This window comes from Phodopus roborovskii, unplaced genomic scaffold (genome assembly GCF_943737965.1).
Source record: "Phodopus roborovskii unplaced genomic scaffold, PHOROB, whole genome shotgun sequence".
In the NCBI taxonomy this organism is placed as follows: Eukaryota; Metazoa; Chordata; class Mammalia; order Rodentia; family Cricetidae; genus Phodopus; species Phodopus roborovskii.
The window spans coordinates 31,669,538-31,741,626 of record NW_026126567.1 but is presented as its reverse complement, the minus strand read 5'-3'; the positions used below and the strand labels follow the sequence as shown (position 1 = coordinate 31,741,626).

At 40.2% G+C, this 72,089-nt stretch overlaps 1 protein-coding gene across 1 annotated transcript; it reads right to left on the bottom strand.

Moving 5' to 3' along the window:
* Positions 1 to 40,852: 40,852 nt before the first annotated feature.
* Positions 40,853 to 64,704, bottom strand: Mal2 (mal, T cell differentiation protein 2). The gene is made up of 4 exons (XM_051202511.1): positions 64,439 to 64,704; positions 49,597 to 49,767; positions 43,401 to 43,556; positions 40,853 to 41,467 (listed from the first exon to the last, which is right to left on the bottom strand). Exons 1-4 carry the CDS (start codon positions 64,568 to 64,570, stop codon positions 41,396 to 41,398), a joined length of 531 nt encoding a protein of 176 aa, XP_051058468.1. The 5' UTR covers positions 64,571 to 64,704; the 3' UTR covers positions 40,853 to 41,395.
* Positions 64,705 to 72,089: the final 7,385 nt, after the last annotated feature.

Below are 72,089 nucleotides of genomic sequence, written 5' to 3'. Positions count from 1 at the left end.
ACAATGTAAAGATGAAAAGTGCAAGAAAGTCTTGATACTAAATGTTATTGTGTTGTCTTTGAAATATTTGATTGCCAAGGAAAGAGTAAATGCTGCTAAAAGACATTTAATTATAAATGCTGCTGGATTAATCCAACATGAATATTTTGAAAATACCTTGACTTCAAAATTTAAGTCTCAGGGCAGGTTACTTTGTAAAAGAAGTACTTCTTTTGTTTCCACAGAACATGAAAAGCTGTGGATTTTTTTCTAGCTTAATATGGTTTGATTAAGTAAGACTGACTAAAGCACTGGCCTAGGTGATCCTACATCCAAGACAGCTGGGATGATGTAGCCTTGCAGAATACTACAACTAGGACATTGCCATGGCTCTGGGTTTTCTCAGGATCCTCTTGGGATTGATAGCACCCCAAACAGCAAAAAGCAGTTTGGAAAGAATGACACCCACATTCCCAAATATTGTTAGTAGATGTTTGTTTTTATTTAAATGAGGTTGGTTATAAATGTTTAATGATCACAGTCAATATCTTTCTAATAAAAAGTAATGGCATAGAAAAATATCTTTGCATTGGTATGGACTTTGGTTCACTGATATAAATTTAAGGTTAATCTTGTTACAGGCATATTTCTATTCTTTTTTAGGTATTGTGTTTATAAAGCTCTTTTAAAAATGTAATGTATAATTAATGAAGATTATAGTCACTTATAATAGTCAAAACTTATAGTTATGTTAGTTATGTTTTCTAGATATACAGAGATACATTTCACATGGATAGATAGTTCTGAAAACCTTTCTCAGCCTGTTTATCCTCTGTATATAGTAGGGCTACTGATTTTTTTTTTTTTTGACTTAATCGTTAATCTGTATCCTGCCAATTTGCTGAAAGTATTTATTAGCTGTCAGAGTTTCCTGGTATCTTCTTTAATTTCTTCCTTCCTTCCTTCCTTGCTTCCTTCCTTTCTTCCTTCCTTTCTTCATTCCTTTCTTTCCATTAAATCTGTCAAGTCATTTGAAGTAGGGACTAGGACTTTTCTCCTGTCTCTACATTAAGGGAATATTCCTCCATGGGGGATGTGTCCGCAAGGTCCTTTTGTGCACCAGGAATACATCCTGGTTCCACTGTCTGAGGTCCCTTAGACTTCTCAGACCTTCTAGCTGAGACCCATGTTCAGGGGTCTGAGTCAGTCCCATGCTGGATTCTCAGCTATCAGTCTGGGGCCTTTTAGCTCCTCCTTGTTCAGGTTTGCTGTCTCTATGTGTTTCTGCAACCTGGTCTTGTTTCTCCCTCTGCATCTGGATTCTAGTTTGGCTCAGTGTTTAGTTATGGGTGTTTGCTTCTGTTTCCAACAGGTACTAGATGAGGGTTCCATGATGGTGGATAACTTAGTTGTTGATCTCACTATCTGGGAAGGGCATTTATGGTAGCCTTTCCACAGTTGCTCAAATTGTTAGTTGGTGGCTGTCTTGTAGGTTTCTAGACCTTTCTTTAGGTCTAGTTTTCTCTTCAAACCAATAATGGCTCCCTCTTTTATGTTCATTCTCTCTCTCTCTCTCTCTCTCTCTCTCTCTCTCTCTCTCTCTCTCTCTCTCTCTCCAGTTGTGGTGGCACATGCCAGTAGGATTTGCTGAAGGAGGCAGAGGCAGGAGGATCACGAGTTTAATTTCTTTCTTTAAAGACACAAAGTTCTTGCTATATAGGTCTTTCACTTTTTTGGTAAGTGTTACCCCACGATACTTTATGTTGTTTGTGGCTATTGTAAAGAATGATGTTTCTCTGATTACTTTCTCAGCCCTTTTGTCATCTGTATATAGTAGGGCTACTGATTTTTTTGAGTTCATCTTGTATCCTGCTAGTTTGCTGAAGGTGTTTGTAAGAAGTTTGGTTTTTCCTCCTGCCGCTGGTCTTGTCCTGCCGCCGCGCCAGCCCCAAATAATGCACAGAGACTCTGTATTTAATACAATGCTATTGGCCAGGTGCTAGTTTCTTGTCGGCTAGCTCTATCTTAATTATTAACCCATTTCTATGTATTTCCACGTGGTCTTACCGAGAGTAGAGGAATGGCAGTTCTGTTCTCTCCAGGCTCTCCATCCTGACTCCTCCTCCCTACTTCCTATTTCCTCCTTGTCTCCTAGTCCCTCCTATCTTCCTTTCCTATTGGCCAACAGTGCTTTATTCATTAACCAGTATGAGAAATATATACAGAATGACATCTCCCATCAGGTGTTTATCAGCTGCAGGAGTTCCCTAGTAGAGTTTTTTGGATCACTGATGTAAACTATCATATCATCTGTAAATAGTGAAAGTTTGACTTCATCCTTTCCAATTTGTATCCCCCTTGCTCTCCTTTTATTGTCTTATAGCTTTAGCTAGAACTTCAAGTACAATATTGAAGAGATATGGAGAGAGAGGGCAACCTTGTCTTGTTCCTGATTTTAGAGGAATCACCTTAAGCTTCTTCCATTCAATTTGATGTTGGTTTACTGTATATTGCTTTTATTATGTTTAGGTATGTTCCTGTTATTCCTGATCTCTCAAAGGCATCTAGAGAGATGATCATATGGTTTTTCTTTTTCAGTTTGGTCATCAATGTTCATGAGTTTTCTTTCTTAGTTGTGTTTTTGTGTGGCTTGGGTACTAAGGTGATTGTGGCCTAGGAAAAAGAGTTTGGCAGTGAACCTTCTGTTTTTATTGTGTGGAACAATTTGAGGAGTATTGGTATTAGCTCTTCCTTGAATTTCTGGTAGAATTCTTCACTGAAGACATCTGGCCCTGGGCTCTTTTTTTTTTTTTTTGGAAGGCTTTTGCTGACTTCCTCTATTTCATTAGGGTTTATGGGTCTATTTATTTAAGTTGCTTATCTGTTCTTGATTTAATTTTGGTAAGTGATAGTTAATCCAGAAATTTATTCATTTTCTCTGAATTTTCAAATTTTGTGGGGTACAGGTTTTCAAAGTATGACTTGAAAATTGTCTGGATTTACTCAGTGTCCATTGTTATGTCCCCCTTTTTATTTCTGATTTTGTTGACTTACATGTTCTCTCTCTGCTTTATGGTTAGTTTGGATAAAGGTTTATCTATCTTGTTGATTTTCTCAAAAAACAAACTCCTAGTTACATTGATTCTTTGTATTGTTTTCTCTAATGTGACTATCCTCTGCTTTGTTCACGTGGGCCCTTAGTGCTATGAACTGTCCTCTTAGTACTGCTTTCAAAGTGCCCCATGACTTTGGGTATGTTGTGTCTTCATTCTCATTGAATTCTAGGACGTGTTTAATTTCTTTCTTTATTTCTTCCTTGACCCAGGAATGGTGCAATTGCACCAATTTTCTTTTCTTTTTTCTTTCTTTCTTTTCTTTTCTTTCTTTTTTTCTTTTTTCTTTTTCTTTTTTTTTTTTTTTTTTTTGGCCATCAGTGGGAGAGGATGAAACAACAGAGATGAGGTTTCCATTTGTAACTTCATGTTATTTTATTGTAAGATATACCTTATAATTAGGTCAGAATTTTTGAATATGGATGAGGGGAGTGAGGAATGAAGTGTACCTCACAGGGAAAAAACAGACTTCCAAAAATAAATTAAGTGTCAGATAAAATCTATCCCTGATATCAACAAAGGTGAATGAAAGAAGGAGATGAATGACAAAAAGCACCCAATACCTTCTGAGGCATCTGAGGATTTTGTGAATCCTGGGCGAGAAGAAGGAACAAGAACTCAACATTTCATACCACTTTTCTTTGCAGCATTTGCAACTTTGTAAGCATCATCAGGGCTGAAGTACTGAACAGAAATTTTGGTTAATCATGGGGTTGGCAAGGCTGTCATTGTAACTTGGAACTGAGCTGGCTATGAACTAGAAACAGATTAACTCTCCTAAGACAGAGACCCAGCTTCAAATTTATTCAGTGCCCAAATAGACCAAACAAGATGCAAGCCAGTGACATTCCGTCTTCCTTCTAACGTGTTCCCAGAGAGGCCAAGATGAACACGTCCTTTGGGGGCCTTTTGTTACTTTCTCTTCTGCCCCCTCTATGAGGTATCCTTGCTTTTTCCTGGACTTATAATCACACTATGTAATTGATGGAACTAGAAGAAACCAATCTGAGTGAGGTAACCCAGTCACAAAAAGACAAACATGGTATTTTTTCCAAACATTTGTTTCAAAATTTCTTTGGTGGGTATTATAGCACTCATTTGAAAGAATTTTTAACTAATTAAACTTTTGAGTTGAGGTATGGCTACATATCCCATAGCCTGTCTCAAATTCAAAACCTTCTATCTCAGACTCCTGTATGCTAGGATTCCAGGGCTGTTGTCACCATGTCTAGGTTCAAGGGATTTTTTTTAATTTAATTTTTTTTATTTAATTTATTATTTTACATGTCGATCCCAGTTCCCTGTCCCTCCCTTTTACCCTCTCTGCCCCTTCACATGCACCCTGACCACCCAAAAATGTACAAGGGTAGGATCAGACAATACATTTTATAGTGCTTTCTGTATTACTGTGGGTAAACTAGATGCAATGGCGGTGTCCTCCTTTTCTCTGCCTTCTTTCTTCTCAGTGCCTGATGCACTAGTGACAACACATAGGTGTGTGCGTGTGTGTGCGTGTGTGTGCGTGTGTGTGTGCACTTGTAACAGTGCAGCAGGGCTCTATGGCAGTAGAATTTCTTTGCCTTTGTCTGTGTTCTGTCAGTGACACTGTGGTCGTGGTTCAATTTCCTAATAGTCACTATTTCTTTGCTTTGTGGCTTAAATGTTGGGTTATTGCTGAGAAAAGCTGGGCTCCTTGGATTATGGCTAGAACCAGATTTGAAATTTGAAGTGGTAAATGACTCATTTACCAGTAAGAAATTAGAAATACAGATAGTCTTAATGTATTGTCTGATCCTACCCTTGTACATTTTTGGGAGCCTTGAAATCATCTCAGGGGAAGAGGCAAATTACCCACCACGATTGTTGGATGATTATATCCAAGCATTTACCAATAAGACAGTGTTATGGATTGATTGTTTTCTTTACTATGACCTTACTTTAGCACACAGGAAATCCAGATCTCACACAAGAAACATGTTCTTTCTTAAAGATGGCATTAATGTTTAACTTTAGCTTTCCATTCTTCTTAATTCATCCCATAAAATGGGGTTAAAATAATTTGAGATAATGAGTAAAAATCTTCCTCAAAAAGGAGAGTATGACTTCTTGAAGATGTTTCTCTCCAGAACCCAGCACATACTTTAAAGTTTAACAAATTGAGTAGATGCCTTAGGAGCTCAGTAAACCCCCAAAGTAACCTATACTTTGGCCCCGATGCCTTCCAACTTGATAGACATTTATTCCCATTGCATTTTTATTGCTGCATTTTACTTAAGACAAAGAAGAGTTAAATATTCAACTCTCTAGCCCTCACTGATTATATAGGTGGTCATGTGATAAAGAGTTAGTTAATGGGCTAAGTACAAAGTCTTGAACTTCAAAGAAAATGCTCCCAACAACAAAGGATTTTTCCTGTTTGCCTTTTTATTCTATTTAAAAACTAAACATTGTCTTTGCAAATTAAGGTAGATTAGCAATCCTCTTTGACTATGTGCCTATGGAAATGTCTAGGATGTTGTCTTGTATACTGGCCATTATCACAGTTAGTAACCTTGCACTTTCTGTGAGTTGTAAGAACATATGTGCATTTGAAAACTATTATATTGGGATTTCCATTATTGTTGTCAATATAAGAAAGCATCTATAGGGAAGGACCAATGAAAATATTAGACCCACTCTCTTAGATTAGGTTACTAGTGCTGTGATAAATCACACAATTAGCTGGAGAGATGGCTTAGTAGTTAAGAGCATGTACTTCACCTCCAGAAGACCCAAGTTCCATTCCCAGCATTATATCAAGTAGCCAAATAGCTGCCTATAACACTAACTCTAAGCCAGGGCCTCTATGGACACCTGCATTTATGTGTACACAGACTTTAACATGCTTCAAATAATAAAAGACAGTTTTATAAGGTAGGGCATTGTATTGCACACCTTTAATCCCAGCACTCAGAAGATAGAGGCAGGTGGATCTCTGTGAGTTTATATCCTATCTGGTCTATATAGTGAGTTCCAGGACAGAGTTACACAGAAAGACTCTGTCTCAAAAACAAAACAAAACAAAAAACAAACAAAAAAACCCAAACAGACAAACAAACAAAAATACCATGACCAGAAGTAACCTGTAGAGGAAAGGGTTTATTTCATTCACACATCCATATCACGGTCCATTTTTGAAGGAAATCAGGAATCTAGAAACTGAAACTAAAGCATGGGCCATGGGAAAAATACTACTTACTGTCTTACTCCTTATGACTTCTTAGCCTGCTTTCTTACAGCATCTGGGACCACCATCCCAGGGTGCCACCACTCATAGTGATCTGGGCCCTCCCACATCAGTCATCAATCAAGAAAATGCCCCCACAGACCAATATGGTGGGGGCATTTCCTTAAATAAATTTCTCTCTTACAAAATGACTCGAGTTTGTGTCAAGTTGACTTAAAACTAGCTAACATGCCCACAAATATTCCTATGAGATGGAGGCTTTTGCATTATTGGAAACTAGTATCATGGAGGCTAGGATATCATAGAACTTTTAGAAGTAGAAGCCTAGCTAGTGGGAAAATATTACTAAGGTGGACCACTAAAGGTTATAGACTGGCTGTGGTTTGGAGGTTTGTGATGTGAGCAGCCTCTGACATATATATATCTGCCATCATGAACTACTCACTCTACTATGTCTTTCTATCATGACATACTGAAATCTGATACCAAACTTTATCTTTTTTGTCAAGTATGTTTGTCACAATAATGCAGAAGTAACTCATGCAGGGGGTATAGCTCCTTTTGTGACAACTGTCCACTATCTCTCTTCCATTCTAATCTCTTTCCCACATTGATGTATATTTTACTTGTGTTTCTCCAGGTTTGACCAGGGCTGTCTGTGACTTGGGGCTAGAGCCTAAAGGGTACATCAATGGGAACAAAACTGAAGACTGTTGATCCATCTCTACCAGAGTCCATCTGTCACCCACAGTTCAGCACTAAGGGGTAGGGTCCCACAGCCCTACCTCCATCCACATCTGGCTGCTGAAGAACTTCCTTCTGTAGATCCATAGCTGGTTATGTCCTATGTAGAGGATGGGTTTTTGCAGTCTTTCTCCTTATCTTTTGGCTCTTACATTATTTCCATTCCCTCTTCCACAAATTTCTCTGACCTTAGATGAGCAGTATAAATTACTCCTTGAAGGCTGGGCCCTCATCTATCACTTACTCTCAGTATCTCTGACAGCCATGGGTTTCTTCATTCACTGCAGTTCACTGCAAATAGCTTTTTGATTAGGGTTGAGAGTAGCTTTTGCCTAAGGCTGTAGACATAGATACTTAGAAGACAGTTTGACATTCTGTCCATGCAGCTAACCATCAGGAGCAATACTTTCTCTCCTAGGGCCTATCACCTCCTTGAGGTTTGCTTTTTGTTTTGTTCTGTTTTCACTTTAAATGTTTTGTTGTTATTGGTTTATTCCTTTTAAATTTCTGGTGGCTCCTGATATTTCTTAGTTATGATAACAAAACTCTATAGTCTGTGTCCATCTTTATGTAGCCTTTAGCTCTAGGTCTTCGTATCATCTGCTCTTTGAAACCTTGAAATGATTTTGTAGGTGTAGAGAGGGGAAGATGGGAGCCATGGAACAATTTAAGGGAGTGTGTTTTCTCCTGTCATGTGGGTCCCAGGGATTGGACTCGGGTGGTCATATATTGGATTTGGGGCGATTTCTAATTCTAAAGTATGATTCCTTATCTTGAAGTATGTATGCTAGCTATATGTAAATGAAACCTTACTTGCAGGTACCAGGGATTAGGACCAGGATGTGTTTTAGACACAGTTCACCCCTTTGCATTTGTTGTGGGTAAATGTTCTTCCAGGTCTACTGTGAACTCTCTGTTTATCTCCACAGGACAAAATGATTTTTAACATGCTTTTAACTTTCTTTATAGCCATCCCTAGATTAACTGGGGTTAGATGTTGGGTATTTATTCACACTCTCCCTCCCTGGCACAGTGTCTGGAATATATAAGAAAATTGATAAATATTGTTAAAACAACGAATTTCAGCAAGGATGTAGAAACACTGAGGGGGTTTACATTCAGGCTAATATAAGGATAGATGGACAAATACTCTGTTAAAGTTAACTATGGCTTTACTTAGCTATCTTATGAGCCAAGATTAACATTAATGAGAAAATCATTCATTTGCATAGAAACTTCCCCAAAGCAATATGCAAATGTATATTCTCAAAGTAATATTTATGGGAGAAGGTAGAGCATGAACTGAACTCTGTTAGTAAAATAGAAATCTAAGTTATTAGCTAATAGCCATGCCAGCAAGAGAAAGAAAATGGAAAACATAACAGAGAATGGGCAAGAGAAAAAGTGGCAGACCAGAGAGTAAGCAAGAAGACCGGCAGTGGGATATTCAATTCCATAGTTGCATATGGATATGAATCTTTTTAACTGTATATTCCTGTTGCTGTTCAGTAACCCTGCCTATTTGAAGTAAAAGGTTTTGCAAAATCATTTTCATATTCGGTGCTTTGGAAAATGAAATGTGAGCTAAGCCATGCACATCTGTGACATAATTATGTAGCAAGGTGATACGTAATTTGTGAACAGCATGAAAAGGAATCCATGATGCACTCAATTTGAACAGGCATCCAGAATGAAGGAACCAGGAGACTCCCAGACCCACAAATGCTCCCTGAAGTATGGGAGAAAAAAACCCTTATAACATTGAAAACATATGAAGTGGAATCCTGAGACATTTTGCTTTTAGATAATGGAGATTAACTACTAGAGGCTTAAAATATGGTTGAATTGTGCGCGCGCGCACGCACACACACACACACACCACCCCCACCAACACCACCACCACCACCACTACCACAACAGGTTTTAATCTTTTTTTTTTTAAACAGCCTAAGATGTATTCAGGTTAAAAACTGCAAAGAATGTTTTGTCACTGTAGGCATATTATCATGATTATAAACACTTGATAGGGACATGGTGTGGTCATGTGGTAAAAAGGTATTCTGGGTATACGACCAAAAAGTGAGATGTCTGACCCTGCCACTAAGGCATCCATATGTCAGCTGATGTTTGGGGAATGCTGACCTTATTAAAGGGAACCTAAACCATCCCTTTAAGCATTTCGAAGGTAGATGAAGAAAATAATCAGGTGGCTTCACACATTATCAGTTTGCTTTGTTTTCTCTTCCCTCTTTTCAGTATTAAACACAGACAATTGAGAGCTACAAACACAGACAATCTGACTGCTGCTTGCAACTAACTCATCTGTAAGTTTCTCCTTAGTCAGTCTGTGATTGAGTTAGTCCTAGAGTGCTATACCACATTTTTGTTTTTTTTTCCGGCTGAGTTTACACCGACACTCCTGGCACCCAACTTGAAGATGCATACTCTCTTCTCAGTGCTAGAGCTCAAACATAGGGTCTCACACTTGCTAGGTAAGTGTGCAACTTGAGCCATACCCCAACCCAAGCTTTATACTGTTGGCTTTTGCATATTACCATCTATGTTGAAGTAATTCTTAGATTCTAGGGCTCAATGAAATGCAAAGTTGCTTTTTATTTCATGGAGATTTCATTGTTTATACTGGTCAACTCTGTAATTAGGTCAGGGAATGACTTCAAAACTGTCTGAGGATGTACTAGACTTCTGTGCATTTAAATAAGGACCGAGTTTGTCTTTTGTGCAACCCTAGGCTTTGTTCTGTTTACGATGCATATGTTCTTAGTGTCTCTCTGGTTCACCCTCTGGAACCTTCAGCGGGTTTGAGTTCTACATGCAAAAACTTACTGGGAGCTATTCCTTCCACCCTGAACAGCATTCTATGTTAGTTTTCTCTTTGAAAGTTTCACAGTGTTCTACAAATTCTGCCTGGCATTCAAAACAGACTTAAAATAAAGCTCCAGATGGAGACACCTACAGAAATGTACAGAGTTAACAACTAAAGAAAACAAGTAAATGTCATCACTACCTTGTATGTTGAAAGTTCTGTAAAATATTGCATTGGCAATTTGAAAGGATTGACATTGGATCTGTAGATTATTCTAGGTAATATGGACATTCTAATAATATTAAACTTTCAACTCATAAACATGGAAAATCTTTTTACTTGTTTGTGCATTTATTCACTGTTTTTTTTTTTTTTTTTTTTTTTTTTTTTTTACCAGTTATATATTTTTTGGTACATGATTTTTCCCCAAACTTTGGTTAAATTTATTCCCAAGTGATTCACTTTATTTTTAACTCTTATAAATGGAATTATTTTCTTGATTTTAATGCTTCATTATATATATATATATATATATATATATGTATGTATATATATATATATATATATAAGCTTATAGAAACATGTTGATTTTCTGTTGCTGCATTTATTTACTAGTTGAAAATGAGAATGAGAGAGGTGGTTATAGGGAGAGAGGGGAGTCTTCAGGATTTGCTGTGTGTGAAAGCATTCACTCTACCAAAATAATTTCATCCCTCTCTTTCTGTTCCTCATTTCTTTCTCTTTCCTAATAGCTCCAAGTAGTATTATATTGACTGCAACTGGCAAGAAAAATTAGACTCTTTCTAATATTAGCAAAATAATCTTGGACTTTTCATCATTTGACATAATGTTAGCTGTGGCCTTGTCCCATTTGGCTTTTGTTGAGGGAGGGGGTGGTTATAACACTTGGGGACATAACAGGAATAAGAAGAGCAGCACTGGTGAGTATAGGAAGGAGAGTATTGAATTTCTTGTGTCACTTCTCCCCTTATTACAGGAAATACACCTTCTACCTAGGAGCGGGGAATGTAATAAGACTTTGGCTCATGCTATCTCAGTGAAACTAATCATTGGACAATTCCTCATTATCAATATCCAGGCTGATCCTTGAAGGCAGAATCTCTCCATATATCTCACCACCATGCTCAATACTGTAGCCTACACTAATACCAGTCATTGCACAAAAGTAACCCAATGAAGTAATGCTTGAGTCTGGCATTTCCAGACCCAGGAACCACATTGTCACCATGATCACAGACTTCATTTAGGCTATGATCCATAATCAGGCCACTAGCAGATGTGCCTAGTGCAAGGATGGCATGTTGTCTCTAGATGATCTGTGTCCAGTGTGAGACAGCAGCTCCCCAATTCTTGGTAGATCAGGAAGCAGAGAAGTAGACCAAGAAGGACCCAGAAACAGTGCACCTAAAAATATATTCCAGTGGCCTACTCTGTCCAGCTAGGCTCCAACAAAGGAAGGTTGTGCTAGATAGTTTTCCATCAACTTGACACAAGCTAACATTATCTGAGAGGAGGGAATCTCAACTGAGAAAATGCCTCCATAGATCAGGATCATAGATGTGGAAGGCCCCAGACTGTTGTGGGTGATGGGATCCCTGTTAGAGGGTCTATAAAAAAGCAGGCTGAGCAAGCCTTGGGGATCAGGTCAGTGAGCAGCATTCCTCCATGGCCTCTGAATCTGCCTCCAGGTTTCTGCACTGCATGAGTTTCCTGTCCTGGTTCCCTCAATAACGAAGGAAGTGTAAGCCCAGTAAAACCTTCCTCCCCAAGTTGCTTTTGGTTATGGTGTTTCATCACAGCAACAGTAACCTTTACTGAGACAATGGTTCAACATAAAACCACCATTTTGGAGATAAGCACATTTCTGATTCAAACCATGCCATTGAGTATGAGAGGAAATAATTCCATATTTGTATTTATTCCTAGTCCTATTGCTCTTTGTTACCCTCCATTAACCCCCTCACAGCCTCCCTTCTGCTGTGTGTGTGTGTGTTGTATATATGTGTGTGCATGTGTGAACATTGTGCATACGACAGAAAATAAGTGCTGTTTATCTTTCTCAGGATGCCTTATTTCATTTGTCATGATGATCACCAGTTCCATTCATTCTTTTTTTTTTTTTTTTTTTTTTTTTTTACTGCAAATGACATTGCTTAATTCTCCTTTACAACTGAATAAAATGCCATTGTGTTGAAGAAAAATTGGGTGTTTCATTTAAATTCTGTATTTTTAATGAAAAAAAAAGATGCCTTTGAGAATATATATCACACTTCTTTTTCTATTCACCATCAATGGGCATCAAGGCAAATTCTACAACTAGGCTATTGTGAACCTGCAGCAATAAACACAGAAGTTCAGGTATGTCTGTGGAACACTAAGCACACATGCATGCACACACACACACACACACACACACACACACACACACACACACGAGTGGGAGTGGTATAACTAGATTATACCAGCTCTATTTTTACATAAAAAACTTTTAAAGTTTTTTTTTTTGAGAATCGGATTGTCCTTTTAATCTTAGATTTATGTTTTAATTTTTATGTGTATGTGTGCTTCACCTGTGTGTATATGTGTATGTATTCTTGGCACTCATAGAGTCAGAAGAGGGCACCAGCCCCCCTGGAAATAGAGTTAAGGTAAAGACAGTTGTGAGTCACCACAGGAGTAGTGGGAATTGAACCTGGGTCCTCTGCAAGAGCAAGGAATACTCTTAGCTGCTAAGCCATCTCTCTGGTCCTCTCAGTTTTAGTTTTTGGAAACCTTCCATACTGATGTCCATAGTGTCTGTACTAGTTTGTGTCTCTGCCAGCTGATATTAAGGTTTCTCTTTGCCTGCATCTCCACTAGTATTTGTTATTTGTTTTTTTTGATGGCCACCATTTTGAACTGGATTAGATATGATCTTAGTCCATAAGAATATTAAATTTTTCCCCCAAATAGTTGTTGGCTTCTTATATTTCTTCTGAGATGAGAACTTCTAGTTCAACCATTTTTGGTAACTTATTTTTAAAATTAATTTATATTGAACATTTTAAATTAAAATGTAATTATACCACTTCCCTTTCCTCTTTCCAACCTCTTGAAATTCCACAATAGGCTGTCAAAATGGTAGCCTGTTTTTCTTTGACTATTATTGCTACTTGTGTATTCTTCTAAACTGTGTGAGTTAGTTTTCTCTTTCCCTTGTCTAGATTTTCTACTTAAGGATACACATCACATCATTTTCTGTTTTTCAGTCAAGTTGTTTCCAATATTGAACTAGAACTTGCTCAGTTTTCAACTACTGTATGAGTTGTACTCTGCAGAGAGGCAACTCCTTATTTACAACCAATTCCCAGCTATCAGAATACATGAAGCCTGATACTCATGGGATGCCTGCCTGTATGGGAAGAGAAATAATGAAGGAGGAATAGATGGACTGAGGGAGGGAGAGGGAGGGAAGGGAGGGGAATGAACTGGGAAGTGGGGAGGGAGGGCAAACTTTGGTTGGGGAAATTTTAGTTGGGTTAGAAAAACAAAAATGAATAAACAACAATATATTCTCATATAATTCTCATCCATGTTTTACCCAAGTACCTGTAAGTTAGGTCACCTGAGCCATAGACATTTTCCTAGTTTTAGCTGAGAATGTGAGGTTTCAGAATAATAAGTCTACAGTTTTCCATGTTTACAGCAAACTTCCCAAGAACAACGCCAGCCTAGGCTGGTATCCTGACCTTTTCTATGGCTGCTTTCATGAAGGAATGCAAAGTATTTTATGATGATGAATTGTGGTAATTAGACTTGGCACCTTGAACAAATACTGTAGGGCTTATTTTTATGAAGGGATAAGATGTTGAGCCCTGAGCTTGGGTAAATCATCCATTTACAATAAACTGGCTGTAGGAACTTCTGTGGAGTCTGTCTTCTGACCTCCATTTTTCTGAGTTTTTGAGAGTTCAAACTGCTCTTCCTTTTCTTGAGACCATTTTTTAAAAATTACTTTTTATTTTATTTATTTACTTTTTTCCCCATTGGCAGGTTGCTAGCATGAGTTGGATGACCCGGGTAGTTACAGAGAGAAGACTTGGCTGTGTATTGCCTCCTAGGTGCAGCTGAATGAAGGCTGTAAATACTTTAGAGTTTGTGGGTCCCTCAGCCTTCAGCCAGTTCCTCTACCCTGCAAGTGGCTTACAAAACATGTTTGCAGCCCATTTTTTCTTGTTTTCAAGGAGACAGCCCATTTTTCTTTTCTCTCTTTTGGGTGAAGTACACTAGAATGGAGGCGCTATTTCAAAGGCAGAGGCTGGATCAGGCTAGGCTGAAAATCCCTAGGAACCTGTCATAAATCTATTTTTCAAATGCTAAAGGTAGAAAAAGCAGAAAAGTTTAAAAAGTCGTGCTATAGTCCCTAAATAAGACCCTTGTTTTCTCCTAGTTGTGGGATCCTTATCTTTTTTTTTCCTTTGTTTTTTAAATACATTTTTATTTAAATTAAAAACAATCTTATTGTACATACCAATCCCAGTTCCTTCTCCCTCCCATCCTCCCAGGCTTCCCATGGGGGATCATCAAAGTCTATCAAATCATTTGGGGCAAGACCTAGTGCCCTCACCCACCCCCATGTATCTAGGCTGAGAGAGTGGATCCCTCCTTAGGGAATGGGCTCGCAAGGCCCATTTGTGTTCCTGCACTAGGGACAAACACTGGTTCCACTGCCAGAGGCTCCATGGGGCCTGGTTCAGTCCTATGCTCATTCCCCAGCTGTCAGACTACTGTCTGTGAGCTCCCACTTGCTCAGGTCAGCTGTTTCTGTGGATTTCTCCAGCATTGTTTTGACCCCTTTGTTCATCACTCCTACCTGGGTTCCAGGAGTTTGGCTCAGGCCTTTGCTGTGAATCTCTGCTTCTGCTTCCATCAGCTACTGGGTGAAGGCTCTTATGATGGCATTTAAGGTAGTCATCAATGTCATTATAGCAGAAGGACATTTAAGGTAGTCTCTTCACTATTGCTTAGATTCTTAGTTGGGGTCATCCTTGTGGATAGGATCCTTATCTTACAATGAGGATGAAAGGATGGGTCTGCCGAAGGTGACCTGACTGAAGACTTGGATAAGCTTTTCTGTGTTACCCATGCAGGTAGACTACCTTTGCTATTTTCAGATCTGTTGACATATGGAATGCTTCTAAATTCTCAGTGAACCAAGGATTCTGTTCTTGCTTTGTTTTAGCCAGAATGTTGTTATTTCAAACTAATAATTCTAAAGAAAATCCCTCCTTACTTTTAAATAAAACAATATTTCTGTCAATGGCAGCAATGTGTGTAGGAATTGAAGAAGTCTCTGAAGAAGTGATGGTTTTTGTTTTAAATTCAAGACAATTAAATCAGCTTTGTATAAAAAGCAACTAGCAACTTAAGTCAAAGTACAGATTATTTTGTTCCAATATCTGATATTCCAATTTAGTGATTAAGACATGGAGGTAGGTTTAGAGCTTGTTACCTTGGAGAATATGGAAATGGAATTATACTAGTGATGCATATGCTTGGAGAATATACTTTTACTTTTTTGTCATTTCACTGTTGTCTGCTTATCAGTGTGTTTTTAAAATCTCTTTACATTTTTGCTATATGTTAGAATTACAGTGGCATGATAGACATTTACAACTATATACCACTTTATGTTAGGTGTCCATGATCATATATTAGAGAAATACACAATTATGGTGCATGAAGAGAAGCAATTTCACAAAGCTGTTGAGTGGTCTCCACACAGACACTGTGGCATACACAAATCCCTTACAATAAATGCACAAATAAAGTAACAAAAAGTTAAAGTAGGCAATCTTAGTATGGGCTCTTAAAAGCAATATGAAGTCATACACAGAGTACAGTGCACTCTCTGGCACCAGCACTGAGCATACACATTCTTTCACCCTTCTATACATTCCACAAGTATTTCTTATGATTTTTCAAGTACTAACTACTTATTCAGCAGGCACTAGTCAAGGTTCTGGATATACCTCAGTGATCAAGAAAACAGTTAAGTCCTTTAATAAAAGGAAGTTATAGAAAAAGTAAATAACACACACATGTATATATAATCAATTATAAGGAGTGGAAAGGGATGTATCAGAGTGCTGTGCTATGAGAAATAATAATAATGTATAAACCACAAGACATCAGAGTATCAAGGAACATGTTTTCAAGAATATTCTATAGGGCAATTTCCAGAGTCATTGAAGATCTTTCTAATAACAGGGAAGACTTGTGCAAAGGCCCCGAGGTATGAAGAGCTTGACAAGTTCAAGTGTGGTATAGGTAAATTGGAGTAAGTAAGAAGAGCCAGAGAAGCATACATAAATATTTATGTTTGTGCTCTCAGCTTTAATGAGAAAACCTCTCTTTCCAGTGAATAATGATGACTGCAGAGATTTGTGGCTATAGAAGATACTTGGGGATACCAGATGGATGAGTTCTCAGCCTCAAAAAACACTTGTACCACCTGTTCTAAGGCTCAGGAAATACTGAGATGGGGAGAAAGGCCATGAAATGCTATCTTCTGAGTAAGATAAACACACTTCAATTGTGGACTGAGAGCAACTCCAGATGCTTGCCCTGGGGCTGACCAAGACTGGACAGGTAACAGTTGGGCGAGGATGAAGAAGCAGTTCCCGAGTGTAGGGCACCTTGAGCAAGCCTGAAGCTGTGGGCTGGAACATCTTGAACCCCCCCCCCCACCCAAGAGTTGTTATCGGAATGGAACTCTTCCTGTTTTCTTGCCCTGAGTTGTTACTGGTACTCTTCCTGTTTTGCTAACACACATCTTCTAGGGAGGAGCTAAGTCTGAAAACTTGTACTCTTGACCCTGTTGTTTTCCACTGTGTTGTGAGTCAGTGTATAAGCCCAATCCTTCCCCTAAATAAAGGACATTCAGCATTCAGCATTCTGACATTGCTGTTGAATGAATGACCTGCTGTCTTGTCTCTTATTTCATTCTCCAGGCCTTTGCCTGGATAGTGGAACAGATTGTAGCGTGGGTGCTAAACTTCAGGGCCCTACCTCTCACTGAAGAAAGATTTGCTACTGATAGATCTAGGGAGAAAGGGAGTCATTGCTTCAATTGTGCACTCCCCTGTGACCTTACCAGGCACCAATGGATCATTCTGATCCTGTCTCAGAGATAGCCTTGGGTCAAATAAGATGGTTCATAAAAGAAACCCAAGTCTTGTACCTGGAAAGGTGACTGGTAGGGATGGGGAGGGTTTGATGGGGATGGAGAGAGATAAGCAAGGATAGGAAGGAGACATTGTATGAGTATATAAATTTGCCAAAGAAAAAAAATTAATACAGTAAAAAGAAACCAAAAAAAAAAAAAAAACAAAAAAAAACAAAAAAAAAAAAAAAAAAAACCAAAAGAACAAAAAAACAAAAAACAAAAATAGAAGTGGATAATTTGGGATAATTTGGAAATATAACTGTAGCTTTTTTTTCTCTTTACTGCTTGAGGAGTCCATCATCCAACTCCTGAATAATCACATGGAGACTTGTTGCTTCTTATGAATGCCTGACCTTAGCTTGGCTTATTTCTAGTTAACTTTTCTAAAATGATTCCTCTATCTTCCTCCTCTGGGATTTTGCCTTTCTCTATTTCTGCATCTCTTTTCTTCCCTTTTTATTCTATCTGGCTGGTGGCTGGATCCCAGTATCCTCCTCTCCTCCTTTTCTTGCCTCTACCTTTTCTCTTTTTCTCCTTTTATTTATTCTCCCTGCCCGGTAGCCCTACCTATCCATCTCCTGCCTAGCTATTGGCTGTTCAGCTCTTTATTAGACCAATCAGGTATTTTAGACAGGTCAATAACACAGCCTCACCAAGTTAACAAATGCAGCTTAAAAGAATGCATCATTAAACAAATGTTCCACAGCATAAACAAAGGTAACACATCTTCAACTAATATCTCACAACATGTAATAAAAGAAATGAAGGTTCATTTTCAAGAGATGGTGGCCTCTATCAGTGAATATTGATATCTTTAAAAGTCCCTTGCCCTTTTCTCCTAAACTTGAAACTGCATGGTAGCTATGGCCTCCCTCATCTGGGCAGTGGCACACAGGAGGATTTTCCTAACTCAGACAGATTTCTCCTACACTATGGTGACCCTGAGAAGGCATTTTCCATATGCAAGTCAGGTAATTACCCATCTAAGTGCCTAGATGTCTAAGGATGGACATGTCAGATAGCCAGCTTTCCCCCCGGGTCATTTTACAAATCAAAGCTCTCCCTGTGGTTTATAAACTTATGTGGAGTTGAATGAAGGCAAACAGTCTGTGCTTCTGACTCATCTGCATTTAACTTATTACCATGTTATTCTTTTACAGTGTTTTGAAGTAAAGAAATCTCTTGGGACTTATTTATTTAAACAAAAAACCTACTTAACTTTAAAAGCTCCCTTTTAACTTTTTTTTGTCCTAAGAGCAGGAAATTATGATTTCATAAACACAAATAAACGAAAAAGCCTAAGCCCAGAGTTCAGTTGGCAGCATAATGATTTATGATGCTTGTGTTAGTCTTAAATTAACCAAATAGATTTCCATACCCATGACAGAAGAAAATCATCCTTGATCCCACAACCAATGGATATCACTTTTATAAACTGGAACACATCACAGTGACAGTTTGTCCTTTATTTCCTCACTTTGTCTCAATTCAAGGCTGTTACACTTCAGAGGGTCTGTAAAGTGTCTGTAAAGAGGGACAAATCGTGGCTTTAATCACACTGACATGGTCTGAATAGACTGTGTAAAAGGTCATTTAGTTTGTTAAAGAACTTTGGGTTGCAATACTGGACTTATGAAGAGGAAGGTCTTTATTGGTTCATGTGACTCTAAGCTCACAGGTAGGAAGAAATACACGAATAAGAGACACAGAGACTCAAACAAGAGCCTCAGATTCAGAAATGCTAACAGCATCGGTGAATGTCTTTGTGTGTTGGCAAAATGGTTCAAGTAGCTTGAGGTCAATGCTGCCGGGTTCCAGTGAGGGACTATGAGGACATGCCCTGTGTTTGTCACTCTGTAATTTGAGAATCTCCAGATCTCAGACTGGGCCAGATGACATTCCTAAACCAGGCACTATGCTGAAAGCTTGTAGTCCTCAGCCATGTTCTGCGTAGGGACTGATCAGGTCTTGCTTTGCTCATCAGAATGGAGATGGAGAAGGGACAGATAGGAAACTCAAGGCATTGTTTTTAGAAGAGACAATAAATACTGGATAGTAAGTCATCTAACAAAGCATAATGACAATAACTATCCTTAAATAGTCATAAATAACTATTTATATAAATGTCCATACAGCACTCATCCATCCGATGTCTGAATCTTGATGAAGAAAGTGGAACAGCCATTTGGATGGACGTTCCCACTTTGTCATAAATTACCAAGGCGATGCAGCCAAGTCCTTTCCCTTCTCTGTCCCAGTATCCTTATTTCTAAAAGGAAGGGCTTGAACTCAATGTTCCCTCCAAGACTTCCCTCCCTGCTTCCCCCACCCCCCATCCTGGGGCTCTGAAATGGTTATGGTCCCCAGCTTGCCAAAGAAGAATAGGAAGATTCTCCTGGCCTAGAATTTCATGGAAAAGAAAACAGAAGTGGGCCCAGGTGCAGGGCAGAAAAGGGAGCCAGCAGCCCCTGAACCATAAAGCTAAGGAAGCAAGCAAGATGCTCAGGGGAACAAGGTCAACTTCAGGACAGGACATCTTAATGAGCTAAGGAGTACCCTCCAGGCTCCTTGGGGCTCATTGGAATGAGCGTACTGGAGAAGTGGCGAGAGTTGCCATAGAGAGGGACAAATAGACTGTTGTTTGGTTCAGTAACTTGAATGCTGCCAAAAGGCTTCTCACACTCAAAATAAATATTATATATGGCTCCCACCAGTGGTGCTTAATCCAGAAAGAAACCCTTATCCAGTGTATTTTCTGAGGTGTTAGAAATATAATAATTTGGGGGCCTGAGAGATGGCGTTTTGCTTAAGGGCACTCTGCTCCTCCAGAGACTCTGAGTTCAAGTCCCAGTAGCACGTCAGGAGGCTGACAACTGTTTGTGCTTCCAGTTTCAGGGGACTCAGTTTCCTCTTCTGGCTTTCCTAAACACTGTCTTCTGACCTCCCTGAACACCTCCACACATGTAGCACAGACGGACACAATCACAAATACAAGTGAAACATCACTACTAGAAGATGCCCAAATTAGACCTGCCTGTATTCTAATGTAGAGTCCTTTAAAGAACGTGCATTTTTGGAATGGAAATTTTGTTTGGATGCTAAAAAGGAGACATGGATCACATATCAGCATGTTGTATCATTATTTTTCCAGTAAGGTGTGTAATTGCTTCTGTCATCGAGAGATAAAGGTTCCAAATAGCTTTTAGCTCAGGTTTTGTATTGGAGTTTTGGAGAAAACGTTTGGAGAGATTTTTAGGATTTTTCAATGATGAGTAAAGATCTACGGGCCTCACACACCCTAATTAATTGACATCACATCAGGTAAGGTGAGAAAAGAGAGAGAGAATGTGGACGTCTTTGAACAAACCATTGCTTCTCTCCACTAGATCAAGGTACACTGATGTCAGCATCTCGTCTTTTCCCTCTGTGTGACTTGATGGTGCTGGAACGAGCAGGTTCTATCCCTTCCAGCACTGCCTGCATTCTCATCTCATTGCCTCAGCCTCACAGTGAATGGCTCACATCGGTCTGTGAATGGTTCTCCAGCATTTGATGGGCTGGTCACTCTCCCTGGCTGTTTACTAATTTTATCCAAGCCTCATGCAGTCTTTTTGCCTGGTCTTTCTTTATTTTTGCGGCTGTGTTTTTCATCACCTGCTCTGTACTGGTGTTCCTCTTCTCTCTGCATATTTTTATTGGTGAGTTAATGGATTGCCTATTGAGTTTATCAGCTTTCTATTACTATAACAAAACACCCCAGCTTATCAATTTAAAAAGAATTTATTTTGGTTCACCATTTGAGAGATGTTTTTAGTCAATATGATTGGGTTGTTTGACCAGTTTCTGTTGATCCCATGGTACAGGGCTCAACTAAGGACATTTATTGTGACTGGAAAGCAAGTTGAGACTAAGGTTCCAAAACTCCCTTTAAAGTCATGTCCTCAATAGCTACAGTTCCTTCTACTGTACTCCATATTTTACCAGCTCCCAATAGCACCACAGGCTTAGGACTGAATCTTCAGTGTATGAATCTTTTGAAGACACTCACAATCCAAACTGTGGCCTCTTTCTAGGTGTCTTCTCCTATCTCCAGCTTTCTCTGACTCATACAAATATGATCAGGACCTTGAGGTACATTAATGAGTTTAAATCAAATTTATTATATCCCCTTACTTTTGTCCTTCTACCCTCTTATCCAACCCCCAGACACAGACAAACAGCCATGCAAACACATACACATACACACACACACACACACACACACACTGTCACTTCCTAATAACCACCCATAATTTACTCGAGAGAGTCCTGCATACACTTCTATTAATTCTATGTAGTTTTATCTTTCTTATGCACCTCTCTTCTTCATCATTTACTTTACCATTATCTTAATTTGTTAGTTTTCATGCCCCATGTCACTCAGCAGCCTTCTGACTCCCCTCCCTGGACTTAATAACCTCTCTATAACCCATTCCTGCCATTCATTGCTCTTAGTGTCCCTCTTGAGACGTGATCAAGCTAGTGCTCTGCTTCAATGTGTGATGTCCTGTCCCCCAGGACTGAGGTGATACTATGCGTCATGGTACCATGCTGCTAATATCTCCTTTTCATTTCCACTGTGTAGTACAGTCACAGGAGCTATTTACACTTCTCCAAACTCCAGCTTCACTTCCCTTGTTCTTTTACAGCTGCTATTCCATTTTCTAAAATACTCATCTTCTCAAATAATTAATTCACATTCATGATTCAAATTCCACTCAGACATCTGCTCCTCCAGGAAGCTGTTCTGATCATGCCTCATTAATTAAAAACAAAACAAACAAACCTCCTCAGTAAGTTCTAGACCGATATGCATGACCAGTACATCCTCCACATCCCCAAAGCACTGTGTTTATGATCCTATTAGTTCATGGTTTATAACATTCATTATCTTTTACTAGATTCTAGAATTACTAGATTCTAGAATTGTGTGCAAAGTCCAGGAAGTTCATTTCCTCATTGCTGAGACCCATCCCTTCCTTCATTAAACTTGGGTTGAATGATGGAACACATAAGCTCATACATGTGCCTATACACATGTACATAGATCACCCACATATTCAGCCTTTGTCGATATGTTTTGTTTGGACCACTAATTCCAGGAAACAATGTTTTAATTTTTCATAGTTCAAATGACTAGTAACTGTTCAGGATAGGCGGGGCTATGTTGTCGTGACAGTTTTAATCTCAGAGGGCTTATTACATAGCCCCAGCAGGACAAACCTAGCTTGTGCCTAGAATTGTGAAATGTCTGTAATATTTGCCAATCAGCAGGACTTTAGAAATGAAGACTTTTGGCTTGTTCTTTTTTATGTTCAGCAATTCACATCTATGAGGAAAGGTACAGTTTAATCTCCCTTATATATTGAGTTTTGAGAAATTTCTAGATCAATGTGACTTATTTTCTCTCCTATATTAGCATTACAAAGCCTTAATTCTTTGGGCCTTCCAATGATTTTTTTAAAAAGATGATTTAATTACATGCGTTTGTTGGGTAGAATGTGAATGCAATGCATCTATATAGTATACTGTGACCAGGACAGCAGGTGTCTCCATTCTCCACTGCAGCTTCTAAGTTGATGATCAATGTGTAGAAATTGTCCTCATTAATTGAGTATGGTGTGATATTTGAACACATGTATAGTGTGCATTGATCAAGGCAGGGCAAGAGATAAAGTTCTCCATTTTTTTATCTTTATCTCATGTTTGAATACTTGAGTCCTTCTCTTTTAGTTATTCTTAAGATATATAATAGATTCTTGTGAAATATGCTCACCCCACTGCATGTTCCTATGTCCTAACTGTGATTTTTATGTTTTATTTATTTATATTTCTTATTTTACATATCGATTCCAGTTCCCTCTCCCTGCCTTCCTTCCTCCCTCCCTCCCATGACCCTGACCACCCTTCCACCCCACCCCACCCCACTCCACAGGTAGGATGGTATCTTCCAGGAGGGATCAACAAAATCTGTCAAGTCATTTGGATAGAGACTAGGCCCTCCCTCCTGCCTCTAGGTTAAGGGAGTATCCCTCCATGGGGAATGTGCTCCCAAAGTCCTTTCGTCCACTAGGGACACATCCTGATTCCACTGTCAGAGGTCCCTTAGACAACCCAGGCCTTCTAGCTGAGACCCATGTGCAGGGGGTCTACATTGGACCAATGCTGGTTTCCCAGCTATCAGTCTGGGGGCCCAATAGCTCTTCCTTGTTCAGGTCAGCTGTCTCTGTGGGTTTCTGTAGCTTAGTCTTGCCCTCCCTCTCTGCATCTGGATTCCAGTTTGGCTCAGTGTTTAGTTGTGGGAGTCTGCTTCTGTTTCCATCAGCTACTAGATGAGGGCTCTATGATGGTGGATAAGTTAGTCATCAATCTCATTATCAGGAAAGGGCATTTATGGTAGCCTTTCAACTGTTGCTCAAATTGTTAGTTGGGGTCAGTCTTATAGGTCTCTGGACATGTCTCTAGAGTCAGTTTTCTCTTCAAACCTATAATGGCTCCCTCTATTATGGTATCTCTCTCTCTCTTTCTTTCTCTAGTCTATTCCTCCCGACTCAGTCTTCCTAGTTCCACATCCTCTCCTTCCCTTCTCTTTCTCCTAGCTCCCTCTCCACTCACTGCCCCCCCCCAATATGCTCAGGAGATCTTGTCCCTTTCCCTTTCTGTGAGGGACCTTATATGAATCTCTTAGAATCCTCCTTGTATCCTAGTTTCTCTGTCAGTGTGAATTATAGGCTGGTGATCCTTTGCTCCATGTCTAAAATCCATATATGAGTGAGTACACACCATGTTCCTCTTTTTGTGACTGGGTTACCTCACTCAGGATTGTTTCTTAAGTTCCATCCGTTTCCCTGTGAATTTCAAGATTCCATTGTTTTTTGTTTTTGTTTCTGCAGAGTTGTATTCCATTGTGTAGATGTGCCAAATCTTCTTTATCCATTCTTCAGTTGAGGGGCATCTAGGTTGCTTCCAGGTTCTTGCTATTACAAATAACGCTGCTACGAACATAGTTGAACAGATGCCTTTGTTGCATGGATATGGATCATTTGGGTATATGCCTAAGAGGAGGATTGCCCGGTCCTGTGGTAGACTGATTCCCATTTTCCTGAGGAACCGCCATACTTATCTCCAAAATGGCTGTACAAGTTTGCACTCCCACCAGCAGTGGAGGAGTGTTCCCCTTTCTCCACATCCTCTCCAGCATAAGTTGTCATTGGTGTTTCTAATTTTAGCCATTCTGACAGGAGTAAGAACTGTGATTTTTGATCCTGCTATTCAGCCTCTGTATCCTTCAAATCACCTTCTGAACCTTTCAGTCTTAAACCCTCTGTGGCTCGTACCTGCTCAACCATCACAGGACTCCTTCCCACCTCTGCCTCCTCTCACGTCTGTACCATCGCCACCTTTAGTCTGCATGGTAGCATAGCTTGATGCTGCCCTGTCTTTTCTCCTTCCTTCAGGGGATACATTGCACCTGGAATAGTTCCACTGAGATTATCCTTTGGATTATCACACATCCCAAAAGCACATGGGATAAAAGAGGAGGCCTACAGCTTATCACCCAGTCCTGCTAAACAATGTTTCCCAATCCCATTGTCACATTATTTTCTTACTGTCTTCCTGAGAAAACCTTTGAATCCTGGAGCCTTTTCTTTCTTATCTGTCCTCATGTAATTTGGATAAGCACTACCTCTGAGGGTTGAATAAAGCAATATTTGAAAAGCCCCTGTCACACAGCCATGACACCCAGCCTGCCCTTGGTATTATTGTGTTGCATGGTAAAAAACACAAATTATATGCTTCTGACGCTTTCATTTGCATCTCATATTGTCATCACCCACACAATATGCCTATGTCATCATTCATTCTTGAGGATGGTTGAGAAGAGAGTTTAATAACAGGTATACAAATGCTGAGCACTGGAAGGCTCAATGAATAGTCAGAGCTCCGTTATTTGCAGTGAGGGCCTCCAGTTCTTATCATTCAAATGGTGATAGGCCTTCACAGTCTAGTTTTGTTAAGTTTTACTGGGAATGTCACCTATGAATCAGCTGCTCTAAGGGGTTATTAGCCAAAAGATGGAAGAAACTGCCTTAGCTGCCAGGTTGTCCTTATCAGACTACCACAGTCTACCTAATATATATATATATATATATATATATATATATATATATATATGAATGTATGTATGTATGTATATCTCAAAACTTTTTTGTTACCTCTAGGTGAGGTGGTCAGGATCAGTGTAAATCCATTGTATTCTGAAACTAAGAGTGGCTGGTAGTATCACACCATATTCTGTCACATTTGCTGGGGATCAGGGTATTACATATGCCAGCTCCTTATAAATGCACTCAGACTTAATTGCTTTTAATGGAGCTATAAAAATGATGTTATGTTGTATAAAAAAAATGAACTAGAAATTCTAGAAACCCGGCTTTGAGATTTAGTTAGCACCTCAATGCATCATAAATAATATCTGCCTCCTTTAATGACTGTTGCAAATAACACATGCTTGCAATAAAGTTTATAGTTAATTTTATTTTCTGCTATTTTTTACACATATGTAATGCAATATGCAATATCACTGAAGGCAGACTTTTAGTGTATTTGTAGTATTAACTGAAAATCTTGTCTCTTTAAAAAACATTTTAGAGAAGATCTGCATCAACCCCACATCTGACAGAAGGCTGATCTCCAAAATATACAAAGAACTCAAGAAACTAGACATCAAACTAACAAATAATTCAATTTAAAAATTGGGTACAGATTTAAACAGAGAATTCTCAACATAACAATCTCAAATGGTGAAAAGACACTTAAGGAAATGCTCAACATCCTTAGTCATCAAGGAAATGAAAATCAAAACAACTCTGAGATTCCATCTTACACCAATCAGAATGGCTAAGATAAAAACATCAATGACAGCTTATGCTGGAGATGATGTAGAAGGAGAACACTCCTCCATTGCTGGTGGGAGTACAAAACTTGAACAGCTTCTGTGGAAATCAGAATAGTGATTTCTTAGAAAATTAGGGATCAACCTACCTCAAGACCCTCCAACACCACTGTTGGGCATATACCCAAAGGAGGCACACTCACACCACAAGGACATTTGCTCAACCATGTTCATAGTAACATTATTCATAATAGCCAGATCTTGGAAACAACCTAGAGGCCCCTCAACTGAAGAATGGATAAAAAAAAATGTGGAATATTTACACAATGGAGTACTACTCAGCAGTAAGAAACAGTGGCATCCTAAAATTTGCAGCCAATAGACAGAACTAGGAAAAAACCATCCTGAGTAAGGTAACACAGAACCAGAAAGGCAAATATAGCATGGACTCAATCATAAGTGGATAAAGCGAAAGATTCCCAGCCTACAATCCACAACCCCAGAGAAGCTAGAACTCTCTTCCAGTAACACATGGAAGCAGATGCAGAAATTCACACTTAACCATTGTGCCAAGTTCCTGTAATACAACTGAATTGAAGGAGGAGTGATAATATGAACAAAGGAGTGAAGACCATCGTGGGGAAACCCACAGAATCAGCTGATCCGAGCAAGTGAGAGATCACTGACTCAGGTCTGACAAATGGGGAACCTGCTCAAGACTGAACTAGACTCCCTTAATATTGGTGACAATGTGACTGGGATAATATATGAGGCTACAGGCAGTGGGTCCAAGATCTAACACGAATGCACAGGTTGACCTAGAGAAGCCCATTCTATATGGAGAGATACTTTGCTCAGCCTAGACACAGGGATGGAGGGGTGGAGAGCTGCCTTGGTTCTGCCTCAACTAGATGATGGTGCAGACTTAGTAGACTTCCTGGGGAGGCCTTACCCTCTTCTTGGAGCAGATGGGAGGAGGGTGGAGTCAAGGGAGTGGGGGGATGGTGGGAGGGGGAGGGGAAACTGGGATTGGAATGTAAAAAAATAAATTAATAAAAAATAGAAAAAAAAAGATTTTAAATTATTTGTGTGCATATATATGCCACAGGGCTCTTGTATAGTTCAGAGAACAACTTGCAAGAGTTGGGTCTTGGGGATTAAACTCAGTTTGTCAGGCTTGACGGCAAGTGCCTGTCCTCTCTGAGCCTTCTTACTGGCCAAACATAGTATCTAAGAACCACATCAGATCCCTTTCTATGACACCACTCAGCGCCAACTGTTTACTTAAGTTAACATATTAGAAATCGCCTTTTTATCTTGTTGTTGGAGTTGGCATTCTGAACATGGAGGAGGCCATATACAAATGCTGTGTCACTTTTTCCCACTTTGGAGCCTGTCTTGGCACTCACTCTGTAGATCAGGCTGGCCTTGAACTCACAGAGATCCTCCTGTCTCTGCCTCCCACTGCCTACCACTGTCCAGCTACTGTGTCACTTTTATTGAGGAGTCTTTGTTCACCCTAGATAGGGAAAGCATTGACAGACCGAAGAAATGGCTCTACTCACGGCTAGCTATGCAATCCAGTGAGTTTAACTGGGATTTTAAAGGACTGCGGGTGAAGGGTTGGTTACTCATGGTTACCAGAAAGAGTCTACTGTTCAAGTTAACTGCTTACATATCCTTTGGGAGGGCCAGAGTCTTGGAGGCCTTGTAAGCTGCTTTGTGAGCCCTCTCCTGCTTCCACAGGGGAATGTTAGTGGGTCCAATTGTAAGAGCTTATCTATGGGTGATCACAACTGCTCTGATATGCAGGTTCCAGGAGGGGGTCTTGGGCACAGGGCTAATTCAGTAACATGAAGACCCCAGTTTGGATGGATAGTACCTATATTAAAAAAAAAAAAAACAAGGAACATGGAACATGCCTCTAATTCCAGTGGGACAGGGGAAATAAAAGCCCAGGGCCTTGCTATACAGCTAATCTAGTCAAGCAAAGAGTTCCAGGTTTAGTGAGAAACCCAATCTCAAAAAACAAAGGTGAGCAAAACAAACAGGGTTGAGAATGGCAGAGGAAGTTTTTATATTAACCCCTGGTCTCCATGAACACACATGTGTACACATAGAAGTATACACATGTACATAGCATACACAGAAAACAAAGAAAAATAAACCCACAACATGGCAACGAGGAAAAAGAATGCATATGAAAGGGGGAATTTGATGTGTACAGCAGGTTTAGGGAGAATGAGAGGAAAGTTTTGACTGTTCCACCTTAGAAACCAGAACTATCTGGGCAGTGTTAGCATCCTCAGAACAAAGCAAGGCCCAGTTACCTTTGGAGGGAGGGAGTCACTGGTTAAAGCCAGGCTGGTTAGATCAATGAGTTCTCACAGCCCGTTCCGATCTGGGCAAGATTTTTTAATCTAGACTGTAGAGAAAACAACTAAATATTAGGAGATCTTTCCTAAATCATATCCCTGATCCAGAGTGGAACATGTTCTAGCTGACACTCGAATCCATGTTCTTTTTCTGGAATGGATAGACAGGACTACCAGGAGAAGAACTGATTTTAGCAACAAAGACAAAAGGAAGCTTACTATGGAGAGCATCGGTTTTTCTTCTGCATGTATTCCTTTCGTGGAATGCACAATGCCTTTCAGGGTGCCTTGTTGGTAATTTGACCAGTGTGCACTTTCCAAATTCTATCTGGGGTCACAGTGAATGCTATTGGAAGGTGTTGGAAAGCTAGCTCCTCATGTTGACCTGTGGCGTGTCCAAGAACATACAAAACGCCATCATCTTCAGTTTACAAGCCCCTGCCACCACCCCTACCCCTCCTGTTACTGTGCCATGAAAACAGGCACTATTCATAGTCCTGTTATCCGTCACTTCTCAGCTTTAAGCTCCTGTTAGTGACCTAAGAGCGGCCAAGGTTCTTGGCTCTCACTCAGAACAGCATGTTACACACCGCCTTAAAGTTGGGATTTTCATGTTACCCGGAGGAAAGAGACTCAAAACGGAAAATATTGCTGAAGTTTCCCACCCTTGAGCAGCTGCTGACGAAATCTCTAAAATGTGTCCCGAGCGCCCTCTTCTGGCTGGAGGGAAGCATAGCTTAAAGAAACAGAAAGCACCTAGCTTTCTTTGACCAATCTGAAGAGAAATGGAAGCCATGGAGTGACCATAAGAGACAAAGAGGCCGAAGAAGAAGTCTCTCCTGCGGCTTTGCAATGAAAGCATACACCCCGCCTAATGGGTTCTACGAGGAAGTGTTCTCTTGTTGGCTGCTCTTGTTTGGAGACATTTCATCAGTAGGTTTGATCACCTGACCATAGACAGCTCCTGTGAGTGACCACGACTCAGTTTTTTTTTTTTTTAATTTTTATTTATTTATTAATTTATTTTTTTTCATTCCAATTCCGGTTCTCCCTCCCTCCTCTCCTCCCACTTCCTCCATTCCACCCTCTTCCCATCAGCTCCAAGAAGAGGGTAAGGCCTCCCTAGGAAGTGGTGTGAGTGTGCCTCCTTTGGGTGTATGCCCAACAGTGGTGTTGGAGGGTCTTGAGGTAGGTTGATCCCCAATTTTCTGAGAATGGCCTTACTGATTCCCACAGTGACTATACAAGTTTGCACCCCCCCCCCCAGTAATGGAGGAGTGTTCTCCTTTCTCTACATCCTTCCTCTTCAGCATAAGCTGTCATTGGTATTTTTGGTCTTAGTCTTTCTGATTGGTGTAAGATGGAGTCTCAGGGTTGTTTTGATTTGCATTTCCCTGATGACTAAGAATGTTGAGCATTTCCTTAAGTGTCTTTCTGCCATTTGAGATTGTTCTGTTGAAAATTCTCTACTCAGCACTTTACCCCATTTTTAAATTGAATTATTTGGTAGTTTGATTTCTAGTTTCTTGAGTTCCATGTATATTTTGGAGATCAGCCTTCTGTCAGATGTGGGGTTGGTGAAGATATTTTCCCATTCTGTAGGGAGCTGTTTCGTCTTGTTGACCATATTCTTTGGTTTACAGAAGCTTCTCAGTTTCAGGAGGTCCCATTTATTAATTGTTGCTCTCAGAGTCTGCGCTTCTGGTGTTCTATTTAGGAAGTGGTCTCCTGTGCCTACCTATTCAAATGTACTTCCCATTTTCTCAACCACAATTAGTTTAAGCTCTAGGTAGAGTTATCCAGATCTATAAATTGTAAAAACAAAACCCAATGGAAGCTTAGGGTGCTATGTCACCTTTGAAAGAATTCATTTGTTTGGTAGCTCAGTGACTGTTAGGGTGCTTATTGGGCTGTGGTATGAGAACAGACGTCGACAGAGACCCAAGAACAGTCCTCTTTTCCCCTGTGAAACACACTGTCATTCCTTTATCAGATTCATGGATTGTGAAGATTAGAAAATCTGTCTGCTCGGCTCCTTGCCACTGGTTCAAAACTGTCGCCTATCAAAGGCTGTGGGTACCGCTGCTTGCTGACTCTGTTGCAACACTTCATCAATTGACATGTCTATATTCTTGGTTACATTGCTGTCTTAATTAGGGTTTCTATTGCTGTGATTAAATGCCATGCATGAGCAAAAGCAACTTGGGGAGAAAAGAGGTTATTTCATCTTACTCTTCCACATCCCTGTCTGTCATTGAAGGAAGTCAGGGTGTAGTGGCACCTTCCTTTCATTGGGGTAATGGCCACAGCTTAGGGTGTGGCTTCAGTGTGTAGTTGTGATCCCTTATAAGGATGAGGAGGAGGTTGATTGCTCTCTCTTGGGTTGTGGTTGGAGCATCCTTTGGAGACATTGCGTCTCTAGGATCAGAAGACTGCAGTGGTTATTTACCATCATTGTGTGAATGCTACCCAAATAAATATCTGTTAATTCTTTATTTGGGCTTGCATGGAGTTCTTTAACTTGCCTTTATCAGGGCAGGAACTTGGAGGCAGGAAATGAAGCAGAAGCCAGGGAAGAATGCTGTTTACTACCTTGCTGTTCATGATTTGCTCAGTCTGCTTTCTTGTGTAAATCAAGATCATTTGCCTAAAGCTGGCGCCACCCATGGTGGCCTGGGCTCTTCCACATCAATCACTAATGGAGAACTTGTCCCATTCCAAGAGTTTTCTAGCTTTTATAAGACTTGGTCAAATTATGATCATGAGAGAATCTCCTTATCATTGTGAAGATTAAATCTGATGCATGCAAAATTCTTAAATTAGTAACTAGCATAAAGTGTATACTCAATAAATGCTATTGGCTATTGTTATTTTGCAGCCAAAAGAGGGGGATAACTCACTTGTTCAAAGCTCTATTTAATAAAGGAATTTCTTTTTGCAGTCAACATGTATAACAGCCAGTAGAAGTATAGTGATTAAAAATATATTCTGATTTGCCTAATTCTTTCCAAAGTTCACACCACATACAAATGAAGATTTGTTCTGTAAAACTGGTTAAATTATTTTTTTTCATGTAACTATACCCATAGTATATTTCAACATACATAAGAAGGCCTGACACTTGCAGTAGGGAAATTAGTCCATGTATAAAACAACCTATCCTTATTGATTTTGAAATATGTGATTTATTATTGTTATTTGCAGTCGCCCACTGGGCATGGGAACATCAGAACTTTAATCTTGTCTAGCTTTACACTGACTACCTTTCTCCGAATCTCCCTCTGCCTTCCCTGCCTCTGGTTAGCACCATCCCACTCTCTGAAGTGAATTCTTTATTCAAATGCCTTCAGATCAAGTCTCTAACAGACAGCTCGAAATGTCAGAACTGATTTGAATTTTATAGGTTAATGGGAAATTTTGAGGAAGGCATAATAAAATCCCTATGATGGATATGGGAAGAAAGCTTTATTATTCAAACTGAAGGAGAAACATGAATTCAAAGTAGTCCAGCAATAATTAATACCCCAGCAGCTCCCCTCACTTCAGAAAGGAATTCTACATTTGCCTCCTTTCATCCAGCATCAATCCAGTGGATCTGACCACAGAAGACTGTGCACTTGATTATGCCACATGTAAGATGAGGCAAAATTGCAAAGTAAGAGGGACTTCAGGCCTTTGATTTCAGAAACTGGACCTCTGTAAGCCACAGTGTTATTATATTAGAATGTCAGTTCACAGAACACCAGAGATGTCACTCAGGGGATTCTGGGAGTGAGAAGGAGGCCCTTAGGAAAAAGCACAATTCCTTAGCCTGGCCTGATGGTTTGCCTCTACTAACAACTACAACATGAGTCCTATGGGCATCATCACATCCTTTATCCTCCACTCAAGCACCCACTGAGCAAAACCGCTGCCTCCTTGAGTGCAATCTCTTCTGTTGAGCCTTTCCAATTGGACATCCCTCCTCCCATAACTGCTCCACTTTTGTTGATTGACTTGGCAGATCTCACATCTATCACTTCTACCAAGAAGCATTCTAATTCACCTCCTTTTTCAGACTAGATTGGTTACCTTAACGGCACCTTCACCGTATCTCTACAAGGTTAACTAGTTCCGTGCTATTGCATGTTTGCATTTGTGCTTCTCTACAAGGAAAGTTGCTTCATGGACCTTTTATTCACCATCGTACTCCACCTCTTGGTCAGTGCTTGGCCTATATTGGCTGCCATTAGTTGTTCTCGGTAGTTAAGACTTCTTCAGTTTTACTGGAAATCATCCAGAACTTCCAGTTCCTAGTTGGTACTGTACCTTCCTGGTAAAGTCACCCTTTGGGCATTATCTTAAAGAATGCCAAAACTCTGAAGATTGTCAAGTCTCCTAACAAGACAGAACACTTTCCTTTTTAGAATTTTCATCCTAATATATTACTTATGGAGACAGTAGAAATGAAGCTTCCATCCAGGAATGCCAAGGACTGCTGGCCACTGCTAGAATCTATGAAGATGCAAGGAAGGATGCTGTGTGACTCATAGGGAACCTGGCTCCTCTGAGCCCTAATTTCTGATTTCCACCACACAGAACTGTGTTTGTGCTGTTTTAACCACCCATTTGTAGTAGTCTGTTACCATTGCCCTAGAAAATTACTACACTACCTAATCCTGTTTGCCTTCCAGACCAATCCTCCCACAAAGCAGTAAGCACTTCCTTCACCCTTGATCTTAATCTTGATTCCCTTCTTTTGCTCACACCGTGCAATCAATCCATTAATGTATTTTATTGGCTTTACTTTCACCTTTTCCCGACTTCCACTAGTGTCACAGTGGAGTTATGAATCATATCCAGCTCCCAGATGACTTCCATAGTCTCCATGAGTGTCTTGCTTTATGCCCTTAATTTTCTGTAGCTGACAACCTCTCTCTCTCTGTCCATCCCCCCCTCTATACACACACACACACACACACACACACACACACACTCACACACATGTATTGGGGATCGAACCCAGGGCCTTATACATACTAGGCAGTCACTACCCCTGAGCCACTGAGTATGTTCCCTGCCCAGTGTTATCTTATTAATAAGCCAGAAGTCAGACTATATCAGTCCCTAATGTCTTCCTGGCCAACACAGAAAGAGTCCTAGAATTCAATGAGAATTTCTTTCTAGGAGTTGTGGCCCCACACTGGTTTTTACATTAGCTCACTCAGTCCTTCCACTCCTGACTCCCTGGGATCAAGACCCTTTCTTGCTAAAACTTGGTCACACCAGCTGGTTTCTCAACAGTCCTTCATAAGATGCTCTGTATCCCTAAATGACCTTTACTACAGACCAGATTATGACTCTCTCCTCTTGCTTATTCTGCATTAGGGTTTTCTTCCTATCAGAGGTTAGTGGAAACTCCTATACGATTTACTTGCTTTGATTTTTATCCTTAGCACAATGAACATTTACTTTTTCATACACAATAGACATCTCTCAGTATCAATGGGAAATGACCCCTGGACATTCTTTGGAAACAAATCTTCAGATGTTTAAGTCTTGAATATAAAATGGTGGCATTTACATTATAACCTATACATATCTTCCCATACACCATAAATCATCTCAACATTATTTATGCATTAAGTGCTGTATGAATAGTTCCTGTGCCATATGGTGTAAAGAATAATAGCAAGAAAAAGTTTGCATATGTTTAATTCAGACTTAATTGATTTCCTTAATGTTTTTTATTCATGGTCAGCCAAACCTGAAGATATACAGGGTCTCAATTTATAGAAGTACAACTGTATTTTGCATGTATTTGGTGGGCCCCTGCCCTTAAATAGAAGCCTAGTGAGAATAGGTATATCATTTCTTCATATAGGGCACATATAAGAATTCAATAAATATTTGTCAAATGAATGTATGAATAGGAAATCTATGTCTTCTGAGTTTTTCATTGCAAACACATGAGAAACATATAGTCCCAAATAAATGTCTAAATTATGCAATTCTAAAAAAAAACAAGTATACACAATACTTCAGCAACTATTTTGCATCCTCCAATAATTGGAGTTGAGCTTCTTCAGCAATTTAATTTCCTATTTACTTGAACAATATATTGTAGATGAGCCAGAGGCATGAAGAGGACTTCTAGTTATTGAGGCGTCAGTGTTCACTGTTATTGGTTTGAATGAAAATGGCTCCATAGGCTCATAGGGAGTGACACTATTAGTAGGTGTGGTTTTGTTGGAGTAGGTGTGTCCTGATTGGAGGTAGTATGTCAATGGAGTGAGCTTAGAAGTTTCAAAATGCTCTCTTCCTATTGCCTGAGAAACCAGATATAAAACTCTCTTCAATATAACAGATCTACCTCCAGATATAGCTGTCTGTCCAGCACCATGTCTGCCTGCACAATGCCATATTTCCCGCCATGAGGACAATGTACTAAACCTCTGAACTATAAGCCAACTCCAATTAAACGTTTTCCATCATAAGAGTTGTCACAGTCATGGTGTCTCTTTACAGCAATAGAAATCCTGATTGAGAAAACTACTATGACATCAGATGAACATGCATTGTAAGTAAACATGATTAAGTAAGAAGCATGGGCTAACTTGAGTAGGGCCATCCATGATAATGTGTGGGAATCCCTGACAATAACATTGGACTCTGGTTTAGCTAGCTACTTGATTTCCTTTTCTATACTGGAAAGGCAAATCCATTCAAAGCATTTCAGACAAAAGACAAAGAAGGATAAGAAAGACAAGGAGAGGCAGAAACAAAGGATGAAGAAGGAGAAGGAGGAGAGAAGGAAGAAGATGAGGAAGAGGAGAAGAAGAAGGAGAAGGAGGAGGAGGAGGAGAAGCAGCAGCAGCAGCTATAATTATTTACTGAAACTTGATAGATTCACATGTTACTATAAACTAGCACTTCTCAGGTTCTCAACCTGTGGGCCTTGACCCCTTTGGGGGTTGCATATCAAATATTTACATTATAATTCCTAACAGTAGCAAAATTACAATTGTGAAGTAGCAATGAAATAATTTTATGGTTGGGGTTACCACAACATGAAGAGCTATATTGAAGGGTAGAAGCATTAAGGTTGAGAACTACTTTAGATAAAATGGTGTTACTCTGGTTAATGGTAAGCACACTTAAGTTTTTTTTTTTGTTTGTATTATTAATGAGATGAAACAAAAATTTAAAAGTTCAAATATATTAATGAATAAATGTAATGGTTGTGACTGATAATAGTGACATAGGAGGGGGAACTCCTGCAAGTGTCATGATCCAGGCCTTGGAAGGTGGAGAGGAAATGATACCCTGAGTGACAAAGAAAAGCTGGTGGTCAGTTTAACTGATGTCCTGGGGGGATAACGAGAAAATGAGGGTTAACAATAACTGTGTCAGCCTGCATTATAAAGAGGACCCTGGATTCTGGTGTAAAAAAGCAACACAGGTAAGAAACAAATCCAAGATCCTACAAATCTATTGATGTCTAAAATGGTGTGACTAAAGCAAATACGTAACCCTAAACCCAGTGCCCTGGCAAAGCCCAGAGACATGGGATAGGGATTTAAATAATGGGGTTCAATGATTATCATGAACTATAATTGTGTTTAGCTTCCAAGTGTTTTGATATAGAAAGTTCCAATATAATCAGTTGCACTAAAGAAGGTAACAGTTCATCCCACGTTGCCAAATGATATCTCATTGTGGCTTTGGTTTGATTTACTGATGGCTACCGTTTCTGACATCTAGTTATGTGGCTTGCTGGTTAGCCATTCTTGGCTTTGCTTTAGAGTAGTTTCATATACATCCCTTGACAAATTTTAAATTGGGTTGTGTGTTTGAGTCATAGAAATGCTTTATATATTCTATATACCATACCACTAATAAATTATTTTTTCCCATTCTGTGAGTTATCTTTCCACATCCTTATAGTGCTCTCTAATATAAAACTGTGGTTTTGTTTGTTTTTACCCATTTCGTGTGTGTGTGTGTATGTGTGTGTGTGTGTGTGTGTGTGTGTGTGTGTGTGTCCTTTAAATGTTATGCACAATTTGTGGAATAAAAATGTTCCAAAGTGAGAATACATACATTTACAATACAGTGGGCTTTTGAAATGTATTGCTTGCATCAGACTCAATTTAGCACTGAACCAGGGTGATATCACCCCATATTCGCACTGAATCTGAGGTTTCTATAAGGCAAGGTAGAAGAAAAATGAGGAAGCCATAAGGTTGGGTGTGGGGGAAGATGGGAATAAAGGTCACTCCATTTAGTCACACTACCAAGCACTTACCAAGGACTTGTTACTTTCTGTTGTTTTTGTCTATGGCAAAGTGACTGTTGCGGCAATCTCTGCCACTGCCTAGGCTGCCTCACCTTAGGGGGCCAAATGTTGTTTTTGACTAAGTCTCCATCTTTTTATTTCAGCAATAAGTACTCAGGAGCCAGATGCTGGGACAAAAACCTGCTAGCTCAGAAAGGAAGAGAAAGCAGCCAGGTCCTTCCTTCTCCACCACTGTCTCAGAAAGATGGCTGTCCTCTGAAACAAAACTCCTCCAAGCTGATGTCTCTCCCTTCTATTTCCTGTGCCTCTGCCTCCCTTTCCAACCTCTTGACTTCCCCTCACTCTCTATAGCTACTTCTGGTCAACTGATTTCTTGCTCTGCCTCTTGACCTATGATCGATTTTATTTAAGTAACAATCTTGGGTTTATAGTGTGACCAAATATCCTCAACATTCTGTCCTTGAAATTTTGGGTTCATTGTTCATAAGGAAAAGAACAATGATTTATTCATCAGCATGCTCCCAAACCCCACTCCCATCCCATTCCCCACCCACTCCACAGGGAGGGTGATGCTTTCTAGGAGGGATCATCAAAATCTGCCAAGTCATTTGGAGTAGGGTCTAGGCCCTCCCTCCAGCTTCTAGGTTAAGGGAGTTTCCTCTATGGGGAATGTGCTCCCAAAATCCTTTTGTGCATCAGGGATACATCCTGATTTCACTGTCAGAGTCCCTTAGACTGCCCAGGCCTTCTGACTGAGACCCACGTTCAGGGGGTCTGCATCGATCCAATGCTGGTTTCCCAGCTATCAGTCTGGGGGGTCCATGAGCTCCCCCTTGTTCAGGTCAGCTGTCTCTGGTTTTCTGTAGCCTGGTCTTGACCCCATTTTCTTATCACTCTTTCCTCTCTGTAACTGGATGATAGGAGTTCGTGTCAGTGTTTAACTGTCGTGTCTGCTTATGTTTCCATCAGCTACTAGATGAGGGCTCTATGATGCCATGTAAGTTAGTCATCAATCTTATTATCAGGGAAGGGCATTTAAAGTAGCCTCCCTACTGTTGCTCAGATTGTTAGTTGGAGTCACCCTTGTAGGTGTCTGGAAATTTCTCTAGAGCCAGTTTTCTCTTTAAACCTATAATGGCTCCCTCTATTATGGACTCTCTCTCTCTCTCTCTTTTTTTTTTTTTTTTTGCTCTCATCTATTCATCCCCTGATTCAATCTTCCTGGTCCCACATGTTATCCTCTCCTCCACTTCCTTTTCTCCTAACTCCCTCTCCACTCACTGCCCCCCTCCCCCCGCCAATATGCTCAGGAGATCTAGTTCCTTTCCCCTTCTGTAAGGGACTTTGTATGAATCTCTTAGGTTCCTCTCTGTATCCTAGCTTCTCTGGTGGTGTGAATTATAGGTTGGTGATCCTTTGCTCTATGTCTAAAACCCATGTATGAGTGAGTACCTACCATGTACCTCTTTTTGTGACTGGGTTACGTCACTCAGGATGGTTTCTTCAAGTTCCATCTGTTTGCCTGTGAATGTCAAGATTCCACAGTTTTTTTTTTTTTTTTTTTTTTTTTTTTTTTTTTAGTAGTATTCCATTGTGTAAATGTGCCACATTTTCTTTATCCATTCTTCAGTTGAGGGGCATCTAGGTTGCCTCCAGGTTCTTGCTGTTACAAATAGTGCTGCTATGAAGATAGTTGAACAGATGTCTTTGTTGCATGGATACTTCTGCCTCCATTTCTTGAGTGGTTGGGTTGCAGACACATGATACCATAGTTTATGGCTCTGGGTATCAAAACCAAAGCTATACATACAGGAAAAGTATTCTACCAACTGAGCTACATTCCTATCTCCACGTTGGCCTAAGTTAGTTTAGCAAAAACCATGTTTCTTATTTAGGACAAAAATAGCCTAAGAGCAGATATGAGTTTGTGGTTTTGGGGGGAAAGGAATTAAAATATGGGCAAATAGAGGCATACACAGAAACCAAGAGCTTACACTTTTGAGACAGTCTGCAAGGCTCTGAAGCCTACCTTTCTCATGATAAGTGGAGGACCTGGATGTCCTAAGTGTTTTAGTCCCCTAATATTTCAAATAAGATAAAGTATCCAGGCCTTCCAGTAGTTATGATGAGAATTAGGTGAATATATATATATATATATATATATATATATATATATATATATATATAATATTTGAGGCAGGGTTTCTCTATGTAATAGTCTTGGCTTTTCTGGAACTCCCTTTGTAGACCAGGCTGGCCTCATACTCACTGGGATCCACCTGCCTCTGCCTCCCAAGTGCTGGGGTTAAAGGTACGCACCACTTATTCTTTAAATGCTTCAAGAATACCCTGGACACATTCACAAAGGCTTTCTAAAGTAAGTGGATTGTGCTTCACAATTCAGTTTCCCTCTAATGTTACTTCCCCAGGGTTTACCTTCTCATGTTCACCCCAGAAAAGGGTTTACTGACATTCCCTGAGAGACTCCCTTTTACATCGAACTACCTGAAACAGCTCATTCATGGGTCTGGAACTTCAATCTAGTTTCTACTAAACAGTTAACTGAATGTTAAAAAAAAAGTGATCCAAAAGATTATCAAATGAATACTTTATTAGAGTCATAACACTTATAAAATAGATGTATCAGATTTTTACGACCAACCAATACTTTCTCGTTTTTACAGCTAAGATATGTGGAGATTCTTAAACACCATCATTTTTGTTCAAGTGCTTTGCCTCACAGGCAGTTCACACATCTAGAATGCAATCAACTTACAGATTTAAGTATTCACAGTTAGTGAGCTTTGAGTTTGGGTCTTACTAATCTAGAAGCAATCCATTTACAGAAGTACCTCCAGTACCTTTGAATGAATTCATTTAAATTAATACCACAGCAAGCACGGCCTGTTACACCTTGGGGGAAAAAAAACTAAATTCTAGTGTATTGCACTTTAGTGATTCCAAGTACAATGTCTCTTTATGGCACATTTATGACTTCAATAATATATAATCCATAATACAGGTGTGGTTAGGAGTTGGAAAAAGATAAAGGAAGTAGGGTGTCTGGAAGAGCTAGGACATGACTGTTAAGTTTGTGAGATTGATTCCATTCCTTCAAACTACATACTGAAACACATTTCTTCTTTAGCTGTATCACAAAGCGAACCCCTGTATGTACTTCTTCTGGGGAGTAGTAGATAAACAGCACTTGGCCACTGGTTATGCTGTTGAACATTGGTTATGCTGTTCATCCATGTTTTTCTCCACGTTCCATGAGATTCAAAACTCGAACTGTGCATGGCACTCTTAGCTCAGGTAGAATGCGTTCTTCAAGTCCCCCTTTCTAGAGGCAGCCCCATTAAAGCAATGGGCAAGTAGCTAGTATGGGAGCATGGTGGGAACTGCAGCCTAGCTCCAATTTGTTCTTGATTCAAGCCATTTGTGGTAAGTTGCCAAGCCCATGATGTCAACAGGTGGAGGTGGCTTAGGATTGTTTCTTGTACTATTTAGCCAGAGCTAGCTTTTGCGTTAGCTGTTGTTTTAAACTGACTTTGTCTGTCTGACACCAATGTAAATACAACATAGATATCTTGGCTATTATCAAAGCATATAAGAATCTATATAGCTTTATGTTATAATTAATAGTCTACACAAATTTAAATCAGAAAGCAAATGCAAAAAAAAAAAAAACTATCAGAAGTAAAAATTCAACTCTTCAGAGAGCTATTTGGAAAACTTTACATACATAAATACTTATATGTTCATGCACAGGGCAAACAACCATTCTATAGCATAAATAAACCAAAATAAGACATCAACACAAGATAGCAGTTCCAGTAGTAATTGCCTCTGGAGATCTTGTCTTAAGCACTCTTATGTGAGATCTTGCTGAGCAGTTAGGAAATCATTAGCTTGGAGTTTATTTCATACCTTACTTTCTCTTCACTCAAGGCTCTGCTGAGGTTTTCTTGAGAAACTATAAGCTCCTCCAAGGAGCTTATAACTATTAACAAAAGGCAATGTGATTATTGCATAATGAAACAAAATATATTATGTGGCTTGTCTAATGAGGTTGAGAAACTTACATGATTAATTCAATATATGGCAGTAGTTGATTGAATTGTGATCTTTGGACCAAATCCAGTCTTACTCCCTTTTTGTAAATAAAGCTTTATTAGGATACAGACATATTCACTTATTTACATGCCATTTGTAGCTGCTTTTATGTTGCAGGATAGAACAATTGCCACACAAACCATATGGCCTACATATGTGTTATCTGACCCTTTTGTAAAAAAATATGTATCATTCTCCGTTTTACAGTAGAGATAGAATTCAATGAGAAGCCTCCTTGAGATATACTGTTTTAGTTATTTACTATTATTCAAGTTCAGATGACTTAAGAAACAAAAGGGATATTATTGTTTTGTGAACAGTGTCTATATATTTTAAGAATATACAGGGGGATGTATTTAAAAAGAAAAGAGAGATGAAAAATTAAATGATACCTCTCTAACATCAGAATAAATTTAAAATTTCACCAATGTAACAAACCACAGCTTTCATGTCGGTTCTCTCTGTACACAGCAAATGATGCTTGGAATGTTATATTGGGACAAATGGTTCCCAAGTGAACAGATATATAAAGCAGACAAAATGAAACTAGCACACAACTGTCAGTTTCCCAGGAGTGTTACGGTCGCCATCTTCGCAAAGCCAGACCCAAACTGCAACCATAACAAGCTGTCGTCATAAAGGCAAAAACCTAAGAAAAGGAAAGAAAAACTGCTATCAGAGGCACAACACCGACTTTTAGAAAATGAAATCCAAAGAGACCACTGAATGAACACTCGCCAACTGACCTGAAGATGCTCCGATACAAAAGACTATTTCCTACTGATCTGTGTTTTGATGATTTTGTTTGATCTCCTCACTATGCTGAGCTTCCCTTTGCACACTCTAGCTCCAAATTTTCAAATCTATAGTCAGCCTAACATCCAACATTTGCTCACATATCAGGCTCATTCATTAAGTACATATGAACCCCAGGCACTGGATTAAGAACGTTAGCTCAAGTCATCTAGTCATTCAGTAGTTTCACAGCTAAGAAGACAGTCACTGGCAAACCCTGGGGAGACATCAAATCATTTCTGTGCATTTTCAGACTCAGTAGACAAAGCCCACAGAAATGAATTGTGAGTCTGGCTCTTGCTCACATGGCAGCCACTCCTCATGCAGAAGCCCTAGCCCTTCTCTGAGCTGTTTCCTTGGTGTCATCGAAGGCTTCATAAACCCCAACAGTGCACACATCACTGCACTTAGTGGGGACAAGCATTTAATCCACATTGTCCTCACATGACACTAAAGGACCACAAGGCAATACGATTCAAAATGACAAAATATGACTATCTCAGGGAGAGATTCTTAACCAGGAAACTGTAGCCTGAGAAGCAGGAGCAGATCCTCCCACAGAAATTTGTCTCAGCTTAATTAACCCTTCCCATGCTGCTTGTTTCTGTAATGTATTTCTAACGTAGACAATGTCCTCTGTGTGAGAATAATTGACTTGGGAATCTGTTGTTAATGAGAAGGAAATTCCCTCCTCAACTATACTGAGTGAAAAAGATAAGCAAGAGGTTTAACTCAGGAATAGCTGCTTAATTTTAGCTACTGAAAACTCAGGAGCTAGAGTTCTGAGTGGATTGGAATGGGTAGATAAAATGGAACGTCATAAGGAGGCATTGGTCCACACATGGAGGTGGCTTCACTCTGGTAGAGGGAGAAGGAGACAGGTTTCCAGATGAGGCACATCTAGAAGAGAACATTCTAGAAAACTCTAAAAAGTTGGGCCTTGTAAGGGGCAAGAGCTAAAGGGGAAAAGACACTAGATTCAGTAATACATATTACTGAATATTAGATATTAGATATCAACCAAGACACTTCATTTCAGAAAGTAATTTCATTTTGTGATAGTTTTTAAAATTATCCATGGAAACAACAACAAAAAACCCCAAGTATTTCTTTGCAATATTTAACACAAAATGTCAAGTTCACTATAGGAAAAATCTTTTAAAGTCCCCATGGAAGGCTTTCTCCTGTATCCATCTGTTATAATGGCTGGTGAATTTGCCTTCCCCAACAATAAGAACTGAGACTTGTTCATATCAGCCCTGCCCCCATGGCAAATATTGCAGTCAATAATCCCAATTAAAAACGGGCACAACGTGGAAAAAACCAAAGCTAGAAACAGACCTCCCCTACCAGGTCTGAAAATTTAGAAAGGGAGAAGAATTCTTACAAAGTCGAGTACCATAGACTTGTTGCCATCTCAATTAATGACTTGTTCGGGTTGCAGTTGAGTTACACACAACAATTCAGGTAATGAAAATACCTTGCTCATGGGATCACTGGACAGATAAATACATAGCTATTACATGCTTAAGTTTTGTTTGTTTTCAAGACAGGGTTTCTCTACATAGCTCTGGCTGTCCTGTAACTTGCTCTGTGGATCAAGTTGGCCTTGAACTCATAGATATCCACCTGCCTCTGCCCATGAGTGCTGGGTTAAGGGTGTACATCACCACTGTCTGGCTTACATGTTTAATTCTAAAGGCTGCTATTAAATGACCACTGCTGCCTGAGGAGTCTCCCGGATGATTGGCCGTGGAAGTACAGCACCTTCCTCACGGAGCACTTACTGTGGCTGCCACATTGATGTTGTACTGGTTATCATTCAGAAGCGGCCTTACAGTCATGGTTGTGTTGCATTGCAGGTCATGCAGGGAGGTGGCAGCTGCTTCCAGTAAGAAGGCTCCAAAGTAGAAGACAAACATTACAAAATGGTAGACAAAATCCTGAAAGAGGCGAGGAAAGGCACTTGTAGGTAAAAAGTGTAAGATGTTTGCCGGTTCCTTATTTCAAATGAAATTTTAGCTATGGAGTAGGTAGCTTGGGTGGCTATGACTAAAACATGCTATTTGAGAAGCTCCAAACTCTCAAAGAGTTAAAAAAAATATAAGATCATTTTATTTGGCACAATAGGAAACTTTCTTATATATTGAATTTTATAATAAAATATTATATCAGTTTAGATTAATATACAGAGATGTCAATATTAGTTAAAATAAGAGAAAAAGGTCTTTACACTTAAAACTAAGGCAAATACCAACTTTAAAGTAGAGTAAAATTATATTTAAGTTATACCTTTTTATTAATTTCAAGTACTTAATATTTTGAGTATTTGTTATTACATTTATAATTGTATATTATTCCATATTCTGCAAGATAGACTTAGTGATAGTACTCAATGGCATGCAACCTTACATGTAATTAAAAACAAAGAATATATACTTCCCCCCAAACAATAATTATTTATTTAGTTTATTTTGTGTATTACTGGAACCAGTGTGAATCATAACCTTTCAAAAGCCAGCTTTACTAGAATTAATTCATCATACACATATTATTTTATATTTTCAGGTGCCACATTTCAGTGATTTTGTGTGCATAATTTCTTATCCTTACAATTATCAGTTATCATTTACTGTCTGCTTTCCTAACAAAACACTGTCTTTCTTTTCACACGAAGGTTAACTTTTGGGAGGGGATCAGTATCATGCTTACTGGGAGGAGATTCTGAATCATGCTTACCTGCTTCCAAAGTCAACTTTCCTTCATTAAGAAGTTAAAGTTAATGAATAAGTTTAAGCCACAAATAGAAATTATATATTTAAGGGAGGAACGGAAGGAGAGGAGGAAGGGGAAACTGTGGTCAGCATGTAAAATAAATGTATACTAGGGATAATCGCTGTTCTGCTCCCCAGGGAGGGTGAGGCCTTCCATGGGGATCTTCAAAATCTGTCATATCATTTAGAACAGGGCCTAGGCCCTCCCCATGTGTCTAAGCTGAGTGAGTATCTATGTGGAATGGGCTCCCAAAGTCCATTTGTATACTAGGGATAAATACTGATCCACTACCAGAGGCCCCATAGACTTCCCAGTCCTCATAACTAACACCCACTTTCAGGGGGCTGACTTGGACCTATGCTGGTTTCCCAGCAATCAGACTGGGGTTAATGAGCTCTGCCTTATTCAGATTAGCTGTTTCTGTGGGTTTCTCCAGCCTAGGCTTGACCCCTTTGCTTATCACTCCTCCCTCTCTGCAACTGGATTCCAGGAGTTCAGCTAGTGTTTAGCTGTGGGTGTCTGCTTCTGCTTCCATCAGCTACTGGATGAAGGTTCTAGGATGGCATATAAGGTAGTCATCAATCTCATTATAGTGGAAGGGCATTCAAGGTAGTTTCTCCACTATTGTTTAGATTCTCAGTTAGTGTCATCCTTGTAGATCCCTGGACATTTCCCTAATGTCAGATTTCTTTTTATACCTATAAAGACTCCCTATATTATGGTATCTCTTTTCTTGTTCTCCTCTATTCTCAGTCTTCCTGCTCCCTCATGCCCTCCTCTTCTCCCATTCTCTTTCTCCTAACTCCCTCTCCCCATCTGCCATGTTCCCAATTTAGTCAGGAGATCTTGTCCTTTTCCCTTTCTCCAGGGGACCATGTATGTCACTCCTAGGGTCCTCCTTGTTTCCTAGCTTTTCTGGCAGTGTAGATTGTAGGCCGCTAATCCTTTGCTCTATGTCTAAAATCCGTATATGAGTAGCTACACATCATGTTTGTCTTTTTGTGACTGGGTTACCTCACTTGCAATGGTTTCTTCTAGTTCCATCTATTTGACTGTGAGTTTCAAGATTCCATTGTTTTTTTTTTTTTTTTTTTTTTTTTTTTTTCCTGCTGAATAGTACTCAATTGTGTAAATGTACCACATTTTTTTTTTTTTTTTCTCCATCCATTCTATAGTAGAGGGGCATTAGGTTCCTTCCAGGTTCTGGCTTTTACAAATAATGCTACTATGAACATAGTTGAACAGATGTCCTTGTATGAATGTACATCTTTTGGGTATATTCCTAAGAGTGAAATTGCTGGATCTTGTGGTAGATTGATTCCCATTTTCCTGAGGAACCGCCATACTGATTTCCAAAGTAGCTGCATTTCCCTATGGCTAAGGATGTTGAACATTTTCTTAAGTGTCTTTCAGCCATTTTGGATTCCTCTATTGAGAATTCTCCATTTAGATTTGTACCCCACTTTTTAATTGGATTTTTTGGTGTTTTGATAACTAGCTTCTTGAGATTTTTATGTAATTTGGAAATCAACCCTCTGGTAGTTTTGGGGTTTGTGAACATCTTTTCCCATTCTGTGGGCTGCCATTTTGTCTTGTTTACTGTGTCCTTTGCCTTACAGAAGCCGTCTCCCATAACAATTGGTTCAAGGGTAGCTCCCACTTTCTCTTCTAAGAGGTTCAGTATGGCTAGCTTTATGTTGAGGTCTTTGATCCATTTGAAAGTAAATTTTGTTCATGATGATAGATATGAATCTATCTGCAGTTTTCTACAAGTCAGCATCCAGTTATGCCAGCACCATTTCTTGAAGATGCTTTCTTTGTCAAAAATCAGATTTTTGTAGTTGCGTGGGTTAATATCGGGGTTTTCAGTTCGATTCCATTAGTCTATCTGTCTAGTTTTGTTTTCAGGACTATAACTCTGTAATAGAGCTTGAAGTCTGGGATGGTGATGCCTCTGGAAGTTCTTTTATTGTACAGGGTTGTTTTGGCTATTCCTGGGTCTTTTGTCTTTCCATATAACGGTGAGTATTGTCCTTTCACGGTCTTTGAAGAATTGTGCTGGGATTTTGATGGGGATTGAACTGAATCTGTAGATAGTCATTTGGTGCCTGAGCTCATTCATTTAATAAAACCTCCATATTCACCCATGTTTACCCATGTTCACTCCTGTTCACCCCTGTTCATTCATTTGACTGTAAATACTTCTGACAGCAAACAAAAGGTTTCCTTCATTACTAAAAAGCCAAATAGCTTTGTGTATGTACACTACATTTTATTTACCACTATGGACTGATGAAGACTTAAGCTAGTTTCATATGATGGCTACTATAAATAATCCTGTAAAAAACACGTGGTCCCAGATAGCTCTCTGACACATTGACTCCATTACCTTTGGCCTTGCATATAGTGGGATTCAAGGCTCCTACGGTAGTTCTATTGTTAAGTTTTGGAGAAGATTTCATATCCTACTCCACGCTAATGGTATTAATCTACATTCCTACCAACAGTGTTTGAAAACTGTCTTCAAAGTCTACTTTTTCCCCTCTTTGTAAATATCCACTCAACAGTGTTGTTCATAGAACTCTTATTATGCCTAGAATGTTCTGCCAAGGTGAGACACATAAGGAATAACGTGAACATGTTTTCTGTGAGACACCTGCCATTGCTAATTGACCCACATAGTTACTGAACACATGTCTAAGCTATAAGCATTTCTCAGATACATGTGGTCATGTGGTTACTCAATAAATGTTCATCAAAAAGATTAATATCTAAATTGGAATGTCAGTGCACTCATGAGCTAAACATATCTGATTGGGTTATTAGTTATTAATAGCTGTAAAAACTGAGAAGGTCTATTGAGATTGATTATTAGTCACTCATTTAATTTACTAAAGATTCTCAGAAATGTTTTATTTTATCTTAAAAGGCCAGGACAGGGGCTGGGAAGAAAGTTCAGTCAGTAAAGTCCTTGCCATATAAACAGGAGGTCTGAATTCTAGCTCTGACTCTCATGTTTAAAAGCCTGAAGTGTATTTGTATGCATGCAATTGTAATTTCAGCACTGGGTAGCTGGTCTCAGCTCAGGGGAGGTGGAGACAGTCAGCAGATTCCTGGGGTTTGGTGGACATCAAGTCTAGATGAGTTCCAGATCCCAGTGAGGGATTCTGTCTCCAAATCCAAGGAGGATGACCCCTAAGAAGGATCAACACCCAAGGCCCTGCAGACATGTGCATATACACAAACAAGCATGCGCTGTTATACATATACTCTTGCAACCTTTCACACAGAAAGGCATGGATGAGTTAAGTGATCAGACTTGCAGCTGTTGGAAATTTACTTCTTGGTTTCACATGACCCCTGTGATCAGTCCCTGTGACTGGACTTTAGTTCTTAGGGGACTTTGTTTCTTTCTTGCATTTCAATTGACTTGGACATGCTTATGTGTCTGAGCCAGAGACACATTCTTCTTGGGTGGGACTCAAGGAGACATAGTACATTTGGACTGTGCCTAGTCCATGGGCCCAATACAGGATCAATGGGCAGAAGTGCTCTGGAGCTTTTCATGGCCTTGGTCAATACTGCAACACAAACAAGGCTTCCCTCATTTGCTTTATCTCCTTCTGCATTATCTACTATACTGATAGGGACCCTGATTATATTGCAGCACAGAGAAAGGAAGACAGCCACTAAAACTTAAGCTTTATTACTGGTAAAACACACTCTAATTCTAGCATTCAGGAGGCTGAGCAAGGAAGATCACCAGTTTGGGCTACAGTCTGAGATATATATATATATATATATATATATATCTCAATTGGATAGTCTGCCCCCTTCTGTGTATTTCCTAGCCTGTGCTTCTGTGTCTGTCAGTTTCTAGTCTGCCCTTCTGTGTCTGTCAGTCCCTGTGTGTGAATTCAATTACAGATTGAAAATAATCAGGAAAAAAAATGTGTCTATAGTAGCTGGTCATTGGTGGCACATAGCAAAACAATACAGAGAAACTCTGTCTTGAAAAAAGAAGTGTCTGTAATAAACATGTACATATGTTCTTCTCTTGTCTTCATTTCCCAAACAATACAGTATAAAAACTATATTCAGAGGCTGGAGAGGTGGCTCAGTGGTTCAGAGCACTTGCTACTCTGGCAGATGGCCTGGGTTTGATTCCCAGCACCCAAATCAACCACTGTTATGAGTAGGTTTTCCCACCAGCCTGGTCTCACCTCCACACCAGCCCCAAATAACACAAAGAGACTCTGTATTAGATATTATATTGTTGGCCAGTTACTTGTTTCTTGTTGGCTAGCTCTGTCTTAATTATTAACCCATTTCTATTCATCTAAGTGTTTCCACGTGGTCTCATCTTACTGGAGAGTGGGCTGGTGTTCTTCTCTCTCCAGTCTCTCCATCTTGACTCCTCCCTACTACTTCCTTGAATCCTCCTTGTCTCCTAGTTTCGCCTATCTTGCTTTCCTATTGGCCAACAGTGCTTTATTCATTAACCAGTATGAGAAACATATTTACAGAATGACATCTTTCATCAAACCATCTCCTGCTTCCACCAACACCAGGAATGCAGACATACATGCAGATAAAACATTCATACACAAAATAAAATTAATAAATCTTTTAAAACCCCAAAACTATGAGTATAGCATTTATATTGTGTTAATATACTCTAAGTGAAATAAACCTTATAGTGCAATGTATGTGGGCAATATGGAGATTAAACCTGCATATTTAATTAAATATAGGTACTTACATATATTCAAACATATATGAGTTCAGAATCTATAGATGTTAGTACCCCAGGTTTGAGGGTGTATCATTTAAACAATGCCCCTCTCACTAAGGTATGACTAAACCCATTTAAATATCTGAAGAAGAAATGAATGGGAAATTTCAAGACATAGGTGACTCAGTTTCCAAGGCATTTGCTCTATTGGTCCATTATAATGCGAACCATTTGTTGCATGATATGAAATTGTTTTTTTTAATAGCAATGATCTAAATCATAAAAGTAACAGCATGATTTCTCAGTTCTATCAGTGAGGAAATTTCACATACTGAGGGCCCATCATCCACTAGAACTACACTTAGGAACCACAGTGACCCCTCATGCTGACCTATTTTCTCTTATATATGGCAACAAAAAGAGCAGACACTCAAGCGTTTCTGAACAGAAGACTTAAAATAAAAATCTCTTACCAGGAAGTTCCAGTTGGCATCAATCTGAGTCACCATACCAGAGAGGAACAAGCCCAGGAAGAGAAGGGAAAAGAAGAAAGCTGTTACAGACACAAACATGACCCATCCTTGGAGCAGAGGTAGAGGAACATTGGAGGAAGCAACCAAAATCCAAACAAGTCCACCAAGCACCTGAAAGAAACAACAACAAAAAAAAAATTAACAGAGAGTAGTAACTTTGTTTTACAGCACTGTTTCATGCCACTGAGTTAAACACATTTGCATCAACTTTGCTCTCCCACTTCTCACCCTAGGCCCTTGTACTCATCTGTGCTACCCCATTTCCATATCATTAAGAAGATATGTTCTTCCCTTAGGTGCAAGACCAGCTCTACCCAGAGCTTGGGTCAACTCTGCACCTGGATTTTCATGTTATTCCTCACCCATGTGTTATCTAGTCATCCTCACACACCTGCAGGATTCTCCAGCCATCCTCACATACTTGCTGGCTGTATCCTGCAGCCATTAATGCATACCATCCAGTGATCTTGCTACCTCTCTAACCACCACCCTGTTGATGCGTTTTCATTCCAGTCAACATTGTACACACTGCTTGGTCTTCATTTCTTCTCTTTTTGCTTTCATTGCTTGTTAGAGAGTTTCTGAAAGAAGAATAGCTACGATTCTCTAGTTTTCCATGTGCAATGTGCATTGTTCTGTCTTCATCATCATCATCTACCTACTTGTAATTTGGACATCAGTTCCTACCTATATCATCAAAGCTGCAGCTCTTGTTCAAGAGAGTAAGCAATTAGTAAGCTACCAGCATTTACTATTTTCCATGTTCTGGAAATCAAATTAGATTCATGCCATAGTCTATAACTACCCTGACACTGTGCTAGGTGCTGGGAATAAAATCAAGCTGCACTGGCCTCTGTCATCACAGAACTCAGTCTATCCTAGGAAATGGACAGCTAAGCAAGTGATGAAAATCCTGCTGAACCAATGCCAGAGCTGGGAGAGAAAATGGGTTCTATACTTCCACAAAATAAACACTCCAGGTACAGATCTAGAATAAGTCAGGAAACTTATTCTAGAAGTAATAAGACCCAGGATTGGGCCAGGATGATGGAGAAAGAATCTAGGCAGGGAATGAGTTTGTGATTCTTAGGTTGGAGCCAGGATAGCACGAAGAACAGGCAGAGACACAGATTAGCAGGTTGTGAGTACATGAGGATGGTCTTGAAGACAGTCAGGGAGATTCAGTTCATGCAAGGACAATGGTGGCCATGCTTATCTTGAGCAGGAAGTAGTATATTCAATACCTGCACTTAGAAGATTTTCTGGCTAGAATGTGAGAATGGACTCACTCAAAAGGGAATGATGCAGGACTCAGGGCTATGTAGGATGACAGCACAGCATAAATTATCATGAAAGTATGGAGAACAGAGAGGAGGTAATGGATTAGATAGAAATTTATAAGTAGATGATGATGGTACTTGATCAGATAAATCAGGTAAAGCAAGGTTTCTGATGCAGGTAACTAGGATAGCATGAGAAAACAAATACAGGAGGAGAAATAGGAGCAAAGATAATTAGTTTTCTCCATTTTACCATTAAGGCAAGAAAAATGGCATGGCCTTTGCAAGACACAGTAGGCCTTTTGTGATCTTACCAGTCCTGTTTATCCTTGTCTTATGCCACCAAGCCCTTCACATTTTTTTATATTACAGAAAAAATATCCATAGCTCAAAAACAAAGCTCTTTCATGTCTGAGTGGCTGGCATTGCTGGCCCAGAACGTCACTGGAGTGTGCTTGAGTAACTAACACATACTTAATCTTGAACCATTATCTTAAAAAAAAAAATCTCTGCCAAGTTCTACATTCTTAGCTACCCTTTCCTAGGAGAAAATTATTACCTATGGGACATGCAGAGGAACTGAATGCCTTGGCTTTTTCTCTGTCTTCACTAACACACCTTCTTGGCAGTATTCAAATTGTTTATTATTAATTCCAAGGTAATTCTTTCCTATCAGTTAGAGATTATGCTAGATTTGGCAACATGAAGTTTGCTCACATCCTTGCTTACAGATGCCTCAGAAGGCAGCTATGCTCACCACTATACCACCAATGTTAAGACTGAGTCGGGGAGGGGTGGGGGTAGACAAGAGCAAAATAATAATAATAATAAAAAAAAATAAATAAATAAAAATAGAGAGATACCATAGTAGAGGGACCCATTATAGGTTTGAAGAGAAAACCGACTCTAGAGAAATGTCCAGAAACCTACAAGGATGACTCGAACTAACAATCTGAGCAACAGTGGAAAGGCTACCTTAAATATGCCCTTCCCTGATTATGAGATTGATAACTAACTTATATGCCATCCTAGAACCTTTATGTAGTAGCTGTTGGAAACAGAAGCAGACACCCACAGCTAAACATTGAGCTACACTCCTGGAGTCCAGTTGCAGAGAGGGAGGAGTGATAAGCAAAGGGGTCAAGACCAGGCTACATAAACCCACAGAGACTCCTGACCTCAACAGGTTGGAGCTCATGGACCCCAGGCTGATGGTTGGGAAACCAGCATTGTGCCGACTCGGACCCCTGAACATGGGCAGTCTAAGGGACCTCTGACAGTGGAATCAGGATGTTTCCCTGGTGCACAAAAGGACTTTGGGAACAAATTCACCATGGAGGGATACTCCCTTAATCTAGAGGCAGGAGGGAGGGCCTAGACCCTACTCCAAATAACTTGACAGATTTTAATGATCTCTCCTGGAAGGCATCACCCTCCCTGTGGAGTAGGTAGGGAATGGGATGGGGGGGGGGTTTGGGGACCATGGTAGGGAGGAAGAGAGAACTGGGATCGATATGTAAGAATATTAAAATATATTTAAATAAAAAATACTGTTTCAAAAAAAAAAAAAAAAGATGCCTCCAGCAGGTAGGACCCCCCCCCACCTGAAACACAGGATGTTCTTGGTGTTTGTTTAGTGAACAAACAGACTAGTGCTTATATGAGAGCTCTCTGAGCTCCAATTCTGAAAGGCCAACAGATATCTGCATGTGGCTTCATATGAACTTAGGTAATATCCAAGTTACACAAATCACACCACATAAAGAAAAATTTGTATTTTAAGACAAAAAAAATCACATTCAGCCATATATTTTGAGATACTCTGAAAAAAAATCAATGGACATAATAAATTACTTCTTGTGTAATGATAGTTCAATTGTTCACTTAATAAACTTATAGCTGTGGTATTATATCTCAATGCCTATTTCTTTAAGAAAATTTAACAACTCCCAGTGTTTTGTACAATAAACTTAAGTAATGAATATTAATGCATGTTAATTTTTAACTGCTACTTTATCAGTGATCATGAAAGTTAGAATTAATTTTTTCCTCAAGGAGATTATCTCCTCTCTTGTATCATTTAAAGCATATTAGAAGGCATAAGAATGTCTCTACTGCATCAACCTTTGCTTGTTTCCCTGGGTCTTCTTTCTAGTAGCCTTTTCTTATTGACTACCTGCAAATAATTGATATTACTTTAAATAAAGTTTATGAATTGTAAATCAGTATTAAATTTCAATTCAAGCATCATTTCCTGATCAGCTATGTACAATTATAATGAAAAATAAGTAACAGCTGGCCATCATCATTCATTAGACTAGGCAAATTGAACAGACAAGCACAGTCATATTACTCAGACATTGTGGTAAGTTCACATCTCTAAATAATCCTTTGGAATAAAAGTTGTATTTAATAAACCTGAAGTCAGATAGACGGCCCCCAAACTTACTGCTAGACACCGAGCAAGAGCATTCAAGAAAAAAAAAAAAAAAAAAAAAAAAAGCAAACAGGTGAGGTCCCTGCTTTCAGAGTCCTAACTAAGAGAGAAACACACACCATTAAATCTGATTTGGGAACAGATTGTGGTAAGCACTATAAAAAGAACTGAGCACAGTGAGTTCCGTGGGGTAGGAGGGGGAAACAGTAATGTAATAGGAGGGATCCCGAAAGGTGGGCAGCATGGCAGATTTGAAGTCAGGCTTGGCCAGGGAGGATAACATGTAGAAGGAAGAGTATGGGTTAACCACTCTATCAAATTCAAAATCAGTCTTTCCCACACCTCAAGATCGGGAAAGGAAACTTAAGGTAAACTCAGTACTTACAGAAGAAGTGATCTGATTGGCCTCATCTGTGGTGTGTGGGTGGCATGGCAACGGGAGGGAGAAGAGGGAATGAGTGCTAGTTCTTTCCTTCTCAATTAACTCCACCCACACAGCAACCCTAGGCATCATGTGTTTGTTCTGCTCATGGGCTAGCTTTGAATGACAGTGGATGAGTGCAATTCAGCTCTCATTTAAGTGAATGAGTGGATGGCACAAATAAGATATCCGTACATTAGATAGTCATTTTCCCCACGTCAAGAATGTCACTGATTGGCATCTGCAAGGACCTGGAATTGACCCCTATTCTCACATATACAAAAAGAATAGCTTGATGCTGTAGAGGTCACTCTAGCTTTTACTCAAGTATCTCTTCCCTTCTTCACAATTTTGTTTCGGTGAAAGTTACCTTTTCCTTTTAAGTATCTCAACCTGGCTTCCACAATAATAAGTGGGCTTCCGGTGAGACTGTCTGTGCTTGGCATACTCGCTTCCAATTCTGGGCTTCAGTAAGATTGGAACATTTCTCAAATAAGTGATAACCACTAGGACCCTTGCTTAGTGGAGAGAGTCCTGCTCTTAGGGATGACCAACGCATTGAAAGAGTTAAAATCCAAGGGAGCCGAACTGATAGAGTATCCAGGCAACAATAAGTGTGTACAATGCAAAGACAGGTATTCAAACAGTGTACCACGTTCTCGTCTTGGATATGAGACCACATTCTGACCTCATGTCTACCTCTGCCTGCTGCTGCTCCCTAGTGATCTGAAAAGCACGATAATTATGTGTAGAATGTGCTTTCACTTCAAATTTCTGTAAGGAACTACATCAAAGCTCTAACTCTTAACAAGAGGCTTCCCTACACCCAGATAGCACCAAGCAGAAAAACCTTCTAGAAACATTCACCAGCTTCCTCATGGTTGGCTGTCCTCACCTTGGCCCAACTTTATAGGCACCCAGCACACATGGGCTCAATTATGTTCTGAGGTGAAGTTATTCATTTGAATGTGCTATGTTCTGCAGGCTGTCTTGGGTGGCTGCAGAATCTTTCAGAGGCGGAGCTAAGCTGAAAGAAGTGGGTCACTACAGGTCATGCTTTGAGGGTCATAGCTTAGTCCCCTTTCTGGCTTGAGCTCTCTTTCTATTACCTGGTTAGAAGAGATCTGAGAGCCCCAGCTGTACGTGTCCACAGACATGAATTCCACTATGCCATCCCTGCCATGATGAACTGTCCCCTCCCAAACTGTGAACCGAAGTAAATTCTCCCTCCTTTCAGTTGCATTAGCGAAGTATTTTATTATCACCACTATGGGAAAAGGAACTATTACACTACTCATTTCTAAAGCAACAGGTATTTCTGTGGTTTAAAATGTTTGTCTACTATATTCGGCCTATGCAGTCTAGAAGGGTATGGCTTGACTAGGGCCCTTCTCCCATAAGAAAACCAAGGCAGTGGATATTCACCTACACATCACACCACCCTGAAGCCTCACAGTTGGAGTTGAAGCATGTTTTCCCTAGAAAAATACACAGCCCCATAAGAAAACATGGTCTTGGCAAGAATGCAACATTTGTGATTCTGACTGTGTGGATTACAGACATCCCAACCCATCTCCTATTTGGATGGCTTCTCCTATACTGCCAAAGAAATCGGTTTAGCAAATATCTTTTCTTTTCAAAAGACAATGATTTCCTGACAAGGATCTTTCTTTCTTTGTTTTCTTTTCTTTTTCTTTCTTTCTTTTTTAAACACACACTCTGAAATTTTAACTAATAACTTTTCAACCTACTTGATACCTCCAGTTTTGTATACCATACTATTGATTAAGTAAACTGGCTAATTTCTATCATGACTGACTTTCATTAATGTTGGAAAGGAGAATAGAGAACACCAATCTTAAGACACAAATTACCAGACCTAAATCCCTTAGAGAAAATTCATTAATCTTTTAGAATATTCTGTGTTGTCTTGTTATCAACACAACTGGCCATGCCATCTCTCTTCTTCAGGGAAACCTAAATAATCAGAAAGCTTCATGGGTGTGTGTGTGTGTGGGGGGGGATAACATTATCCTAGCATGCCTTACAGTTTGAATATGAAGTAGAGGGTAATTCAATATCGGCAATATTAGCTAACATGTATTGGGTCTTTATGGCCAAGTCTGCTCTAAGAATTTTATTTTTATCAACTTAACTCTCACAGAGCCTGAGAGATATTATGAACCCCCTTTACAGGGAAGTCAGTTGAGGGGCAGAGCTCTTGGTAACTTTGCCAAAGTCACACAATTAACAAATATAAGACATGGGATTTGGCTTGGCACTGGGTTCCAGAGTGTATGCCTTTATCAGTATACTTTTCTGACTCTTCTAAGTTTATTATTCACTCTAGACTAGATTTCTATCAACTTTCTAAATGACTGCCTCAAGTCATATCAAGCTGATCAAGAGAAACTTCTGAACCCCTCACTACTTGTCAAGCTTCTGTTTTAATGGGTGCTTATTTACTGGCACCTGCTCAACATTATTGTTATAAAAATGGTTAGTATTCTTATAATTCACCACCAAATAAAGACAGAATCTATACTTAACACCATGTTACACACAATTTATATTCTGAAAGTTATTTTAGTCTCATTTTGTTTTTTAAACTGGAAACATACTTATGACTGGTAGACACTTTGACAAGACAGACCACAAAGTTCAAGTTCATTTACAACGTATCTGTGTTGGATGGTAACAATGATAGAGATTCTGAGCTCTACCTACCCAAAGCTTCCTTTCTGGGGAGATGCTCCTTTTCCAATTCCTTTTCTCTGCATTCCAGTCCACTATCTCATCCTCTACACCCAAAGCACTAGGCACACTTGTCCATGCACCTGCCTAGCATACAACAAATTGTTGAGTGGCTGACCTATGATACCACATCTTCCAGAAAGATGTCTCTGGCTTAAAGTGTGGTTATTGACACATGTATCCTTTTGACTATTTACAACATCTAGATTGAAATGATCAATTCACATGTCTATCTCTCACTGGGCTATGAAGTCAAAATTGGTGACATTTCCTTAAATGCTTCTGAACACTGGGAACCTAGGGTATTCTGTCTACCTAAGGTGTTGAGTTGTGTCCTGCTCCAAAGGAACAGAGACCAATCACTGGGCAATGAATTGCTCTAAAGAAAGTCCTGCAAGTGCAATTTCAGATCCCAGGAGCTCTTGGCTTTTTGAAGTTCAGCCCATTTCCTGGTACATAATGGACGCCAAAAACAGTAAGGAGACTACCAAGTACAAGCATGTCCTCCTCAACTTTTGGGTGACTGTAGCAATGAGCACCATCTACTATAAGATCTTTGGATGATAGGGAAGGTGATGGAAAAGCGGCTATCTCTTGCAAACATACTGACTGTACTAGCACCAATTTTCAATCTTTGGTCCTCATTTGTCCAGATACCCTACTAGCACTGAAACAGCCACTGTAACTTTTGACCAGGACTAGTAACTTTTGACTAGTCCTTAGGAACCTGCCATTTGCTCGCTAACTGTCCTGACATTCATTCAGATTGTTCGTGGATTAACCCTGGTACAGGTTGCAGGCTATAGATCATACTAATCTATAGGTTCAAGTAGACAAGGTTTACTTTGTTTGAATTAGGGAAAGAATGAATTCTGAGAAGCAACAACAGAAAAGACATATGTAGGCTTGGTCTGCAAACAGTCTGTTAATTGCAAAATAAATTTTACTTTTTGCTTTGCATTTGATGTACGTTTGTCAGTGCTACAAAATTATACCTTAACCTCATCTGACTCAAACTTCTATCTCAGTTTTCTAAATAGCTAATGCAAACCCTAAATTAGAAAGCAAACAGTGTAAAAGAGAAATGAGGTCCTTTCCTCTTTGCATTTGTATTTATCAATCTCCTTGCTTTCTGAAATGCCCTTCCCATGTATGAAGGTAACTTCCTGTCCATAGATTAAAAATGTCTGCATGCCAATGTGCTGGCAAGACTGGACAGACCACTCCCTCCTTCTTCTCTTTTGACTGTCTTCCTTGTGAAAGTTCCCATACAAAAGTTAGGAGTGGTAGACTGGCCAGACTGTGTTGTTGTGAGGGGACTCGATCCTCTTCTATAAAACAGGCTAATAAGGAATTCAAGTCAAACTGTGTGACTGGAAAAAAATTAGCATTTGCAGTCATGTAGAGCATCTCTGTTCCCAAATTTCTTTTCTCCACTTGCCAGTTCTTCTATAATATTCTTACACACTGTCTTATAAGCCAATAGCATAACACTGTATGTGTGTCTGCGTGTGTGTCATATAGAGTGCACTGGCCTGATACCACTTTAATTTTATTATTATTATTTTAGGGCCTTTTTAATTCAGTCACATGTCAGCAGATACGTAAGTCAAGTCCACAGCTCTCAGTACCAGGCACAATTTTATACAGCAGCATAAACCAAATCTGGTCCCTTTGACCTTTCCCTCTGCAACTCAAAGTCAATACTTTCAGCAAGTTGTTCCAAAGTCTTTGGATTTTCAGGTCATATTTCCTGCAGGGCTATGAGTCAGGGAATACGGAGGCTGAACAAAGAGCTCTGGCAGGGGCACTGGCTTACTTCCCCTTATGAAAGGTAAAAGCTATTTCCCCACGATTACATATTATTGACCCATAGGCACAGGGTGGGGGGAGCCTTATGTACAGGATAAAAACCCATCTCGAGAGGGGAAACATTGGTTGCCAGGTCTTCTGATCTACTTCAAACAGTGTCTCTTTGTAATCAAAATCTATTTTCTGGCAAGGAAAGAAAGCTCGATATACCAGAGAATTTACATGTTAGTCATACTATACTCAAAGACATGGGTTGGAAATAACTAGAAATACCTTTCAGAGTCCTCTGTGTGATTCATTTGCCTCTGCCCATTCCCCTCCCATCAGCCTTCCTTCTGCTCACCTCAGATACATCTTATTCCTCAGCCTCACCCAGTATCATTTGTGAGAGCATCCAAGTTCATATATTAGTCAACCCGCTAAGCCTTAGGTCTTTCTCCTTTATTTTCTCTATCCTTCTGTTCCTTGGGTTTATTTCAGGGTCTCACCACATCTTATGGGAACTATAGTAAAAGTATGACCCAATCTTCCTGCATTGATCTCCTGGCCTTTTAACTTTAATCTCTGGGTTTTACAAACAAATATCATTAAAGATTTCTAAGACATAAGTTTGACCACCTTTAATCCTGTCCTCAGGAGTGTTCCATGGAGAATATATTCAAAGCCTGGCATATTTACCAGCAAATAACAGCCTCAATTTTGCCAGAAGCATCTTCCTTTTCTTTTTTCCATCTTCTTATCAGTCATGCCAAAAGGCTAACAATTGCTAGAAATGTATGGTCTGATGATGGGTTTTCTTTTTCTAAATCTCTGAGGTTTGTACATGCCTTCCTTTCTACCTGGATGTTTTTCTCACCATTTCAGGCTACCCATCAAATGTTATTACCACCCCCATTAAAGCTCCCTGTCCTAGCTCTCCAGGAGCCAAATGTTCTCTTTCTCATAGTATTTTCATAAGCCTACCTGAGCATTTCCCAAAACTGTAAATGCTTCTTGACTTTTCGATACTGCTATAGCCCTCCCCCCAAAAAAAGAAAAAAAGAAAAAAACAAGTTCTCACTACATATTCTCTGGCTATTTTGTCCTGGAACTCACTGCATCAACCAACAAGCCTTGGGATATACCTGCTTCTGCTGCCTGGGTGTGGAAATTAAAGGGATATAACAACGTGCCTGGCCTACACAACTTCATTTAAGAGCAAACACTACATATTAGTTTTCAGATTCCAAGGACATAGAGAAGGTCCAATAAGCACTATGTTCTTCAATATGTTATTACATCAAATAAAGGAAAATAATTCTGGCACTAAAACACTATAGTTAGAAAACATGTAAAGAGATTTCTCACAAAGAGAAATCTAAACAAATAATTTGAAAGTGTTTTCTTAAACACTGAAGCTGTGAGAGTCACTGAATAAATCAATGTTATTGTTTTCCACAATTAATGGTACTTTATAAAATAATTTCATCGAGAACAGGACCCTAAATATCTTGTGTGGTCTGAGAGTAAAGATACTCCGATATTGCTATAGCTCGGCCTGGGCAGAAAAATGTGTCAGTTGTATTTCACTTTTCATATGAAGACAGCTTTTCTTCCCCAGATAGAATTAACTTTCTTTATGTATATCCTGTTAACTAGATTACGGGGGCTTTCAGGTGAGAGGCATGCAAACAGTTTTGTACATAGTATGTAGTCAACAAAGACTCACTCCAGAAACACTAAGAGGATTTGAAACTGATAACGTTTTGTTCATGAGGACGAGCATGGGCATCACATGCACTGTACTAGTGTGGATAACCTTGGGTGTCTGACCCCAGCATTCCCATTGTTTGAGAAATGGTCTGGTTATTATTCGCTGCCACTCAGGTAAGAATCTCAGGCTCATGAGGTTCCAGGGCTTCTATTGTCTCCACGTCCCACATCACACAGGGGAAACTACAAACATAAACTACCACGGAGGGCAGCTTTTCAATAGTTCTTGGGATATGAACACAGGTCCTCACAATTTTGCAATAAGTCTTTTACTCATTGATCCTTGGTCCTGGCCCCTGAAAATGATAGATTTTGGTGTTAATGTTTTCAACCTGAGCTAAAAGGCTTGGTTTTGCAATATCAACTTTGTATTAAACTTATACAAATACACTGTAAATATAACTTGGGTAAGGATAGCTTGGGACAACACCAAAGGGCTGGCAAGATAGGAACTCAGTGGTAGAACATACTTATCTCACAAAACCATATCACAAATGCAAAGTTGGAACAATCATCGCTTATGAAATAGATGTTGTAAAGTGCCTTACTTGGTTCTAGTGGCGGGCAGTATTTACGGAGTCATGAGTGCAGTACAGTACCAGAGACTGGGATTAAGTTCCTTAAGCAAAGTTAGTATGAAAACTGAATTCCAAGACCGTAGTCTCATTAGCTGAGTCTCCTACTGATAGATAAAAACCATCCTTGCTGAACACACTTTGCATAGCTTCAGAGAGCAACATGACAGAGAAGGAAGAAATCTTGGAGACAAATGGATTTCAATGGGGGATCAAAATTAAAAGTGAGTCTAGAGATATCCAGAAACATCATCGGAAACTAAAATAATTGGTTCCAGGCTGGAGTTCACTTGGTGTTTGAGACTGTGCCTAGGGAACGCTCACATTTAATTTACAAGGAGAATAATTTCTGAAGAGGAGCCATGGGAGTCTGTGACTTAGAAATCATAAATCCTACTAGGGCAACTGCTAAACTTAGGGATGAAGGTGCTTCAAATGAATGATTTAGCTTTTGCCTGTACATCACTCAGAGTGGGCTTTCTAGGTAGAAACCCACCAAGGTTGTCTGCAGGCTGCTTTCTTAATCTTATGACCCAGTATCACTAAGCATTCCAGAAGGATGGGGGCCAAGAAGGAACTGTTGGTTTGGCTCAAAGTGGCCTCTCATTTCCCCGAGGTCACTGGTTTCATTGGTACATTTTGATCCTCCCCATGGGGAGAAGTAACAGGAGGTTCGGGAAAGAGGTAAAAGATACTGTCGACTTAAACTTGGAAGGATGTTTGAACATAAAAATAAAACTGTGGGGCTAGAAAGGTAGCCTATTCAGTAAAGTGTTTGCACTTTAGCCCTGAAGTACCCGACTTCAACCCCCAGGATTCACGTAAGAAAAGCCTTATATGGTGATGTGTTATCTCAGAGCAAGGTAGAGACAAGCTGATTCCTGGCCAGCCAGCCTATTCTACTTGGCATGTTATAGGCCAGTAAGAGATCTTGCTCACCTTGATCCCTATGCCCAGAAGAGACAGGACGGTGAGATGGCTCAGTAGGGAACAGTGCCTAATCTCAAGCCTGAGAATCTGAGGTTGACCCCTGGATACCACCCACATGGTGGAAGTAGAGAGCTGACTCCTGAAGCTGTCCCCTGACCTCCATATACAAGCAATTGTGGATTGAGCATGCCCTCCCCTCCCCTCAATAAATATACCAAATATTAAAAAAGAAAAGATGGACAATTCCTGAGGAATGACACCCAAGGTTGTCCTCTGGCCTCCATATGCACTTGAACGTAAAGGCATGAGGCCTCATGCAATATACCTACATGAACTGAACATGCATGTACACACACACACACACACACACACACACACACACACACACACACACTTCCAGGATCTAATCATCCCATCCATCCTAACAAACAAAATATTCACATTTGTGAGAAAACAAAACAAAACAAAACTCTATTTCTCCTTTCTGCATGGCCTGGTCCAAAGGCACTATCAGTGGATTACAGCTATTCTGTGTATTAGGATCTCCAGGGAGCCTTAAAAAAATTAGCTGACTCTGGGTGCTCCCCTAGAGACTCTGGTTTAATTAGTCTGGGCTGGCAACATACTTCTCAAAGCTGCCAAGTTATTAAGTACAGCAAGAGTTGAGAACTAACTACTGTGGTAGATAGGGAAAGGAGATATGGAGCTGGGAGGAGTTCAATAAGTCACCTCCAGAACTAGTGTTCCATAAAGTGTGCCACACCCACAGGTGGGTCCTTAGTAGCATTTGATTTGGTAACACATGGGTAACATTTTTATGCATATGTTTACACACACACACACACATACACAGATATATATATCCCATGTATGTATATAGATACAAGTTAATTGTATAACTATATATGAATAAATATTAGAAATGTATAAGCAACATATCAAATTTGAGATGAAATGTATACTGCTGTTGAGGATGAGTCTAAGTTCTAGCCAAAGGTTAGGCAGCGAGTCTACCACGGAAGGCAGCTTTTCAAGAGTTCTTGGGATTTGAACACAGGTCCTCACAATTTTTGCAAGAAGTCCTTTACTCACATTGATCCTTTGTCCTGGCCCCTGAAAATGATAGATTTTGGTGTTAATGTTTTCAGCCCGAGATAAAAGGCTTGGTTTAGAAATATCAACCTTTTACTAAACTTATACAAATATATGGTAAAGATACCTTGGGTGAGGATAGCTTGGGACAAAGGGCTGGCAAGTAAGGAACTCAGTGGTAGAATGTACCTATCTCAAAAAAAGCATATCATGAATGGGAGTCTATGATGGATGTATAGACCTGCTGGAAATTTCAGGGTAAGTAGGAAGTAGGTGCAGACGTGGGAGGAACTCATGAAAGAGGAAGCAAGCATGTGGAACCTGAACATGGCAGGAAAGGAGCCCAGGATCTGTGAAATCTTCCTCTACAAAGCTTGCTGTCCTAAAGGCTGTGTTCCTCCATAGCTAGGAGGCTGGTCCAATGCTACCTCCTCCCTGTTCCTCTCATATGGATGCCTGCAACTCATCGCAGTCTCATTCCTATGCCACTGAACTGGGCTCAAACCCGAACCCACACCAAGGTCTTCTAGATTCACAGCCTATCTTACCATAGCTGCCACAGCCTATGCCTTAGGCTCTTGGGTCTCTGCTTTCCGATTCAAATCGGAGCTAAACGTAAGGGGGCTTGGCTACCAAAGCATAGTGGGGCAGAAAACCAAGGCTCACAAGGTTTTCAGCTCCATGGCACAAAAGGGAAGCCAGAGCGACCCAGATCCAGGTTATGCAAACTCACAGGAGAGGATGAGTGACATGAAAACCCTAAACTGACCAAACAAATCCTGCCTGCAGGAAAGGCCCTGCCTTGCTAACATTTCTTTCTATTTGACATTCTCCGGGCATGATGCAACCTCAGTTGCCCAATTTATATTTACACATCCCCCCCCCCCCAGGAGCTTCAAAAGCTCCCAACTCCACAGCATTCCTTTCCTAAGTTCAAGTGTCTAGTTCAACAAGATTGCAGGGCAGGCCTGTGCCATCAACTTTACCAGGGTCAAGCAAAGTGTTTTGAGAAGGTTTGGCATTCTCGGGTAAACTGAAAAAGGACAAGGGGCAAAGGCAAGAGTTGTAGCTGGCAGCTCCACGCCTTGCACTTCCCCCCAGGGCTCTCACAACCACTTGATTACCCACTGCCAACTGCACCTGCAATCTCACCTTCCTCCCTGCCCTGTTCTCCCCCGATCCAAAGGGCACCGAAGGGTGAACAGGGTGAAAACCAAACCCAAGCTTCAGCCTCCTCCTGCTCCTCCTTTCCCTGGCGCCTCCCGCCCAGGCTTTCCACATCCTACCAGCTTCCTGGCCACCCAGTCATGGGTACACCTTTGCACCACCCAACAAAATGGCAGGTTAGCGACGGGAGGGGCCGAGGGCGCTAGGTCCTCCTCTAGCCAAGCGTGGTGGACCCTGCCCAAAGCCGAGACCCCGAGACTCCTCCAAGCGCTAACACCCATCTCCTAGTCAAGTCCCTAATCTTGGGCCCTTCACCTGCTTGCTCTCTAGAGTACATTTCCATTCCAGGCCGGCGAGCAGGTGTCCGCGTTAACAGGTGCCAAGCAAGAGGCCCAGGCACAGCGTGGAGAGGACCCCGAGACCGTCCGCAGGAAAAAGCCACTTCTAGAGAAAGGAGGCTGAAGGAGGTCGCCGGGGGACCTGACCCGACTCGGGGCAAGGATGCTGCCTGTCCCTGCTCCCCGGATTCAATCGTCGCCTACGCTACCGCTACCACACTTACAATCTCCAGGCAGACGAAAGCTCCCGAGTAGGTCCGCAGGATGTCGGGGCCAGCGGGCAGGGTGATTCGGGGCGCCGGGAAGGACACAGCGGGGTTCGGGGGCGGCGGGACTGCCGCTCCGCCGGCCGACATGCTGCCGCTGCTACGTCTCCGCGCACAGCCGCCACCGCCTCCCGCGTCCCGCCTCCACCTCCGGGGCTTGGCCGCCGCCGCCACCGCCGATCCGGTCCGCGGGGTCCGGGCGTGCGGCGCGCCGAGAGGGCGTGGCCAAGGGCACTCGGCGGACAGAGCCCCGCCCCGTCACGTGGGCACAGGTGAGCGCGTCCCTGCCCTGGCGCCAGCTCGCCAGGGTCACCGTACAGGTGTGGTGCGCTCCCATTGCAGCGCCACCTCCACAGCTCTCCCAGGCTCTTCAGATCACCTGCTGCCCCTGCGCTAGCTGTCAACCGGTCCCATCCTCCCATCCCACTCCACTCTCACCCGGTCCTCACCCACTCTCTCTGGTTGGGCAGGAAGACAGAGACGGTGACTCAGAAGGCAAACTCCAGTTGCCAGGCACACCTGGAAAGCAGGGTGCTTGTTTAAAGGGGACTCTAATGGGATTTTAAACATGCCATCAGGGTCATGGGGCACGTTGGAGTCGATGGCTGGCCGTGGGTCCCCGGAAAACAAACAACAAAGAAACAAACAAACAAGCAAACAAAGAGTTCTACTACTCTGTTCTGGGAAATCCTTATGAGGATATCCGCCAATGATGCTCAGAAAAGTTCAGTGCCCAGGAAGCGCTCCGTAAACTGTAGCTTATAGGACAGCAGCTACTTTTTCTATTTTGAGATCTATATCATTTTCCGTCTACACACGATGTTACCCTCAACACGTTTTCACACAGACCCTTTTCATTTAATCCTCACCCATGTACTCTTTGCCTTTTAACACTCAGCAGATTAAAAAACAAAAACAGAAACAAACAAAACACAGGATGCGTCCCCTGCCTCAGTTTACCTCCGTGTATCCCCATTCTAGTCTCAGTGTTTCAGTGTCCACGTCCTGTAAGTGGAACAAAGGGATATTTCTCAAAGATCATCTGAAGATAAGTTAAATCACACATGTAGATCAAGTGGAAAAAACAATAGCTAATCCAGGCAAGGCAGCACATGCCTGGAATAGCAGCATTTTACAAGATGAGGCCAGAGGGTTGCCCTGAGTTTGAAGGCAGAAAAGCTGCAAATTCAGTAATAGGCCATCTATATCTAGGGATACCTAGGAAGACCCTATCAGGCAACAAGAACATGCATACTAGATGTGTGCCTATTATAGACATATGTGTACACACACACACACATACACACACACACACACACACACACACACAGTCTCCAAATTGAGTCTGCGCATCACTTCCTGCAAGGACTGTCAGCAGGTTTTAACCTATGTCTTTATTGTTTTAATGAGCGAAACTCATAGGTGTGGTGGCGGCGGCACCAGAGTGAAAGCCACAAAGCTAGGTGTGGATGAAACCTTTCATTTGTACCTCCTGTCACCCACACCTGTTAGTCACTGCTTCCTGGCATTTTGTGTGTGCTGTTTGTCTCACAGGAAACCTCACGTTTTCTGACCAATGACCTTTTCTGTACCCAGACTTTGATTGGCAAGACATTTCTGTTTCCTCCTAGTAAGCACTTAGAGGATGTTCAAATGTGAGGCCACTTCAGAGAATTCCCTATGGAGACGCTCCTTAACTACATACAAAGTGTCCAAAGTATCATGGTGAGGGAACTTGAAATGACCTTGAAGTTTCCAGACCCATTCATGATTTAAAGCCTCAAATGTGTTTATTTTTAAAGTTGTTAATGAAGAGACAGCTGGCGACTACATTCTTTCCAGCCCATATCTTGCCTTACTGTCTCCCCACCCCCATGCCTACTTTGGTTTCCAGTATGGTGAGGAGAATAAAAGAGGCCTCTCTTCTACTATAGTATATCTGCTCCAAAATGAATGCTTTTCTGGAACTGGCTCCTATCTTGTGATTGTTATCTATTCCAGTTTCCTCTTCATGATGACAATACTTCTAGCATCTCCCCCACCCCCCAACTCCCAGTTCTTTCTCCATAAAATTGACCCAATTTCTTAAGTGTCACCTTTTTCATCTATTTCTGTGACACTCCCCCCTTCCCAGCGTATCTTACTATGTGATGGGAGATGTAAATAAGTTCCTCTTATTGGTTAATGAATAAAGCACTGTTGGCCAATAGGAAAGCAAGATAGGTGGGACTAGGAGACTAGGAGGAGAGAGGAAGTAGTAGGGAGGAGTTTCAAGATGGAGGACTACAGGGTAGAATGCCAGTCTCTCTCTCTGGTAAGATAAGACCACATAGAAGTACTTAGATTAATAGAAATGGGTTAATATTTAAGACAGAGCTAGCCAATAAGAAACTAGTAACAGGCCAACAGAATTATATCAATTACACTGTCTCTGTGTGTTATTTGGGGCTGGCATGGTGGTGGGACCAGACCAGCAGGAAAAACCTACTTGTAACATCTGCTTGAAGATTTTCTCTGAAACTCTCTTATTGGACTGTTAATGTTTATTTTTTCCTTTAATCATTTGTTGTATGTCCTGGGAATTGAATCTGAGGCCTTGCACACACTAGGCACACACGTACATATGTACACATATGGTACTCAATATATATTCTAACATCAAACACTAGGCTGTCTCTGTATTCAGGAAATAATAAGATACACTAGCAAACACCACAGCTCAGAGAGCCAATGAACTTCATTACAGGGTGGCTTTAAAATTTTACTCCTTAATTCCAATTTGCTTGCAATTTTTCTTTCTTAGCAAATAAAGTCTCTAGAGTAATAGTGATCAGCTATTAAGAACCTAAAATGCTCAAGCAATAGTATGATAAAATGTGATAAATTAGTATAGAGGGAAATTAAAAATTAAAATTCAGACATCAAAATTCTTAAAGTAAAATGATCAGTGAGAAAGTATTTTTCCATTTCTTCCCTACTTTATAATTCATAATAACCACTTCAACTGTCAATAATTATTTTTCTTTTCTGCATATTCTTTAAAAAATATAAAAATCAAGCACATAATAATTTCTTCCAAATATCTAACATTGTTTAAGGATTGAATCACTAATGAGGCTAGAGCAGACTAGACACTTAGTAGTTTATTCCCCACAAGTTTGATTAAGGAAAATTACCACTCACTTTTCATGAAATTGCCACCTATTAATAATAAGACTTCCTTGAAAATAGAACTTATTTATTTATTTTATAACCAAGTCCATTTAAATGAAAACAAACATTTATAGACAATATTTGGGAGTTTGAGCGTCATTCTTTTCAAACTACCTCCTGCTGGTAAGGGGCGCTGTCATGGGGAATTCTACGAAGATGCGGAAATCCTGGCTGTAGTCTGCAAGGCTGCTTTGTCCAGCTGTTTTGAATGTAGGCGGTCTTAATAAAAGAATTGCTTGTTAGATAGTGGGGAATCACTCTAAGCTTAATATATTTCATCATCTATAGTCACCAATTCCTTGGAAGTTCTTAGTATAGTAAACGTAATTTCAAAGCCATTCTGTGGAGAAAAATGTCTGTGCACCACTGCAGTTCTCTTCCAGTGTGCAATTTCTTTTATTAATTTTCAGCACTTGCGTTAATGCATCTTCTTTGACAGTCAATGGAGAGCATTTCTTGGTGTTGATGGCAGCGCTGCTAGAAACCTGGAACTCGAAACACAGGACTTCATACTTCTTTAAAACAATCCACAGTCTCCCTCACAGTTTACCCAGGAGGCATTAATAATTTTCCTTCTCAGAGCCCTCCATGTGTTTCCCTCCTCTTAGGGTCCCACCTTTTACCTAGATTCTCTGGGCTTGTGGATTGCAGCCTGGTTGTCCTTTGCTTTGCATCTTATATCCACTTATGAATAAGTACATACCGTGTTTGTCTTTCTGTGTTTGGGTTACCTTACTCAAGATTTTTTTTCTAGTTCCATCCATTTGTCTGCGGATTTCAAGATATCATTTTTTTTTTTTAACCGCTGAATAGTACTCCATTGTGTAAATGTACCACATTTTTAAAAATCCATTCTTTGGTAGAGGGGCTTTTAGGTTGTTTCCAAAATCTGGCTATTACAAATAATGCTGCCATGAACATAATTGAGCAAATGTTCTTGCGGTATGATTGTATATCCTGTGAGTATATGCCCAAGAGTGATATTGCTGGGTCTTGAAGTAGATTGAGGGGGGATAAAAGGGAGGGGATGGAGAATGGGAACATGAGGAATCAAGAAGACTGAGTTGGGGTAGAAGCAGAGGGAGAAATGAATGAAAGAGCTATCTTGATACAGTGAGCCATTATGGGGTTAGGGAGAAACCTGGTGCTAGAGAAATTCTCGGTAATCCACAAGGATGACCCCAGCTAAGACTCCAACTATAGTGAAAATGGTCTTTCCCGTTTAATTAGATTAGTCACTACTCTAATTGTCATCATAGAACCTATGTCCAGTAACTGATGGAAACAGATGTAGTGACCCACAGCCAAACATTGGACTGAGCTCCTACAGTTCGGTTGAAGAGAGGGATGAGGGATCATATGAACAAGGGGGATCAAGAGCATGATAAGGAAAACCACAGATACAGCTGACCCAAGCTGGTGGGAGCTCACACACTATGGACTGAGAGCTGGGAAACCTGTGTGGGACTGAACCTATCCCAAGTACATGAACTGGCTTTTTGGAGCCTATACCCTGTGGTGGAATGCCTTGCTTGGTCTTGATATGGGGTTTGTTCCTGCCTCAATTTGATATGCCAGGCTTTGTTGACTCTCCAAGGCAGGCTTTACTCCCTCTGAGGTGGATGCGGGGGGGGGGGGGAGGAAGGTGCGGGAAGAGGAGAAGCAGGCAGGGAGATGGGAGGAAGGGGGAACTGGGGTTGGTATATGATGTGGGAGATCCTTTTGTATGCTGTAAATATCTGTTCTTTTTATTGATTGATGGATAAAGCTATTTTAGCCAATGGACTATAACCAATAGCAGTATGTAGGCAGGTTGGAGGTAAAGGCAGGCTACCAGACTAGGAGAATTCTGGGAAGAGGCTGGGAGAATAGCCCACAAAGAGAGAAAACATGTAGTTGCCAAGGAAGAAAACGATCCGTGCATCACTGGTAAGCCCAGACCACTTGGAGATACATACATGAATAGAGTGGGTTAATAATTAAGAGAGAGCTAGCCAACAAGAATCCTGAACCATAGGCCAAATAGTTTATAATTAATATAAGCCTCTGTGTATTTATTTGGGACTAAATGGCTGTGGGGCGGGCAGGACAGAAACTTCCACCTACAGGTATATAAAATGACAAATACATTTTTTTAAAATAAGAAAACAATCTATGGTCTGTTCTGATCTAATTTAACTTTTTCTGACAAACATCAACTTGGTCAAAAATGGGTTTTCAACTTAGATTTTTTTTGTTTTTAAGTTACAGTTTTCATTTTCTTCCAATTTAAAATTTGTTTTCTCTACTGTCATTCATGTTCATCACCCTCCCCCGCTTGTCTCAGCTTTCTTCCTCTATGAGTTTCACTGAAATTTCTCTACTAGGAGATGTTGAAAGTCCCAAGGGCTAGTTAAATTAGCTTAAATTAAATTAAGGTAAATAAATCTTAGGGACAGACAGGCATCCAGCAGAGAAAGCAGTGGCTATGAAGGCTTCTCCCATGTGTTAAACATGACTGTCTTAATGAGTTATTCTTACTAGCTCCTACTTTAAACAACTTCCACTTTGTCAGGACAGGTGACAGTGACTGCTCCACCATCTTTGTTGTTAATAATGCCAGAGGAAGAAAGACATATGGTCTCTCCCATTTGGGGAAAATCTGTATATTACCTCATGAGAATAAAGAGATTGGCCTTGTATTTGGGTCATGTGACCTTTTGGGAACCAATCACAGTGATTGGGAAAAGCAATTGATCTGATTGTGAAGGCTGGAGCATTAACTTGAGCATGGAAGAAGAGTCGGGTAATTACAAGACACCTCACGACCACAAGGAAGTAGATACATTAAATAACAGTGTTTGTTATAAAGTGTACCATAGGGCATTATTTTAATATCGTTTTGCTTATTTATTTACTTATTTGTTTGTTTATTCATTCATCATCTATTTACTAGCCAAATCCTTCCCCCAGGAGTGACAATCTGAGCCCTCTAATTTTATTGTAATGCATAATGCTATTTTGAAAGTACTTATTGTGTCTAAAGCCCATTGTGTAGGCATGAATCTTTGCATTAAGTACTTTGTTTTTTTTAAATTGAACATGATTAATTTCAATCCTGAATGTAGATTGACTTTTGAAAACATATAAAGATATATTAGTCTATTGATAGTGTCTAACAGTGACAAATAAGGACACATAAACAAGGAATATGCAAATCAAGATTGCCTAAGAGTGGAACCATGTAAGAGTAGTGAAACCTATTTTAAATCCATTAGAAAGGCTTCAATAGGTAATGAGTTTTATAGCACCCAGGTCAGAAATACCAAACAAGCTGATAGTTTACTACATAGAATCTATTAATCATTGTGCATTAATTATTGGGCCCGTAGAACTGGTCTTTTGAAATGGACCATATTTATGGTGGGGAAGATGCTGATCCATGGGATGTTCAGACAAAAGTCCACATAGATGCTAACCACCAGTGACAGCTTCCATAAAATAATGAAGGTTGTGATACCTCCACCAGAAAGAAAAGATTAGGAAAAATGACTGAATATATTTTAGCCAGACAAACCATTCTTCATTTTTGGTACCCAGCAAAAATAGTCCCATGCTCAGCATAAAACTCAATGACACACTCACTCTCTTCCCTGCCCTCCAAATCTGATTGACTGGTTTCACTTATTAACTTTGTCACCTGCTGAATCACAGTGACCCTTTCCAGTGGCCTCAGAATTCTCCCAGAGGTAGGCATCTGTGTTCCACCTACATGCTTCAGTTAGTATCCACTGATGTGTGTGTGGACTTAAATGTGTTTTGTTCTAGAGGGTGATTATGGCACTTCTCTTGTTTTTGTAATAAATTAACTAAATTTAATGAATGCAGGTAATACATACCTAAAAAGATAGTGGTTTCTGGGAAAATTGAACGTGAATTCATTGTAAAATCCAGTTTCAAAAACTTGTAGCATTGAGGGAATGTTTTCAGAATCTCCTCTGAGTTGGTTGGCTTCACAATACCTCAAATTTTTTCTGATGGTGTTTCCCCGAGTTAACTCATCAGGTCTTGTCCTGTAATGGAATCCAGGAAGCTGAACTAGGAAAACAAATTAACTCCTTAACAGCTGCCCTTACTTTCTGTGGCTTCCACATGTTTTGGCCAAGCATAACCCCGGGAAGGGATCAAGGGAGGTTTTGAGTGTTTATTCTTCTTTTTTGCACTTTTCTTCCTAGTCACACTAGGTTATACCCTGGACCAAATTCCCACTGGCTGAGCCACAGCTGTCTGTCATTGGTGACCACACCCACCCATTTCCTTGCAGGCATTCGGATGCCAACACCACTCCATTTTTGATCTCTGTGTTTCTCCATGCTTTGCCTATGTTTCGTCATCTATCCTTAACTCATTGTGAGTG

Bases quoted from the DNA above. Each gene is read 5' to 3' on its own strand.
- Mal2 (XM_051202511.1), bottom strand. From the start codon at position 64,570: ATGTCGGCCGGCGGAGCGGCAGTCCCGCCGCCCCCGAACCCCGCTGTG. The intron at 49,768-64,438 runs GTAAGTGTGGTA...TGTTTCTTTCAG, and splicing joins CTTTCGTCTGCCTGGAGATT to GTGCTTGGTGGACTTGTTTG. The intron at 41,468-43,400 runs GTAAGTGCTCCG...TCCTTTTCTTAG, and splicing joins ACATCAATGTGGCAGCCACA to GTTTTTGCCTTTATGACGAC.